Source organism: Equus przewalskii, chromosome 6, assembly GCF_037783145.1.
Source record: "Equus przewalskii isolate Varuska chromosome 6, EquPr2, whole genome shotgun sequence".
NCBI classification, from domain to species: Eukaryota; Metazoa; Chordata; class Mammalia; order Perissodactyla; family Equidae; genus Equus; species Equus przewalskii.
This window is the reverse complement of record NC_091836.1, coordinates 20,348,266-20,419,424: the sequence shown is the minus strand read 5'-3', so window position 1 is coordinate 20,419,424 and position 71,159 is coordinate 20,348,266. Positions and strand designations below refer to the sequence as shown.

At 43.4% G+C, this 71,159-nt stretch overlaps 2 protein-coding genes and 1 long non-coding RNA gene across 5 annotated transcripts; 1 reads left to right on the top strand and 2 right to left on the bottom strand.

The window, feature by feature from the left end:
- Positions 1-32,985: 32,985 nt before the first annotated feature.
- POU2AF3 (POU class 2 homeobox associating factor 3) lies at positions 32,986-41,404 on the bottom strand. The gene is made up of 5 exons (XM_008536633.2): positions 41,266-41,404; positions 40,719-40,813; positions 36,678-36,732; positions 35,043-35,272; positions 32,986-33,656 (listed from the first exon to the last, which is right to left on the bottom strand). Exons 1-5 carry the CDS (start codon positions 41,291-41,293, stop codon positions 33,285-33,287), a joined length of 780 nt encoding a protein of 259 aa, XP_008534855.1. The 5' UTR covers positions 41,294-41,404; the 3' UTR covers positions 32,986-33,284.
- LOC103561824 (uncharacterized) lies at positions 36,171-45,691 on the top strand. 3 transcript variants are annotated; one of them, XR_547546.2, is made up of 4 exons: positions 36,171-36,834; positions 37,533-37,905; positions 38,861-41,906; positions 42,676-45,691. It is a non-coding gene; the product is annotated as an uncharacterized lncRNA (long non-coding RNA). The 3 variants fall into 3 exon arrangements; XR_011540843.1 differs by lacking the exon at positions 38,861-41,906 and having other exon boundaries at positions 36,176-36,834; XR_011540842.1 differs by lacking the exons at positions 38,861-41,906; positions 42,676-45,691 and having other exon boundaries at positions 37,533-38,093.
- A 6,273-nt stretch (positions 45,692-51,964) lies between these two features.
- POU2AF2 (POU class 2 homeobox associating factor 2) lies at positions 51,965-54,765 on the bottom strand. Its single transcript, XM_008536635.2, has 2 exons — positions 54,351-54,765; positions 51,965-53,116 (listed from the first exon to the last, which is right to left on the bottom strand). The coding sequence occupies exons 1-2, from the start codon at positions 54,636-54,638 to the stop codon at positions 52,715-52,717; spliced, it is 690 nt and encodes a 229-aa protein (XP_008534857.2). The 5' UTR covers positions 54,639-54,765; the 3' UTR covers positions 51,965-52,714.
- Between the last annotated feature and the right edge of the window lie 16,394 nt (positions 54,766-71,159).

The following is a 71,159-nucleotide window of genomic DNA, read 5'->3' as shown; positions in this document are numbered from 1 at the left end:
GGTCTTAGCTTTAGGAGGACTATAGGAGGACTCTATAGGAGGACTCTAGAGTGGATAGACTCAGTTGAGAAACAGCAGCTAAAGTCATTTTAAATGTCTATTATCTGACACCCGAGAATTTTCTTTTAATGTGTGTAGACCCACAAGCAAATGCAGGAACAAAACATAAAGGGAATAGCAGGGCATTTGGAGTCTTCTCCTCCTTGTCTCACCTGTGTACTTTAAACTTCAGTAATGGATTGACATATTCAAATATTGCATGGGTTGGGCCAGTGGAAAAGATAATGGAGCCAGCAGCTATGGTAGAATCCCACGTTTAAGCCTTTGCTTCTGATCAGCTCGGGGACCTCCCTGAGCAGAGGGCTTCATGACATTCAAGCCACACCAAACTGTAAAGAATGAACCATGTAGGACTAAAAAATCTGCTTATCCCAATGATAAGGTATAACTAAGCTTTGACTAATGTCCCTTTTTGATGTCTTAGAATTCTACCTATTTCAGTGGAGACAGATTTTGGCATCTGCAGTGATTCAGGAGGACCTGAGAAAGCAGAGGACTCAGAGCCCGGGAGCCTAAGGAAGGTTGTCACTAACTTCTGGTAAACGAGAATGGAGACTTTGCTTCATTTACCACAGGCAATAAATAGCATTTATGTGCTGGGTACTGTGCTACCCGTATTCAAAGAAAAGTCAGGCATAGCCCTTATCACAAGAAACTCAGAGTTAGTGGAGCAAATGAAGGTTATAATATGGTTAAATAAGAAGAGTGGTAAATACAGACACAGGTGCTTTATGTATCTCACGTTGACTAATGAAGATGTTACCAGTATCTCATTTAATCCTCACAAAAAGCAGACAAGGAATGTGCCATTTTAATTCCCATTTATAGAGAGGTGAAACAGACTTAAAGAGGTTAAGTAACCTGTCCAAATTCACATAGTCAGTAAATGTCCATGCGGGGTTCAAACCCAGCATGTTCAATGTCCTCTCTTTTAATCATTTTGTCGTACAGCCAACGTTATCGGTGACATCTGGATGGCTTCTACTTTTATTTTAAAAGGCTTAACCCCAGTTCACATCAATTCATCACGCAAGTATTTATTGTCTACCCTGTGCCAGACACTATGGCTGAAGATAACTGGATGGCTGGAACGTCCCCACCTGGAGTACCCTAGATTGCAGTAACTCAAGGGTGTACATATTGGGAGAATCCATTCCAAAGGGAGCAGAGAGGGAGAGGTGGATGTGAAGGTTTCATGGCTGTGCCCGAGGATACCCAGTCAGCCCTGGATCCAGAACGAATGTTCAGAGAGAAGGGTGACATTTTAGACCAGCCTGCTGGTTGCTCTGTGACCCTGAGATCTAGAATCTAGATGGTTAGGGTATTTCCCTTCAAAGTCATGTATGCTCTCTGGAAGCCCCATGGTATCCTAAACTTTCATCTCACAGTGCTGATTATCTATATGCTAATTTCAAACACTGTGGTTTTTGCTACTAAATGAGGTAATGTCATTTTGGACCTGCAGTATACACACAGTATAGATAGATAAATGAGTGGACATCCATATACATAACTAGATATATTTAACGGATTACACAGATTGTAGCTGGGATCTTGCCTTGTTGTAGTTTTGTGTTCTCCATGAAACTTAGTCCTTCAATTGATCTATATCCAGTGGGTGGCTCCACAGAGGCAGCAACATGGCTGTGTGCAGAGGCTGTTTTTCAGGTGTCTGGATCTTGAAAGTTGCCCTTAAGATTTTGAGCCTGCCATGCCACCTGTGGGCCAGAATTTTTTTTTCTTTATCAGTCAAAGGGAGTATCATTTGCCTATTTCTTAAGGGTGAGAAATTTTGAAGATTGGTAGATTGTGGTTGCAAAGTACTCCATGCAAGCTGAAGCCTGGGTGCTTTCAGAAATCAAGGGACACGATGGTGGTATCTTTATGTCCGTGGTGCTCCTTTTTGCATTTCTTTTAATATATTGTTCACCCATTCAACAAATGCTTCAGTGAGGCCAGCTCTACAATGCAATTCGGACACCATCTACCCCGATAACATCAGATTCCACAGAATAAGAGCTTAATCCCACGAGACTGCTCCACCTACTTCAGATGCCAATCACAAAGCCAGGTTGTCATCTGTGCTTCTGACCAGCTGGCTATAGATTGGAGGTTTCAAGGATGTCGTCCTTGGGTTCAATTAATTTGCTAGAGCAGCTCTCAGAACTCAGAGAAATATTTTACTTAGCCAGGTGGAAGAGACTCAGGACAAAGTACGGGGAAAGGGTGCAGAGCTTCCGTGCTCTCTCCCAGTGAACCAGTCTCCCCAAATCTCCACATGTACACCAATCAGAAAGCTCTCTGAAGCCCATTCTTTCGGGGTTTTATGGAGGCTTTAGTACACAGGCATGGTTGGTTAAACCATTGGCCATTGGCAGTGGAATCAACCTCTAGCCCCTCCCCACCCCCAGAAAGTTTCAGGGTACTTGGGTGAGGGGGGCTGAAAGCTCCAACCCTCCAATCAAATGGTTGGTTCCCCTGGCAACCAGCCCCCATCCTTTGGTTACCTAGGGGCTTTCCTAAATCACCTCATTAACATAACAAAAGACATCTTTACCATTCTCAACACTTAGGAAATTCCAAAGGTTTTAGGAGTTCTTTGCCAGGAACTGGATGAAGACCAAACATATATTTCTTATAAATCACAGTAGCACATTGAGCAGCTACTATGTCCCGCCATGGTGCTGGGACATTTTACAAATAAAAAATTGTTGTCTTACTTCTTTGTTTCCTGACATATTTAACGTAAATCAGAATATTTAAGGGGCTGAAATTAAATGTATTACATATTTTTGTCAATTTCAACACAAAATTCTGTTCTGCTAAATTATTCATTAGAGCCTCCTAATTTGTAGATTTGGTTAAAAATGTCTGTCAGAGGGAAAGGAAGATGTGATCAATATGAAGTTTTTGCAGAGAGAATTCAAAATAGGTATTTCTCTTTATTCTGAAAGGGATTCTCTTTTGTCTTTCCAAATGACTTAGACTTTCATATCCATGTTCCCTGCCCCCTCTCTTTTTTTTTTGGTGGGGAAGATTCCCCTTGAGCTAACATCTGTGGCCAATGTTCCTCTTTCTTTTTTTTGTGCTTGAGGAAGACTAGCCCTGAGCTAATATCCATGCCAGTCTTCCTGTATTTTGTATGTGGGACACTTCCACAGCATGGCTGATGAGTGGAGTAAGTCCATGCTGGGATTGGAACTCACGAACCCCGAGACTTGGGGTGCACCGAACTTGAACCATTTGGCCACTGGGTCAGCCCCCTCTATGTTTCCCCTTTTACACAGAAGTCTGAAAGCCATTTTACTAAACAGAAATAGCATAATCCTTTCTGCAGAAGCTGATAAAGGGTCCAAGGGCTTTGAGGGGTAAAGATGCACTAAAAATGCCTAAGTGCCGTGGCAGACTTGGATTTCTAGAGGTGCGCTTTCTTTCCTCCTAGGGAAGTAAGTCAGGATGAAGATTTCTCAGGGTTGCAGAATTTGGCCCCGTTCACCTCTGGGAACAGTGACTCTGCTCTATGTACTTGCGGACAAAGAGGCAGACAGGAGATCCTCGTGATATTAAAGGGGCTTTTCAGCTGACCTGCCAGCTCACCGCAGTGACTCAGTATCAACTCACAGGGACGAGTTCAGACCGCTATGCCTTCACTGCTGTGTTCTATGTCCAAGTCTTGATTAGACGCACTTTTGAAATGGAATAACAAGCTCGTCCACGTATCAAAACGATTGCTACCTCATCTGAGGCAGTGGAGCGTAGTGGAAAGAATGGTTTGGAGCAGGCAAAACCAGGCTTGAATGGGGATAAATATAAGATAAAATAATTAAAGTGCCCACTGTAATGTCTGGTATATCACGAGCCTTCTATAAATGTTAGCTCCTCTTAAGTAGACGGTTAGAAGGTCTTCTTGCATCTTAAACTTTTAAAATTTAAAAACAGATCACAAGCGTGCTAGAAACACTTTATAAACAAAATTTAAAGGCATGTGAGCTTTTTATAGTTGATATTAAAATAAAATCTCCTGGCTGCAAAATAATTTACCTTCCTATTTACAGTAGTCATTTTTTTCTAATCAGTTTTAGGTCTAAAATAAGAGTGTCTTTTATATACTTAAATAATGTAGTTGTCATAAACGTTATCATACTAGTAACCACAATTATTAAAATTAGCATGTACACAAAGACTTACTGAAAGCCCTGCGTGTCGTTCTTCTGGGAAACTTCAGTGCAATGACGTGGGTTTATGAGAAGCCCGCGTGGTGGATAACCCACCCGTGGCGCAGGTGGGCTGGTGGGCTGGAAGAAAGAGGCACATCGACCAAGGGCTGAATTCCTCGGGGTTATGCCCTGAGCTTACCAGGGAGAGGTTTGATATTTCATATCAGTGTGACTTTTGTTTTTCTCTTCATCATTTTATTATTAAAATTTTAAAACGCACAAATTTAAATTTTTAAAAATTTAAAAAATTTAAAAATTTAAAATTCCACAAAAATTTAAAGAATTAGACAGCAAATTGTAGCATAGACTCGCCACCTAGGTACTACAATTAACATTTATCTCTAGTTTATCATAAACTTATCTAATCTGTCTATTTCTCCCTCAATCTGTCTTATATTTAGATACATTTCAAAGTGAGCTGCAGACAATAGTACATTCAACTCTAGATACTTCAGGATGCGTATATTAAATTGCTATTAGATTAGGTTTCTTGTTTTTTATTGCCAAGTCAAATTTACATACAGTGAAACAGAAATTCAATGAGTACACCTATGTAACTCAAATCTACATCAAGATACAAAATGTTGCTATCGACCCCCAGATTTCACCATGCCCTTTCTCAGTCAACCTCCACCTTCACCTCCTTAGAGGTAACCACCAATTTTTTTTTCACCATAGATGAGGGTTGCCTGTTGTAGAGTTAGCATGAATGGAATCACACAGTGTACACCTTCTTGTGTAACTCTTCTTTCACTCAGCATAATTTTTTTAAATATTCATCCATATTGTTGCATACGTAGGTAGTTTGTTCCTTTTGATTGCTGAGTAGTATGTCATTGCATGAATATACCACAGTTTGTGTATCCATTTTCTTTCTTTCTTTCTTTTTTTGAGGAAGACTAGCCCTGAGCTAACATCTACCACCAATCCTCCTGTTTTTGCTTTATATGTGGAGTGCCTACCACAGCCATGTCCGAATCAGCGAACCCCGGGCCACCGAAGCGGAACATGTGAACTTAACCACTGTGCCACCAGGGCCGCCCCTCCATTTTCTTGTTGATTGACACCTGGGCTATTTCCAGTTTGGGGCTGTTATGAATACAGTTGCTAAGAACATTCTTGTACTGGTTGGTTTACTTTGTGAGTGCGTACCTATGTTTTTATTTATCTTGAGTAAATACTTAAGAATGAAACTACTGGATCATACAGTAGGTATATATTTAGTTTTATAAGAAAACTGCTGGATCTTTTTCCAAAGTGGTTGTGTCATTTTACACTCCCATCAAAAAACATTGAGAGTTCCTGTTACTCCACATCCTTGCCAACATTTGGTGTATCTCACTTTGATGTTAATTTGCATTTCTTTGATGACTAATGATGTTGGGCACTTTGACCTACACTTATTTATTGTTCATTTATCTTCCTTTGTGAAATATCTGTTCAAATCTCTTGCCCATTTTTCATAGAGTAATTTGTCTCTTTTTTATTGAATTATAGGAGTTCTTTATATATTCTGAATACAATTTTTTTGGTCAGATATATGTTTTGTGATTGTTTTTCTCCAGGTTGCAGCTTGTCTGTTCACTTTTATAATAGTGTCTTATGATGAAGATTAGCTTTTAAATTTGATGCAGAACAATTCATCATTTTTTTTCTTTTATAGGTGTTTATATCTGTGTCCTAGCTAAGAAATCTTTGCCTACCACCCAAGTTGTGAAGACATTATCCTATTTTCTTCGAGAAGCTTGGTAGTTTTATGTTTTCCATTGAAATCAAAGATTATTTTTTGGTGTGGTATGAGATAGGAGTCAAGGTTCTTTGTTCTTTTTTCCTACATGGACATTCAGTTTTTCTAATACATTTGTTGAAAAACCTTTCCTTTTGCCATTAGATTGGATTTCTCCCAATTAAATGATTATATAAGTATAGTTCTATTTCTGGACTTTCTTTTCGGATCTGTTGATACGTTTATCTATTCGTATGCCAGTACCATACTGCTTTAATTAATGTAGTTTTATAGTAAACCTTGAAATCAAATATCTAAGTCCTCCAAGTTTGTTCTCCTTTTTTCAAGAGTGTTTGTAAATTTAGGTCCTTATCATTTCCAGGTAAATTTTAGAATCAGCTTGTCAATTCCTATAAAAAAGACCTGGTGAAATTATGATTGGGATTGCACTAAATTTGTGGATCAATTTGTAGATAATTGGCATCTTAAAACATTGCATTTCAAATCCATGAGCATGATATATTTCTTCATATATTTAGATCTTTTAAAATTTTTCTTGGTAATGCTTTGTAGTTTTCAGTGTACAAGTCCTACATGTTTTAAAAGTTTATTCAGAAGTATTTTATGTTTTTGATGTTATTATGAAAGAAATATTTTAAAATTTCACTTTTTCTTTTCTTTTTTTTGCTGAAGAAGATTTGCCCTGAGCTAATATTTGTTGCCAATCTTCCTCTATTTTGTATGTGAGCCACTGTCACAGCATGGCCACTGATAGATGAGTGGTGTTAAGTCTGCTCCTGGGAACTGAACCTGGGCCGCTGAAGCAGAGCACGCCAAACTTAACCACTAGGCCACCAGGGCTGGCCCTAAATTTCGTTTTATAATTGCTGCTAGTATATACAAATACAACTAATATTTGTGGATTGACCTTGTATCCTGCAATCTTGCTAAACTCATTTATTTGTCCAAGTAGTTATTTTTTTGTAGATTCCTTAGGATTTCCTATGTAAGCATTCATGTCTACACAGAAGTTTTACTCCTTCCCTTTCAATCTGTTTGGATTATTTCTATTTCTTGTTTTTTCTTGCATTGGTTAGGACCCAGTAAAATGTTGAATAAAATTGGTGAGAGGCGGCAGCTTCCTTGCCTCATACCCCATCTTTAGGCAGAAACCATTCAATATTTCACCATTATGTGTGGTATTAGTCTAGGTTTTTTTTCTATGGATGCCCTTTATCAGGTTGAGGAAATACACTTTTATTTCTAATTTTCTGAGTTAAAAAAAATCACAGTCATGCTTAGTTTGTCATTTCATTTTTTTTTTTTTTGATCCTTGGAGATAATCTTGCAGTTTTTCTCCTTCATTCTGTCAATATGGTCAACTACACTCATAGGCATTTTTTTGAAAGTTAGATTAACCTTGAATTTCTGGGATAAATCTCACTTGGATATGATGTAATTTTTTTGATAAAAACTGTTCCTCTATATTCATGAGGGCTATTTGTAAATTTCTTTTCATGTAGTGTCTTCATTAGGTTTTGGTATCAGGTTATGTTAGCCTCACAAAGTGAATTGGAAAGGGTTTTCTTTCCATTTTCTATAATAGTTTGTGTAGGATTGGTATTAATTTTTCCCTGAAATGTTTGATATAATTTACCAGTGACGTTATCTGCACCTATAGCTTTCTTTGTGGAAATGTTTTTGATGACATATTTAATTAGGGTTCCTCAACTGTGGCACTATTGACGTTTTAACCGGACAGTTCTTTGCTGTGGGAGGCTGTCCCACGCATCGCAGGATGTTTAGCATCAGCCCTGGCCTCCAGCCCCTAGACGCTAGTCATTCTCCCTCATGTTGCTGTGACATCCAAAATTGCCAAACGTCCCCTGGGGAACAAAGTCACTCCTGGCTGAGAATTATATTTGATATATACTTAATATATGTCCTAAGGTCATGATTTTTCTTTTAATACCTTTTCTAATATACATATTTAAATCTATAAATTTCCTTTTGACACTATCTTAGCTGCATTCCACAAATTTTGATATATTGTATTTTCATTATCATTTGCCTAGGAATATTTTCTAATTTCCCATGTGACTTCTTCTTTGGCCCATGGGTTATTTAAATGTGTTTTTAAAAACTTTCCAAATATTTTGGCATTTTCTAGATATCATAGTATTACTGGTTTGCAATTTAATTCCATTGTGACAGAATATACTCTGTAAGATTACAATCTTTTGATGCATATTGAGTCTCATTTTATGGACCAACATTTGGTTTTTCTTGGTGGGCATACCATGTTCTCTTGGGGAAAAAAAAGCAAATTTGATAACTGTTGGATGTAGTGTTCCATAAACATTAATTTGGTTAAGGTGGTTGATAGTGTTGTTAAGGTCTTCTATGTATTTACTTATTATTTTTCTCTAGTTATTCTATTAATTTCTGAAAGAGGGGTAATAAAATCTAACAAAGATTGTGAGTTTATTTCTCCATTTAATCCTCTTGACTTTTGATTCATGTGTTTTGAATCTCTGTTATTAGGTACATATACATTTACAATTGTTACGCCTTCCTTACAAATAGATCCTTTTATCACTGTGAAATGTCCCTCTTTATCTCTGACCATACTGTTTGTTTTGAAGTCTACTTTATTTGTTAACGTAGCCGTTATATATAGCTTATGCTTACTGTTTGCTCGGCGGTATTGGTGTTCCTTTGTAAGTAGAAAAAATACTATAATATTTTATATTTATAGTGCATTATTTATGAAGAGATTTAGCTTCTGTGCTCTCCTCTGATCTCCACAACGATCTTAAAGGAAAATGATGCTATTATCTCCATTTTATAGAGATGAAACTGAGCCGCAGGACTTAAGTGACATTTCCAAGAGCACAGTGGTTAGTGAGGACCAGAGCCCGGTTTCTGTCTTACCTCAATGCTTGGCTCTTGGCCATTAGGATATACTGTTCTTCATAGATTAGGTGGAAGAAGAATTGGAGGGATCCAGCATGGTCTGTCAAGGGAAAAGTGAGGACAAATGTAGGAAGTGTATGTGGAGAAGGTGGTTCATTTTCTATCATCTAAAGACATGGATGCTCACAGTTCCTCTCCAGGGCTCAAGACTGACTCTAGAGAAAAATCTTTTGCTTATAAAGATGGTGAGACATTGTCACCATAGGGCGAATGGAATCATCAAGATCTCTGAGTATCAGAGGAGAGGCTGGGCTGTGAACATCACTATCACAACACACACCTGATGAACAGCAGTTATTTGTCTTCATTATGTTATATGTAGTACAATTTAGCCTGGAGGCAGAGGGATGGATAAGATGATCACTGTTTGGCTGCCAGCCCTAAGATTCCATGAGTCCTTCTCATGGAAGCCACAAAGAAGCTGATGTCTCAAGATGCCACTCACCTGGGGAAACTGATCTTGCCTGAAGGAGCCCTACTTTGCTTCTCATCGGGCAGTCTAAGCCCCAGGTGGCTAAGCTGTTGGTCCTCCTGGGGCTTGGCCACTCCAGCTGGATCCGGGAGCTCCACTATGCAAATACCAATTACGAGTTTGTATTTGTGCTGACCTCATCTTTTGCTTTTAAACCTCCAATGCCCCCCAGAAGGGAATCTGTCTAGGGAATTTGGATAATAGTTTTTGGTTGGTTGGTTGTTTTTTATTTGTTTTTTGTTCAAGTGGTGAATTTTATAACTCATAGACATGAACTTGTGATTGTATTAAATGTTCCCAGCTTTGTTACAGTGATTTTTCTAACAAAAAATACTCTTTCGGGGCTGGCCCAGTGGTGCAGTGGTTAAGTGTGCATGTTCCGCTTCAGCAGCCCGGGGATTGCTGATTCGGATCCTGGGTGCGGACATGGCACCGCTTGGTAAGTCATGCTGTGGCAGGCATCCCACATATAAAGTAGAGGAAGATGGGCACGATGTTAGCTCAGGGCCAGTCTTCCTCAGCAAAAAGGAAGATTGGCAGCAGTTAGCTCAGGGCTAATCTTCCTCAAACAAAACCCCAAAAACAACTCTTTGCCTTTGTTTGCCACCTAGTCCATGTTGCTTCAATCGCTTGCTGTTTCTGAAAGAAGCTGTGAACCATCCTGCTTCTGTGTCCTTGACATTCCCTTCCTCTCCTGTGGACTCACCTCCAATGCTCAGTTCCAATACCACCTTCTCTGAGAGACCCTCACCATCTGGTCAGAGGTAGTCAATGACTCTGAGCTCCCAAGGCCCACTGAAGGAATTCTCCTACCTCTAGTGAGCCCCAAGGATCCCCTGGAGGAAATGCATTCCCCTTCAGGAGGTATGAGGACACTGGGATTGGACTTCAAACTCACTGTAAAGACAAACCCGCTGGATGAGTTTTGTGCCTGTCACACCAGCCCTGAGCTGTCACCCTCTGCTCATCAAGTGGTCATGTCCTGAGAAACGTCTTTGAACTGATCAGCGGTGTCTATTTTCACTCTATAGCTGGATGGAAAGGGTTAAGCAGTTAGGCAATCCCCCTGTGGCTTGGTAATTTCTGGAGAATCCTGGCACAAGTAATTTGCATAATGCAGACTTATCTCTTGGATAATACAGTGCCCTGCAATCCCAATGCAAATGAACTCCAGTTGTATTAACCTCTCAGGCTTGGGGGCTGTTTTTGACCATTCCTGGGAGCCCTTGCAGGAGATCACCCTTGCCCTCTCTAGCCACAAGGACAGCAACAGTGCAGACAGCACTTCCTATGTCTGGGGTGAGAATTCTCCTGGAGGTGACTCTCACCAACGTCTCACAGTAACTTCAGCAGTCTGGCTCTATGACTCACTGACAGCATGACCTAAGAGGTCAGACAGATCTACTTTCAAATTCTGGTTCTATCACTTAGTGGCCATGTGACTAAGGACAACTTGCTTGGTAGACCTCTACCCTAACTTCTCCACCTGTAAAATGGGTCCTCAAAGGGTTGCCATGGAGATTAGATAAGATAATATAGTATATGCCAAGCACTTAGCCTAGAGCCTGGCGTCTTGAGTGATTGGTGGCTGGGGTGACAATGAAGAAGACAACGTGATCTCTCAGAGATTCCTCTCTGAAGCCTATGGGATCTGATGCCAAAACATTCTCCTTTGAACAGAAGACCATCTGCAGTGTTCTAGAGACATGTGGTCCCCTCTCAGTGAACTCTGGAACTCCATCAGGGGGTGACCAGTGGCCCCTCCCTTATGGGAATCCCCATCCCCTTAGGTAGTCTGCCACTTGTCGAGAGATGGAAGGGAGTAAGCGATGACACTGAATCAGAGATCCTATCAGAAAAGTCTAAGGACACTGTGCACGCAGGAAACTGAGTCCTGTGCATTTGTGTTCTGATCAGATTCACATCTCTGCTAGGGGGAGCAGAAACCTCTGGCTCATATCTGCAGAGCAGGGCCCCCACCTGAGGCAGTTACAAGAGCCAACCTTCTGAGTATCTGCCCCTCCATATCTGTCGTGATCCTGCCATCATAAGCCCTCCTTGCGAGGAAGACCCTGACTGCCTCTGTCAACAAGGAGACTTAGAGTGTGGGGTCACCCTCTCTTCATCTCCAGGGAGATAGTCATATTCTAATCCTGTCCCTTTAGCTGGGGGAGTGGAGAGGACAGGGGTCTTGAGCAGGGACCCAGGATGTTCCCAGAGAAGACACACTGAAGAGGCCAGGGTCCTGGATAGCACAGAACAGTCTGAAGGACCCATGTGATGAGGAGAACTGGGCAAGCTGGGCTGGAGGATAACATCTGCCCCTTCACAACTTCGCTTTGGCTGGTCTTTCCTCTAGGTCACGGACTCTTAGATCCCCCCAGACCAGCAGACCCCACTGAGCCCTGGGTTTGAAGGGCCTGGATTTGGTCAGCAGCCTCAGGCACAGGGATCAGCTCCCAGCCTCCTATCCCTCCCAATCCCCATTCCCCCCACCCCTGCAAGGTAACCTGCTGGTGGAAAGTTAATGAGTGATCTATTGAATCCCACAGGTGAGATGCCTGCTCTTTACTCCCAAAACGCAGATGGCTGAAGGAGACTTTATTTTAGGGTTTAACTATTTGAAAAACTTATTTTGCTGAGGAGTATGGGTCTGGATTTTATGTATCTTAGAGCAGTTTCTTTGCAGAGATGACTCATGAGGGACTCTCGGGCATATGGTGTGGGAGATCGATTCGGCCTTGCGCAGCTTCTCAGGGACCAGGCTTCCCAGGAGTCAAGATAAGGCAGGTAGAGCTCTTGTCAATATTTAATCAGGATACACAGGAGTCGGCTCTGTAAAGGCAACACTCAGGGCTGTGTTTGTAAACTCTGACTAGTTGCCAAGGGAAGTATTAGTTCCTGCCACGTTTGAAGGGCAAGATTACAGAGTTCTTTTTTTCCAAAGTCAGTCGCAGGAATTCAGATGAATACACTGTGCTGTGTGACACCCCCCAGACCCTTACATCTTTAATAGCCCTGCTGGGGTTCTGTGTCTGTGCTGGTAGGGCGAGAGCCTGCAGCTCTAGCCCCCACTTTTTGAGAAAAGGCCCCCTGTCCTCCTGACTGGACCTTCCCAGGCCCCCTCCTCATTGCCCTGACCTACTCTGTCCACCTTCTCTGCTCAGCCAGTGCTGAGCAGGTCAACTGAGCAATGGCCTTACAGGAAGGAAGAAATTCTATCTTTAAGTCTTTGTATTTGCCCCTTATTATTTCCAGATGACTCATCCTAGGGATTTGGTCTCCCTGGGGTGAATTCCTGCCCTCAGAGCTAAGGGGCTCCTCCACGTTGGGGGTGTTAGTTGCTTTGGGGCTGAACCGTGTGTCCTGGCCTGGCTTCCATAACATTCTCTGATCTCAACAGACAAGTCCTACCCACCTTGTCCTCTACCCAGCTCTCCTTTGGATATCACTTGCCCTTTCATTTCTTCTCCCATGGTGTGTGTGTGTGCATATGTGTAGGGTTTGGGGCAGTGCATGAGCTCTTGATATTTCCCTGATGGAAATCCTGGAGTTGCGACGGGATATTTAGTACTCCCCAACAGATCTCTTCCAGCTCCATGGCATAAATCACAGTTTCTCACAGCTCTTTAGGAGCAATAAAAGTTGCCAACAGTTATTGATTGCTATTCACGCTCTAGATAGAGGGTTAAGCACTTTATCCATTAGCTCATTTAATTCCTCGCTGCATCCTCTGAGCTAAGTGTTATTATCAACTTCATTTTATAGATGAGGCGAAAGAGACACAGAGAGGTTAAATAACTTATTTAAAGCCACACAGATATTAAGTGATCAAGCCAAGATGGAAGCCAAGATCTGCCTGAGTCTACACTGCATTCTTTGCCATCATATGCTAGCATTTCTCTAATGTAAAGAAATAAAACAACCTTATTTTAAATTTATTATAATTGCACAAGTAACACATGAATACACTATTCTTGTGAAAAAATTAAAACTGCTCAGACAAAGTTGGAATGCCCTTTGATCAACATCCTCTTTTTTTGCCCCTTTTCCTCATTCAATGGGTAATTATTCTCAGTTTGGTTAATATACTTTCAGACCTTTTCCTACATATTTACATATCTGTAAATATATGCGTAGAAAATGTGAGAATCATTTGCTGTTCAGCAATACATGGAATCATGCTGATAAGCATCATTCTGTAGCTGCTTCTTTCACTTCACAATATATCTTGACTCTCTTTCCATGTACGTGTAAACAGATTCATTCATTCCTGTCTACCACTGCCTAGAATTTCATATTATGGGTATATACTATAGTTTTCTAGATTTTATTTTTCATTCTCCAATTGGTGAACATTTGAGTTGTTATCAAATTTCCATTATCGCAATGTTTCCACCAAGACCCTTGAACATAGCTCCCTGTGCACTTTTGTGAGTGTTTTTCTAGAGCAGAGGAAGTAGAATTGCTGTGTGATAGAGTATGCAAATTTTAATAGATATGGACAAATGATCCTTCAAAGTGGCCATGCCAATAAAAAACTTTTTAACAATTGTTACACACATGTTGGGGAAAGATACCATCTCTCTAGGAAGGATGGCACAAGAGAAAATGGGCTTAATCAGCAGTAGGACACACACACAGGCAGCAGGCAGCGAGTAATGGGAGTTGTGGCTTCACAGCCTTCTGGCTGGGCAGGTGCCAATCTCTCTGAGCCTCAGTGTTCACATCAGCAAAGTGGAGACAACAATCTCACTAACTCAGAGGGCTATCGTGAGGATTAACTGAGATGATACAGGAAAGGCTCACAGCATGTGACCATGTGCATACAAAGCACTTGATGACAGTTATCATTAGCTACACGGGAAGGAAGTCAAGACAGGGAATGTTCAGGGCTGCCTTTCCTGGAAAATCTTTAGGGACAGTAAGTCCACATCTGGGTTGGACCCGGATGCTGTCCTCTAGAAGCAGAAGACTGGATGACAGGGCACTGATGTCCAGCCAAGATAAAAGCAGAGCTAGAAGTCAAAAGCCAGGACCTGGATTTTGACAGGCCAGCCTAGGAGAGGTAGAAGGCTATACAGCATGCACGTTCATTACCTTTTAATGAAAATTGCAAATTCACAAGAAATGCTTTTGATATTTTTGCTTTTGAAATAGCCTAACTTTTTAGCTCTAACGTCTTTAACATTCTGTGTGGCAATTTCGCAGGATTTTAGGCCATCAAGGCAATGCCAGTACAGTAGCAGTGCTTTCATTTGGTTTTATTTTCCTATCAGCATAGCATAGCCATCTTGGCTTTGATCTTCACTTGATGTGAGGAACCTTGAAAAAATTGTGGAACTGGTTTAAGTCCCAAACCTTGTAAAAACTGGATGATATAATATCAATAAGAAGGCTAATGCTGAGGCTGGCCCTGTGGCCAGGTGGTTAGGTTCGCCTGCTCTGCTTTGGTGCTCCGGGGCTCACCGCCTCGGATCCTGGGCGCAGACCTACACACAGCTCATCAAGCCACGCCGTGGCAGTGTCCCACATGGCAGAACTAGAATGGCTTACAACGAGGATATGCAACTGTGTACTGGGGCTTTAGGGAAAAAAAAAAATAAAAAGAGGAAGATTAGCAACAGACGTTAGCTCAGGGCTCATCTTCCTCACCAAAAAGTATACCTTAAAGGGGCTGGCCCCGTGGCCGAGTGGTTAAGTTCGCGCGCTCCGCTGCAGGCGGCCCAGTGTTTCGTTAGTTCGAATCCTGGGCGCGGACATGGCACTGCTCATCAAACCACGCTGAGGCAGCGTCCCACATGCCACAACTAGAAGGACACACAACGAAGAATACACAACTATGTACCGGAGGGCTTTGGGGAGAAAAAGGAAAAAATAAAATCTTTAAAAAAAAAAAAAAAAAAAGTATACCTTAAAAAAAAAAGAAGAAAAGAAAAGCTAACACTTATGGAACATTTAAAATGTACCAGATATTGTGCTAATTAATCACTTTAGGTGTGCTACTAGGTTAGTATCTAATTTAATGTGCACAATAAGTAGAAGTAGGTGGTAGTCCTGGGAGGCAAATCTGGGTTCAGATCCGCTAGCAGTGTGGTCTTGGGCAAGAGACCTAGTGTCTCTATGGCTCAGAAAGTTTTGTTGAGAAGGGTAGTGGACTGATATACAAGACTCTAGAAACAGCCCATGGGCTCTCCGCATGAGAGGGCCCCTCCCTGACCATGATGGGAGGAAGGAGGGGAACAAGTACCAGACTCAGGGTAGAATGCCCCCCATTGGGTACCACTCTAGTTGTAGGACTGAGGTGGGCCTGGAAGCTGGGGAGGCAAAGCCCTCGTGTCAACCTAGGCAAATATAACCGCGAAAGCGGCAACTGACGCCAAGTGCCAGGCTGGGCCCAGCTCTCCTGAGGAGTGGCCTTCTTTTGGGCCTGGTGGATGAGACCAGTGTTGGCAATCCTTGGCTTGAGAGGAAGCAAAGGGGGTCATACATTCCTGACCTGCTTCTTGGAAGTCTTCATGGTGATCTGATACTGGCATGGCAGATTGGGTCTGGAATCAGAGCTCTTGAATCCTTACGAACTTCTTAAAACCACCATCTCCCCATCTCCATCCTTCCCCACGCCCAACTCCATTGTGCCAAAAGATTGCCCAAGGCCTAGTCCATCTTTTTCTAGCTTCTAAACCCTGCTGAAACCCAAGATGGGAATTCCACAGGAGGGACAGTACATTAACATCTTGGCATCTTGGAGCTCATCAGAGCTGGTTTTCTGTCACATGGGAATGCTGAGAACAGGGCAGTGAGAGAGTGGGACACCAGAGAGGTAAGTTTTGATGGTAGAGAGGTTTGGAGACTTGCCCTGGGAGGGCAGGCCTAAGCATGGTGCAAAAGAGAGAGGGAGACAGAGACAGAGAGAGGAGAAGTAAAGAGGTTCTGAAGAAAATCTTCGCACTTGTGACCATCTCTGTCTTGGTGACCTGGTTGTCTCCCCCTTCACCTTGGGACTATGAAGTTTGTTCTCCCTTCTTGGGACGTGACAACTGTCATTCTGTGCTCACCAGGCAGCCTGGAAGGTGGGATGGGAGCACTGTCCTCTCAAGTACCTCTTGGAAACTCTTGTTTCCTGAGAGGGCAGGGTATGGGGAGAGTTGGTCACAGGAAGACAGGTCTCTCTGGGCATCAGATACTCTTTACCTGCAGGAACCTGCTGTCCCCAGTGCCCTTCGACTAGCAGTTGGCACATCACCATCTTTAAAGGGAAACCATTTCTTGTGGGATTTGCTTGGGCCTCAGCTTCCCTCTCCAAAATCAACACAGACAGTTTTCTAGCCAGGGTGTGGGTGATGGAGTGCAGGACGGGGAGCCCTGAGTCTGGAGTGAAGTAGTTGGGTGACCTTGGGCAAGTCTCTTTGCCTGTGGAGTGACAGGCTTGCCAGCTGTAAGGGTGGGAAGTGTCAGCTCGCAGTGCAGGAGGTCGAAGAGCACGGAGCAGTTTTGGCAGAGAAGGTTCGCCTCTTCCTTGGTGAAATTAACAAACATCCTCTTTACACGAAATTGCATCCCTAACAGGTCCTAAAGCAAAGCTAGTGAGTTGGAGGGTCCCATGCAGTGTGAAGAGCTTCTGAGTTTCCAGGTCTCCGTTTTTCCAGGAGTACTCTTCCTAGGGGGACCAACTGTCCCAGTTTGCCCAGGGAGAAGGGAGGGCAAACCAGGACAAGTGGGTTATCTTAACTATTCCCCAAACTCTTTTTCCTGAGGCCTAGGGCAAGACCCTTCTGCCACTTGGTCTCAGGCTGAGTCCAAACCCTGATGTCCTTGGCTCTGACCTACTGGAGTCCAGCAATGGACCCGAGCAACTTGCTTTTCTTTCCCATGATGTCTTACCCTTGGTGTCATTCTCTCCTCTGTGTTTCAGCAATCCCATCCCCCTTACCCACTCTGAGAGTCAGGCAGTCTTGGATTTCAACACTTGGGTGGGTTATTCGACCAATTATTGACATCTGATCAGCACAAAATGACACATATTGCATTCTTATCAGGCGCCAGGCAATATGCTAAGAACTTTACATGTCATAACTCATTATTCCTCACAGCAACTCCATGAGATATCCTTGTTAACTGTATTATCAGGCATTATTATTATCTGTATTAGAGTTCTCCAGAGAAACAGAATCAATAGGATTTGCTATATATATATATATATATATATATATATATATATATATAAAGAGAGAAATATTTTAAGAAATTGGCTCATATGATAAAGCAGGCTGGGAAACCCAAAATCTGCAAAGTGGGCCTGCAGACTGGAGACCAGGAAAGAACTGATGAGTATGGATACTGAGGCACAGAGGGGTGAAGTAACTTGCCCAAGGGCACATAGCAGGAAGAAGAGGAGACAAAATTTGAACCCGGGCAATCTTTTCTTCAGAACCCGTGTCCCAAACTACGATAGTAAATGGTCTTTATAACATAGGGATATTACTGCACTTATTACCTTGCTGAGTTCTTGGAGGATAAAAAGAGATGTGTTCTATTCACAGTGACTGGCAAAGAGGAGACACTCAGTATTTGCTGATTCCCTTCTCCCTTTTCCCTTGTTATTAAAAATGAGGCACGTGGCCACAGACAGGCTGGTGACTGTTACTATTAGACTCAGATCCTTCAGCACTCCTGAGGAAAGGATTTTTAGCCAGGGGAGCAAGTGTCATAGGTGTGTATGCAATGTTGAATGGCTCGCGGAGGTGGAGATGCTGGCCAGGCCGCCTGCATTCCTCTGTGTGTGTTCAAGCCAGACTGGGGCCAAGCCCTCAACAGGCCAGGAGCCTGGAGAGAGATAACAGGGCCTGGAGATGACCTGTAAAGTCCAGAGCCCTGCAGCCAGTAGGGAGATAGGGGTTGGCTGGCTTCAGGGCCCTTTATGAGCCTGCCCTTTGTCCTGGACTGAGGTCTTGGCATGCACCCTGCCCCTGTCTCTGCTGCTAGGCGCCAAGTGTTGTTGCGAGGACATGGAACCCGTCTGATGGTGATCCCTGAGGCCACCTCACCTGGTCCTCCACCCAGTTATCGTTCCATCTGACCTGAGACCCAGCGATTGAGCTGCCCGGCTGTGGTATGTGCAGGAGATGCTTTTGCTGCAGGTCGCTCGTGCTGGCCCCTGTTGGCTTTCGAGGGGAAGCCACCAAGGGCAATGAGGTGAGCTCTGGGCTCAGCAGGCCTAGGCTTAAATCCTGACTCCATTCACTAACTGTGGCATTGGTCAAATCCCATTACCTCTCTACACCTCAGTTTCTTCATCTATAGATTGGGGATAATATGTCTGATCTCTGAGCTGGTGGTTCAGTTCAAGGTGCTCACACATTTCAAAGGGCTTGACATAAAACAAGAGCTCCTTTCTTCTTGTTTCTCCCTGGAATCACTCTTTGTCTGATTAAGACGTTGGTCCTGAGGCCACCTGACAATCTGCTCTGTCTTCCTTGAGTCTACAAGTGTCAAGGAGAGTTCAAAGCACCTTGGGTTGGCCCCATGCTTGGAGCCTGGGCTTAGAGTGACTGACAAAGCCAGGCCAGGCTCCCCGTCCAGCAGTCTTGGGTGGGGAGGCCAGACTTGGCTGAGACCCAGATGGTGGCGACAGTCTCCCTGCAGGAAAAGCACCCCAAACGACTGGGGTGGATTTCTTCTACGGTTATATCTCCTGGGAACGAGTCCTGGCTGGCTTCGATTGATTTTTTTTGGCTTTTAAGTTATAGCACATGGATTTCTGGATTTCACAGCCCTCTAGCCAATATGCAAATGGTTTTAATTTGAGGTGTAACAGACAGGTGGAATTAACACTCAAAAGCCGGCAGTTTCTTGGTAGTTTCTGCCATAAAGCTGATCACTAAAAGCAAAATTATTCTTTCCTGTAGAAATAGTCTGGGTGTCTTTCATCTTGTGGTCCTTTTAGGCTGTGGTATTGAAGAGGAAAACATTTAAGCAGGAAACTCTAAGAAGAAGGAATTTTTTTCACTCCTTTTGGATATGACACATTGTTTTCTTCGTGTGGGTTTAGCAGGAGTAGGTTGGGGGCTGTTGTCTGAGTGACAGTTGGGTCAATCTTGGATCAGAGAGGCAGAGGCCAGGTAACTCTGGGCAGCCCCCCAGAACTTTTTTCCATCCTTCCTTGTCTATTAGTTCTCTTTTCTTTAACTCCTTGTGGGTTTTTTTTCCTAATGGGACACTCTGGTCCAGTAGAAGAGACATTGACTAAATAACTGGGATGAAGATAATGGTTAAAAGCATGAGCTTTAGAGTGGGACTGATGTGGACTCAAATCCTGATTTTTTTCCACTTCCTGTCCTGTGACTATGGGTTCTTCATTTTACCACACTAAGACTTGGTTACCTGTAAAATGGAAATGAAAATAGCACCTGCTTCATTTTGCCAGGATGAAATACATAATTATGTAAATCATACAGTACAGCCAGCATAAGGTTTAAGTCTTTGTTTAATGTATTATCAGCAAACTTAGGAGCTCTAACCCACCAGCAACTGATGAGTCACATTGTGGTTCCAAGCCGTGTGAAGTGCTCCGTGGGGAGGCGAGAGAAAGATGGGTCTTATTTCTTGGCTCTGAGGAACTCTGGGAGGAACAAGACTTACACATGATGAGTTAAACAGATCTAAGCCAGAGTTTCATAAAATGCTCAGTTGAATGAGGCAAATGATAAGAGGAACTGAAATACAGGGAAGAGAGGCCATCATGAGAAGTGAGAAGTTGCCTAGCCTTTACTGAGCACTTACCGTGTACTGGCTTCCGAGGAGTGGACCCTCAATCCTTGCCATGGGAGGTGGACATATTTACCCCTGTTTTATTCACAAAAGGACACAGATGCTCAGAGACATGTAATAACCAGTCCAAGGTCATATAGCTAGAATTGGCTAGAGCTGGCACTGGAATCTGTAGGATGGAGAGCAGGCTCAAGCTGCCCTTGAAAGGGTACAGAGAGGCAGAAGTCAAAGGGGAGCACTGTTCCTAGGTTTGCTGCCTTATGGAGCTATGGAACTGAACCATGCTAGGACAACACTAGGAGTACTGTCTGGGGCAAGAGGAGGCCCCCTTGGGCACCCCACTGGGCTTGTCATGCTTGGCAGGCTGTGGGCATCAGCGTCAGCCAGTCCTGGCAGGTAGAGACCACATACGGCTTCTGCCTTGCCACAGCCCAGCAATGAAACCCGACACGTGTCTTGGCCACACAAGGTGCCAGGTATTTGACTTCTTATCGGGCTGGGCACATTCCATGGCCAAGTGGTCACCTGGGTTGCCTCTGTCAGGGTAGATCCACTTGGGGCTGTGTGTGCATTTGCATTGCTGCCTGCCTTGAGAGTTTTGCATTTTTGAGAGTCCGGCCTGGCTATTGGGGGGCGGGCGTGCTGGGTGTGCTGCCCTGGCTGCTGTCCTTAGCAGCAGGGAGACGGATGGCATCCTGGGACAAGCATGGTTCTGGTGTAAGAGGACCTGGATTTGAATCCCACCCACCTTTCTTCGTTGTATGACCTTGGGCAGGTCACCTCACCTCTCTAGGCCTCAGTTCCTTTTCCATAAATAGGAATGGTAAAAAACGCTTACCTTCAGTTTCATTTTGAATATCAAATATGATAAAGAGCCTGAATCACCTTGCTAGGTGCTCCATAAAATTAATAATCATTATTTTTAACGACCTTAGCTGCTTCTGAAACATAGAGTTCTGAGCTCTAGACTAGTACTCAGAGGAGAGTGGGCAGCGATGAGTACGAGAATGGATCTGAGGCTGCCATGGTATCTTGCTTGTTCAGACTTGGAGGAGCCCTATCTTCAAATCCTAAGCTGTGCGAAGGAATTAGAGCTGAGTTTGAGCTTGTGGAAATGCTGCACTTCACCAGATGCTCAGAAAGGGCTGTGTGGTTGTGATAAAACTTTGCCCCTAAAATGTCTCTCCTGGGCTGAAACTGGGCTTGAGGAGAGTTTCGCTCAAATCTGTTGTCCAGTTAGGAACAATAGCAATCGCGATGTGCAAATGCATGTGTGCGTTTCTCGTCCACGGTAGCCAGGGCTTAGTGGAAAGAGAACACTATGTGTCAGATGCATGCTGCGTTTAAACTGCAGCTTGCTACCGTGTGATGTGGGGCAAGTTCCTTTACTTCGCTCTGCCCCTTTTTCATGTCAGGAGGGCTGTGTTCTTTTACTCCTTTCTTTCCCTTGGCATCTACAAGAGCCCTGTGAAGTTGACGTTATTATGATTATTATTATGGTGAGCAAACAACCCCAGATCACTGAGTGATTTTCCCAAGATCACTTGTCTAAGAAACCTAGAGTGAGAATGAGGTATTACACCAGGATCGAGCCTCATGTGTTGAAAATCTCATCCAGACCCACCCTGGGACCCTCTCGAAGAAGTTCTGGGCCAGGGGTCCAGTTTGAGACCTTGAACTCTTCTTCTGGCTTCCTAACCACTGTGCTTTTCCAGACTAAATTTCTGTTCTCTGGTGATACCAACTGGATATTTGCATAGTGTATCTCTGAGAACAATCTCAGGCCAGAACTCTGACGTTTTATGAGAAGTTGGCTGATTATATGAGGCACCATTAGTCTGCAGCCATGGAGCAGATAGGGTAGACTGACTCTTTCAGGGGGTTGTAAAAATTCTTTGGATGGTTATTGCCAAAAAAGGTCTAAAATGGACTGCAAGGTGTTTCTCCAGAGACATTTTTTGGGAGGGTAGGTCCGGCTTTATGGAGAGTCACTAAAGAATAGTCTAGATGGTCCTGGGGTTTTGATTTTGATCAATTCAGTCTGAAGTCAACTTTAGTCTCGAAAATCAGGTCAACCAGCCTACAGCTCCAACGCCCCAGTCAGGTGAACACAATGAGGGGTCAGGTGAGAGCGTGGAGGGTAGCTCTGGTTAATTCAGGGTTCCCTTCTGAGTTTCAAGAAGTGGAATGACCCCTTAGGGGTGGAAGACCTGTGGATCAAACAAGAATTTTATTTTCCTCCAGCAAATGAAGGAAAATTCACAGTGGTTGGGAAAAAAAGCCACAGAAGCTGTGGCTTTTGTGGATGCAACCTTAGCACTGTTTTCTCCACGTGGCCTTGTCCTTGTTAGCAGGAGCTCGTGGAAGCTGATTGCCGCAAGGCGCCAGGGAGGAAGAGGGGCTGCACAAGGAACTGCACTAGGCCAGGAGGCACAGATTTCTGCAAATCAGGTTGCGGGTGAGTCAGAGACTTCCACTTAATCTTAGCCCGCCCAGCTCCCAGCTTGGAGAGTCAGGTACAATCGCTGATCCACTTGGGACACGAGGTTGGAGAAAGAGAAGCAGGTAATCGCTGCATGAGTCAGGCCCAGAACTGGGGATACAGTGGTGCCATTGGCAGTTCTGGAGACCTCTGACTGGGGCTCCGGAGCTGACTGACCCCTTAGTGTCAACCCTCTACCTCCTGCTGGATACCATTCCCCCAGCATTACAGCTATAAGTGAAAGGACTAGAGGACAAAGAGAACTTATCAAAGTCTTCCTGGCAGAGAAGTTAACCCAATTCTGCCCTTCCCAGTATGACAAGCTGCTAAAATCCATCAGATTTCTCTTTGGGTGTTTCTCTCTTCTTCCTGGCTTATGTGGTAAGATGCTTCCTTTTCCTGGAGGAGTCAGGAAGCATCCCACTGTGGATGTTCTAGCATCCTCATGCTTGTTCTCTTTCTTCTGGATCAGCATTTGTGACATATTCCAGGAATAGAATCCTTACTTTGTTCCTTCTTTTCCTTTCCTCCCCTCATTTTCCTCTTGCTCTCTCTCTTCTTTCCTATAACTTCCTCAGCTCCTTCACTTTCCTCTTCTTCTTCCATCTCTTTCTCCTTCCTTTGTTTATATACATTAATTTTGCTCCCTACCTCTGACAACCTTGCTCCCTTAACAGAACTGTGGGCTCCCTGAGGCCAGGGACCGTGTCCTAAACTTGCATCCCACCTGTCATATGCAGGGATTTTCTTGAAACATTTGTCAGTGTGGTTCTCAGTGAGGCTGTGTGCCCCCTGGCCTGTTACAATGCTGCAGAGACCACGGCTGGAGCACTGCCCTTCCTTCCCAAGCCCTCCTTGGCCACTTTCTTTGGCTGTGGCTCTAGCTACTGCTCGGGCAGCTTTGGTAGCTGATGGTTGCCTGTCTCTGCCCTGGATGGCTCATCCTATCCTCAGTGTCATATCCTCAGCTCCTTGTTTCTGCCACACAGACTCTTTTTCAGCAGAAGATGAGGTCTTGGACATCAACTAGGCAAGTCTGGAGTTCCCCCTTCTCTGCATTTCTTTATGCCTCTGCTGGCAACAAGAATTCTTAGTGGCTGGAAAAGCTAAAAAATATCTGAGCCTTAAGTTTCTGACTCAGCCTGTCTGAAAAAATAATGCAAACAAAATCAAAAACAAATTTGCTGAACTCTATTCGTAGGATTTTATTGCAGACAAGTGTATATCATTATCCAGATGAGAAGGGTGAAATTTTGGCTTTTCGTTACTAGGGACTGCGAACACAAGCAGAGATGCTTGAGAGTGTGGGGTCAAGACGTCTCTACGGAAGGGTTAATTGAAACCTTAAGGTTAAACAATTAATGCCGATGGTGCCCTTGCTACTGGTCAGGCCCCAGGTTAACTGCTGCGTAGACATTCTCATTGAGTCGTCAACCAACCATAGGAGGCCTGCAAGTGTTATTTTTATGCCCATTTTACTCATAAGAAAACTGAGGCTTAGGAAAGGTTAAGTAGTTCAGCCAAGCTAGTGAGCCTCGGGATTCAAACCTGGGATGACTCTGGGGCTCTTAGCCCCTGTGTTACACTACCTCCCAAAAGAAAAATATAGTGGCAAAGATTGGAAAGCTCTCAGGAATCAGGTCCTGGAATGAGGCAATCCAATTTAGAACGAACTCTCAGATTAACAAATCATCACAAGAGGATTATGATGTTTGTTTTGTACGTTTGAGTCCATTAGACTAGCCCTATAAAATTATACTGTTTACTTCTGGACACCATTGTTACAATTTGCGCAACTGCCACCCGGTGAACAAGCATCTTAGTCTCGTGCTACTCAGAGTGTGGTCCAGAGACGGGGCAGTGTCAGCATCAGCTGGCAGCCTGTTAGAAATGCAGGCTCTCAGGCCACACCCCTGACCTGCCCTATCAGAATCTCCACTCTAATGAGAGCCCCCAGTGACTCCAGCGCACATGAGAGTGAGCCGTGCTCACCGTCTTGGCCTGTGGCTGTGTGGCCTAAGCAGCTGGATTTTTCTCAAGAGTAGAAAGCAGAGATAACTGATTCCCATTTCAGCCCGTCCTTTTTTCTATAGGAACAAAACTTTTTATTACTTAAAAAATATTTAACCACTCATGACATAACTGATAACAACGACCAGCTCATAAGAACTTTAATCATTTAAAAACACTTCTGTTTAACAGTGAAGTCTACCTGAAACCAAATACCTGGGCGAGCTACAAGTATCCTGTCCGCTGAACATCACCTGTTTCCATTCTCACACTTCAAGATTTTCCTAGTCACTCTACAGGATGAGGTCCTTGAAATAGCTCAACAGAAGCATTTAGTCACCTGTGTGCACTATTTAGAGGAACAAAGATAGCAACCACTTTTTAAGTACTTAGAGTCAATAGCACTTTACTTGTATTTCTATTATTTTTTTGTTTGGTAGTTTAATTTTTGCATCTCTTTTGATTTATTTTATAGAAGAGAATTCTACATTGGATTACGAGATTTTGTCAACAGAGACCTTTCCACTTTCAGAATGCCTGGTGCAGTGTTTCATATATAAGAGCTGCGTGATAAGCGTTTTTTGAATGTGGGACAGCCTAGCAACTCCAAGCTCTTCCCAAGAATGCTTCTTAAAGGGGTCTTGCTGTATTTCTTTAGGACGTTTAAAATAGTAGTTCCATGGCATCATTGGCAGCAGAGCTGTACTGGAGCAGTTTCCTCGGAGAGGCCGTGGTGATCTCGGATCAAAGTCTCTCAGTTCCTTTTCTGTTCTGCACAGTGTTTTACTGCATAGCTTTTCAATTCAGCATTTTATTGTCAGTCAAAGATGCCCTTGTTCTGCTGATGGACAATGCTGAGAATGGATGAAGAGTGGGTCAGTAGGGTGAAATACCCACTTCAGGACAATTCTGTTCTAGAAGCCTCTAGGACCTTTCCTAGGAGAAGAAGTTCATATGCTTTGAGATTAGACAGATTTAGGTTTGAATTGTGGTCCTTTAAACTGTTGCCTTGGGCATTTGACTCAATTTCTCTAAATTTCAGTTTTCTCATCTATAAAATGGGATAATAATACTCACCCCATTGGTTGGGGACCAATGACATAGGTAGGTGGTCTAGCAGACACAAAATAACTGGGGAACTCCATCTGCAGAAGTGACCAGCTGAAGTGGGCAAAGCCCTTATTTTCTCCTAAAGTGAAGAGAGAGCATAAAAACCAGAGAGGAAGGGAAGTTTTTCCGACGGGAATGAATTGACTCTTCTCAGACATCTGTGCCATTGATAATGCTCTCACAATCCCCAATCACTCCAAGACAGGATGGCCTCTTGTCTCAATGTCTTAAAGAATTTGGAAACGTCTTGGATGATCTGGCCATGGGATGTGACCTGGCTTCCTGGGATGACACCTGATATGAACTCCTTTTGATCAATAAAGAAAAAAAATAGCATCCCACAACTTGCTCCCAGGACAAAACCAATTTCGAAGACTTTTTCTGAATGAGTAGTTTTTCTCCTATTGATTTGAATGCTTTGGTCACTCAACTGTAGGCCAGAGAGGTGAAGGTGCTGGTTCAACATTCCAGAGCAAATAAGTGGAAGAACCACGAACCAAACCCAGGTTGGTCTGGTTCCAGAGCTCTTAAGTCTGGGCTGTAGCACTTTGTGTGGAAATGATGGACTCAGTGTCTGGGCAGCTGGGTCCCACTCCCCTCTTGTGCTGCAGGAAGGAGAAGTACATAAGTGAGTGAACCTTTCTCCGGTAGTGAGAGGAGGAGGGAACACCGAGGCCCAGGCTCCGCATGGCTAACCAGATCAGAAGGCTCAGTTATGTCCTCCACAGACAGCCTCCTCCAGTTTGTCGTCAAGTTCTTGCTCCCCAGCCAAGGGGAGGCAACATGCCAGCATGGCCACAAATGGTTTCTCACCAAGCAGGGTGTCCTCCTGCAGACTTTCCCGCAGGAGGGGGCATGAAGCTTTTGGAGAGGGCAGCCAAGCCCACTGTCACTTTGATCCTTCCTTTACCCCCTGTGAAATGTTGGAGACAAGAGAAAATTTCAGCCTTTGTATTTTCTTATTCACAAAGCTTGGCTGTGAATGAGTGCTTAAAATTCTTGAAAGAGAAATTTAAAGAAGGTACAGGGAGATCCTCCAGCAGTCTGTGTCTCGTTCTGCTCACTAAGCCCATGGCAGAGAGACAAGCAGCTCAGGAATAGTTTGGCTCCTCAAACCCAACTCAAACTGGCTGCAGCTGGTGGAGTGATGTGGCAGGAGCACAGTCAGAGGAGAAGAGCCAGAGTCAGGACCTCCGGAGCTCTGGTCTACCGCATCCATCTCTGGAGACCCTCCATCTACTGCAGTTGCCCTGAGCCCAGACTCTAGTTCAAGTTTAGATGGATGTCCTTGCTGTGTTTTTCTGTTTCACATGAAGAGTGGTATGCAAAAAGATTTACTGAGACAGGTGAGGTGCTCAGGCTGAGAAGGGCTTGGGCAGGAGCCAGCTTGTCCTCAGAGCGCCATCTTCCATGCACTCCCCTGGGTGTGCCGTGTTCCCCAGAGAGAGCAGATTCAGGCTTGCTGTGTAGGAGCAGGCGGCCGTAGAAGGAGGAAACATTTCTGTGGCTTACTCAGGCCAAAAAGCACATAAAATGAAGACACTGAGCCCCACAGAAAGCATGTGAGCTCTCCTACCTGCCTGCTTCAGTGTCTGAAGTGGTGATGGGAAGAACATTCTCCAGATAGAGCATGGCAGGAGGTCATATGAACAAGTCTGACTATGGGTTTCCAGTCACTGAAAGTCACTTTGCAACATGAAGCAAGCAAAAGGAGCCACACAGAGAGGAAGTCAAAGAATAAGAGAATTTCCACAAGATGCCATGATCCCTCAAGGCCAGTATTCTCTCATAGTAATAATGAGCACGGGGGGATATTTGCTATTGGCCAGGGCCCACACTTTTTATGAATCTTTAAAAAATATCTTTCAATAACCCTATGGGCTTGGAAAGGCTACCAAAAGTTGTGTTTTGTGTTTGTCCCCTAAGATGACCTCAAAAATTAGGCACATGCCCCTTCTACCTCTTGTTCCAACCCTCAGATAATCAGTTCTTTTTCAGTAGCGCATTGTTGACCTGTCACAATTTTATGCACAGGAAAGAACACTGAACTAAGAGAGTCCACTGCTTCCCTACTGAAACATGGTGGTGTCCTTAGACAAGTCACTTTGCCACTCTGGACTTAATTTCCTCGCCTGTGGAATGTGGGGTCGTGGACAAAACCGCTAGTTTTCATCTCTGAGATGAGAACATTAGGCTCTTCAGGGGGCTTTTAAGAAATGCTAATACTGGTTTCATTAAAAACCCCCACACACCTACAACACATAAATGCATGCATGTAAAAAATGCTGAAAACGGAATAAGATCTATAGTCTAGTTAATAGCATTGTACCAATGTCCACTTCCTGATTTTGATATTGTACTATAGTTGATTAAGATGTCAGTCACCATCAAGGAAAGCTTGGGTGAAGGGTCCATAGGGCTCTCTGTTTTATTTTTGCAACTCCCTGTGATTTCAAAATAAAGAGTTAAAAAAAATCCTAATGCCAAAATCCCACCCTAGAGATTGTGACTCATTGGTCTGGGGCTTGGATGGCACTATTTTTTAAAACCTCCTCAGGTGATTGTAATGTGCAGCCGGGGTTGAGAACTACTAAACTAAAAGACGTCTGGGTCCCTTTCCAGCACTCAAATGTTATCAGTCAAATTAATCTCAACCCTTCTTGAAACTATTTAAATGTTCCAGTTGTACAGTTTTTTAAGTTTATTGCCCACTGTGTAGAAACTTTCTTTTATTTGTCCTGAAGTTCCCCCTTGTTTGAGTAACCCAAGCTCCAGCCTCTTTCATTTTCAAGCGTTATGATCTTGGAGTTGCTGCTTCTCAATTGATGCCCTTTCCCATGATCTTGCCTCCACCACGGCCACCGCTCACTGGCTGCAGATCACTTCCTGATCACCCTGGACCATAAGCCCCTACAATAGCAGCTACCAGCTCTGCGTAGGTCTCAGCAGAGAGGGGTGAATCGGGCAGGCTTCCCTTTAAAGTCTCTTTACTTGATTCTCTGTACTTGTGCCCAAAGCTCTCTGGGGAACCAGATTTTCCTGAACAGCTTGGGTTAACCAATAGGAATGACAATGTGAGAGGAGAAAAATTCAAACATAGTGCTGAATGGGACTGTGCTCACAGTCTGAAAGAAAAGCACCCCAAAATCAAGCCTCTCATACAGAGCCCACTTAAGGATGCACCCCAGTTCTTATTCTAAATCCTCTGTCCTCTGATAAGCCCTCCTTTTGGAGAACTCCTCCTTCTTTGCACAATCACAGTGAAATTCTTACCCTAGCCCCCTTTAGTTTGAGTGTCACGCCTGCCTGCGCACAAAGTGACCTCTACCCGGGATTTACCCCTTCCCTTCATCAGGGCAATCCTAGGACTTGAGTGACCTGCAGCAGAGCTATTCTGGAAATCTGGCTTATTCGACCAAGAATTATACAACGAGGGAGGGAGGTGGTGGCTTCAGTAGGACAGTCTCAGGTGAGCTTTGGCATTCCAGGGCCAATCCTGACAGGTTCAAAGGCAGATGTCTCTTCTTCCCTCTGGATTATCCAGGTGGCAACAAATGGATCACACGCAGACACACAGACACATATACACACATAAACACACTCTTCCACATTTCCCAAGAACCAACAGCATGTTCTCTAACCACGTTAAGCAAGAGAAACTGTTTTCTAAGCAGATGCATTTTCCTGCCTTCAATGATTTTGATGCTTTGTTATTATGCCGGGCTGTGTCCTTTCAGATTTGTTCATCTTCCAGCCCCTACATCTTGCCCAGAGGCCTATTGGAGCATAAGAATTGGGGCCACTCACTCTGCCTTTTAAAGCACAGAGCCACGGAGCACTGAATGGCCCCCTCTGGCCATACTAAAATCTAGCCCCTAGGGCTTTGAGATACTGGGCGCTCCCCCACCCCCTCAACCACTGCAGACCAAATCTCAATTTCTTTAGGCCAGGCATCTCCATTCCTTTCTCTGTGAGATGAAGGGAGGTAGTACGAGGACTAATGACTCTCCTGAGCAGCTCTGCCAGGGATTGGGCTGGGGGTTGCATAGAGTTTGAGGATTTAGAAATGATGGCAAATCCATGTCAATTTTAATCTATATTATTCACAATTTTCATTGGTTTTGATTCTAATTCTTTTTAGCCTTCGTCTTTCTCAACTGCATAATGATTTGAAAAAACAATTTCTATCAAAAGGTAGTACCCCACCTCCACCTCCTCTTCATCCCCCGCCCCTGGCTCCATCATTCCAGTTACCCTTATCTCTTCCTTGCTGTCTGATGTCCACCTGCAGGCCTAGGCCCACTGCCCAGATGCCACTGCTCTGGGCCATTGCTTGAAGTCATAGTTTCCAAATGTTTACTACTAAGATTGTCTCATCTTATCTCTCTCAGCCTTCAAGGGTTGACTCCTAACTTAAATTTCCCAAGAATTTGAAAATCAGTCCATGCCCATCCTAACTGAAATTCTCCAGTTTTAAATTTTTAAAATCATATCCTCTTTTAACCTTTGACTGCATTTTGAAAGCACGTAATGAGTCTTGCACACAGTAAGCACTTAATTAATATTTTGTTGTATTAATCTCTCTACTGGTTCTGAATAACAAAATTATTTATTCATCTGAACTTCCATTTATAACCTTATTAAATGCCTCGGTGGTATGAGGAACTGGCTACAGACATACATGTGACTTTTAAGACAAGAGATCAAATACCAAAGAGATTTTTCCTCCAGGTATGATGCATGGAAAGTATACTGAGGGTACTGGAAGTTTAGACCGTGACCTCAGACAACTTCAATTGGAGAATTCCTACTCTGATTTTTAGGTTGTGTGACCTTTGGCAAGTTACTTCATTTTTCCAAGCTGCAGTTTCATCATTGATAAAAATGAGGAAAATAATAGTATCTATCTTGTGTGGTTATTTGAGGATTAAATGAGATAATGCCCACTGCACTGGCCTGTAGAAATGGCTTAGTCTCTGTAAGCTATTAGTATTGTGCTTGTAGGTCCTACAAGTGAACAATTCAGACAACTGAATATGTCAGTGTTTTTCAATTGTAGACAGAGGACCATCTATATCAGAATCAACTTACGTATGTCTAGAAAATGCAGATGCCTGGACCCACCACAGGCTTACTGCTCATGCTTTCTCACTGAGGTGTAGGCGTCTGTATTTTATCCAGCTTCCCAAGTATATGCTGGTGAGAGGCATTCTAAGTTGTCCCAGTGCTGCTGTAGGGGTCCTGAGCTGTTCGGTGTGAGCTGTAGTGGTTAAGAGACTGGTGGGCAGCATTCATCCACTTCATAGTGTGCCAGGTGACCTGTTGGCCCAAATTTCTGGAAAGGTCTTAAAGGCCATTTTAAGGTGGAGTTATTCATTATGATGCACAATAGCTATATAAGCCCTTGTCTCACCTTCCTTTATGAATCTTTTTCCATACTAGATTTAGGCAAAAACTAAGGCGATGTGAAGAAAGAACAAGAAACAAACAAGGAGATGGGAAAATGTTCTCTCTTAGAGCTGCAAGAGATCTGATTCAGAAAGCGGAGGATGGAAGTAGGGGATAAAAAAAGAAAGAAAGAAAGAACGGCATCCAGGCCAGGAAAGGGATATTTTGGTGCCAAACACTGGACATCTTTGTGTTCTTTGCTCTTTGTCCTTTTGAGACAGCTGCTGAGGGTGGGGTGGAGGGTAAGCAGAAGCTTTGGTTTGTGTGAACAGATATTTGTTGACACCAGGCCAGTTTCAATTTAGTTAGAAACTATTAAAAACGTAGTTTTATTGGCATCTCAGAAAGGTAGTAATTGTTCTGTGTCCCTGGCACATCTATTCTATGAGGCAGGTTGCAACTCGTCCTGTTTGCCCAAGCTTTAGTGGAGTCCCCAGGGAGGGGACAATCAGATGGTGTCTTTTTGAAAGCATATCTGTCTCCTGATAGAAGGGGGCCTGTTGAAGTGGCAGATAGTCAATTTCTTCCCCTCGGCCCCCAAATGGGGGGCTACGGCAGCTCTTGTGCTTGGCATCTTTATGTCATGTGGACAGTTCAGCCCTTCTGGCGAGTTCTGACTAGTTGAGTTGAGGACACAGCTTTGTGTGTATGAGGAAGTTGGCATTTAATGGGAGATGATTCCTCAGGTTCCTGAGCAATCTTTCACAAGTGGTGGCTCAGACTTTTCACCCCCAGAGAGTGAGGAAAAAGCATAGCTTTGGTGTCCTTCAGACCCAAGCTCTGGGGCTTATTGGCTGAGTGACATTGGGCAGGTGACTTAACTTCTCTGAGCCTCAGACTCCTCATTTTGTTGGCAATGTTGTTGTGAAGATTAGATGAGATGTGTGAGAAGCCCTGAGACAATTCTGGCACACAGGAAGGGCTCAGAAAATGGTAGCAGTGTCCAGTGCCAAAGGTACCGGTATTGCTGCCATTGTGTTGAATCTTGGGACATGGGAAATGCCCCCTAGACTTTACTGCAGGCACTAAGTCCTGTGCCTTGATGCCCTCCGCAAATAGGGTTTGACAGTATAGTCTAGCATAGGTAGCTTAAGTAACTCCTTTTTCATCTTGAAAGACGGTTGGGCTCGTTTAAATAGATTAATCAGAGGAAGTAAACGCTGAAATTCAGTTGTAAACAACATGGTCGATTCTATAAATCAATCTGTAAGTACGAGGGATGCATATTTAAGGACCTAATGCAGAAATTCACATACAAGGTAACAACGAATTCCAAACATCGCCTGCATGGCAGCTCTCAAGAGAAGGAAGATCAAGTATTTGCCCAGAAAGTTTACAAAACAATACTTTGGAAATGAAAAAGAGTTATCTACAAGTTAACATTGCTGTAGGTAAGATGTGCTTTTTGGTCATATTAACATTTCATTGACTAATGCTAGGTATGAGAGACTGATGGTTCATAAATATCATTCTGTGATGTTGCTCCAAGATGTACGCCCTTCTTTAGAGGTGAGGCTGACTTTCATTTTTCAGCCATCACAGCTATGTCTACTCCGTCGCCATGGGACCTAAGGCATCCCATCACATTAAAATAATTTTAAATTCATGAATAAGTGAGATCAAACTACCACAGAGTAATTAGTGATTTCTAGAATTAACGGATATTAAAACCAATTGGAAACTACCACTAGAAAATTTAAAAAATAAATCAACATTTAATAATACAAAATTATTTATTAGTAAAAAAATTAGAATTTGTTCGTTACACAGAAAAGTAAAACAATTGAGTATTCCCTACAAAAATTTTAACTATCAGCATACAAAGTAGGAGTGGAATCATGACCAGGTCTGAGGACTTCATGTTAATGCCTAAGTTAGCATCAGAAAATTGAAAATGGTGGCACGTAAGCTGTGCTTGGATATTTTGTTAACAGGTCGCACATCTCGGTTGTCATTTGGTGTGGTAGAAAAATAGATATACACATGCCATGTTCCAAATGAATGTAATCTCTATTAACTATAGCAAATGTCACAGTTTGTTTCCCTCTTATAGAAATCACTGGTTCCTGCTGCTGAGGGAGCAAAGTTCACACAGTCTGTGCTGGGATAGGAAAAATACTCTGACGCTCTGATGGTGTCCAAGTGTTCTGCCTCACAGGACGCACAGTAGCAGACCGAAGTGGCGGCCGAGGAAAAGCAGTCGTACTGGGCATGTGAGGGCAAGAGAGGGTAGGAATAGTCTTCTGAAGGATAGCCGCAGTTTCTGGTGTCCAGAGAAGGGGGGCAATTGTAATTCTCTGGAGCATATGAAGGTAGCTGAGCCGGCGAGTAACTGCAGTCTAAGGAACCAGAGAGAGTGGAGGAATCCGAAGGCGATTCTGGGGTCTAGAGAAACAAAAACCAAGGAACAAAGAGCTTGATAACTTAGACAGGATTAAAAGAACTGAATAGAGTGGATTTATTAACTCAGGGTAAGAATACTAGGGATAGGAAAAAAACACAACAAAACCCAAGCCAACCCAAGTCTGCAGAAGTAATTTTCTTTGCTTACTACGTGATTTCATGACACCACATTCTCTATTTACCTATTTCTTTCCCAACAATAAATTGCCTTGCTCTGCTGGCTTCCTTTGTTATAACCATACTTAATAGGATGCTTTGTCCTTAAACCACAAAATCCCATTGTGCTGCAAGTCACCTGCACATCAGATCCTGCTGTGTGCCACAATATAAGCTGCAGGTGGCACCGTGGATGTTTCTCCACACCCTTGACTGTGGAGGACGAAGGGAACACACTCAGGTAGAACTGGGATCCTCAGTGATCCAGTGTCTAGGAGACTCCAGGATGCGAAACTACTCTTATTGTCACTAAAGTCTTGTCCCCTGAAGAGAAAGGTGCCTTCTGCTTTCTTTTAAGTTGGTGGGTCTACAATTATTCCTGAGAGAGCCTAACTTGGAAGCTGGAAGAGAACTGGATGATTGGGGCCCTGTATGCATACTCTTGTGCAGTTAATTTCTTATCCCCTTAAAATTTAGTCTGGTACCTACACAGACTTTTGACAAACAAAGAGAAAAAAGAATTTACATTTTTTTTAAATTTACTTTTTAAGGTTAAAATAAATTATGTGACTACCTAAAACAACTGACTTCTGCTACTGGAACCCTTACTCCATTTTAAAGGATAACACACTTTCAAACATTTGAGGTCCATCAGGAACAGACAAGCCAAATTCTTTCAAGTACTTGGGCTTCATTTTTTACCAACCATCTCAGACCCAAATGAGTTCTTGTGCCTGTTGCAGATAAAACAACCGGTTAGTCGAACCAGTTCAGTGTCAGAATAAAACAAAAACCCCTTATCAGAATGACAGCTTGGTACTGTGTAGAAACAGCCTTAATTCCATTTTCAAGAACTCAAAAATGCAAGGGCCATTGTTTAAATTAGTGATTTCCAAATAAGTAGATGTCTTAACTTTACAACTTTATACACATTAAATGACTATTGCCAGGAAGCCTTTTTATTGCCACACACCAACTTACTTGGGCGTAGCTGACTTGGGAAATCATAATTACTGCACGTGTGTATCCAAAGGTTTGTGCCCTGCAATGTGTGGCTATTTCTACCTCCACTGAGTTCTAAATAGCTGTCTGCTTGTGTCCTAGATAATTTCCTTGTTGATAGTATTTCTGTGATTTCTCATGAGATGATGCAAACTCTCTTACAAAGCATTAAGCAATAATCAGGTTTTGTAAAGAACTGAGATACATTACCAGGCTCTGGTTGAAGCAGAAAGGGGCAGCTTGGAAGCTGTCTGGGAAATAGTGTGGAGTACTTTGCATGGAATTGAGCGAAGGGTCCGAGTGTGTCTCCGTCTGAAGGTAGGAATCAAAGATCTGGTCGAGGCAGCTCGGGTTTTCTTCACAAGAAACACAACTGGAAAATTCTCGGGGTTGAAAATAATTAGGCGTGGAAGAAATCGGCTCAGGCTCAAAACACTGTCCTAGCAGAGAAAGGAAACAACAGATTTTTTGTTTATAAATGGCACTTATGGATTTGAATGGAGTTCTAGCCTACACTCTGAATATTTACTACATCTAGGGGAAAGGGGGGCTTAAGAAGTTCTCAAAAAGTAAACAGGCAAACAATTCCGAGTTTTTAGTTGCCTCAGCTAATTCAAGTCTCAAGGAAATGAATCTGGTTAATAATGTGGAAACTGGCTGTAAATTTGGCCCAGGGCAAAAACAAAAGAACAGCGATCCAACCTGTGTCCAACTGTCACAGTCAAATAAAGGCTCAAGTCTCCACTTTCTTGGACTATAAAGCATCTACATCTAATGCTTATCTTGGAGTTCAAGTGAATCTCTCAGAAACAGCTGATAGAGTTTGAAGCTTTAGGAAAAGTTCTGCTGCCAAGGGAAAGAATTCTCTTGATTAAGGGTTATTGCTTACCTAAACTTTTCACGTTTAGTTACTTAAAATTTGAGGATTGATACAAATGGCAACACAAATTATAAAAATGGAAACCAGGAATGTAGACTATATATAAGTATTACTTGTTTTAAATTTCAAAAAGCAAAAATATTTTCTTAGCAAACATGTTAACATGATAATAAAATTAATATGAGTTAAATACCAAACAAGAATAATTCTGAAAACATGATTCCTTTTCCATTTTGGTATTAATAGGCCTGATTTGTGATTATTATCCGTAAGTGCTCAAAGAAGATAGGTTTAGAGTGTGTCCATCAGAGGGACGGCAGAACGCTAGATTATTTGAAGTCTCAGGTTTCCGTTAAGGCTAAGTTAAAGTGGCACATTCAGTGGGGAGCTCCCACAAGCACAGGTTTCCTTACATATGACCTCCTTAAACTCTTAGCTGCTGAGTGGCATAGGTAGGAGTGTTTATGTCATAGAGTTATTCGTATTGGGCTGAGAAAATTTACACTTGTTTGAACTGCTTTCAGGGAAGAGAGAAAAGAAGGAGAAGGAAGCCTCTGTCGGTTAGAAACTAAATGAACAAGAGGAAAGGCATTATTCTAGGATCTCAGAATGTTCTGTATTCCATCTCATAATACACTAAAAAAGATAACAAGTTTCTGAAAACAATTCTGATCTTTTAATCAAGCTTAGGTACTTGGAGATGAGGACCTGGAATAAACGTGAAGAACGGACTCTTGGGGTAGAGTAGAGAGCAGAGAATAGACAGTTCAGAAAGGAGGACAAAATTTTGCATTTGTTTCCTTGCTGGGTTTGCATCTGGAGTGACTATGCCTTTTTCACCTTCTGATTGGTTGGATTCCAATTAAATGGTGGTGCCTCTCTTAAGCCCTAAATCAAGCACTGAGAGACTGTCGAGATGGACCTTTGAGAGTTTTTGAGGGAATTGTAACACTGGCTGTACTGACCTGCAGGAGATGGTGCAACTGGGTCTGAAAGCTGGACACTGTTGCCTCCAGACAGCTGCCAAAGCAAGAATAGGACCATAAAGCAAAGTGAATTAAAAGTTCCATAAAGGGAAACTTAAGACATCTTGACGTGAACTATGTCGCCTTCTACTCTAAGGTAAGCCAGGTTCTTTCTTCTGAAAAGACTTACTGTTGTTAAATACAACCAATGTTATATTTTATTTAGATGCAATTTTTATGTTTGCTTGGGGGTTTTTTCCTAATGTCAGATTCTCCCATTTAAATTTTAAAGGTTATTAATTTTGATAAAAAATTAACTTAAATGATTTTTATATTACATAGAAATGTGACAGTTTGAGAAAACTCAGTAAAGAGCCTTTCTAGTAAGCAATTTAATTTAAAATTAATAAGAACTAACACTTTAATCCCGACTATCTATAACTTAGTCAATTATTTTCCTCAAAATTTTCACATAAAGTCTGGCTGCTTAGCTCCAGGAGTTTGTTTTCCTAAAAGGACACAATTCCTAACATTATGAATCCTGGAGAGCTCAAAATATTCACATGTTCTTACTAGCCATGAAATACTAAAGTGAAAAATATTTTCTTAAAGCTGTGACCAGTAAGCTGGAGCCTATCTACATTCTAGTTAAAGGTCAGGAAATATTTCAACTCTTTGTATTTTTTCTTTTTTTTACTATTTTCTATAAAAGTTGCTTTTTTTCACTACTATATTTAAATACTTGAAGTTTATGAGACCGTTCCTTATAACTATTTAAAGTCAGGCAGCCTTTATCTTCCAGTTGAATTGATAATTGTACTAACGGAGTAATTGAGGAATTTTTTTCCCCCTTAGGTTGGAGGTGGTGGCTTTAAAGTTTAAAGGACCAGCAGGGCTCTGTGATTCTGTGCTGGGAAGCCCAGCTCCCCGCACCTCTCCTGGGTTACAGGGTCTACTTACTCCTGTACACCTAGCCACTGGGAGACCGCACAGTCAGCCACTGCTGAAACAGGAGGTGGTAATTTTGAAAATGATCCATGCAGTAATGTCATGAACCAGGAAGCTGGAATCCTTCACCAGCTCTTTATGCAAATATCTGGCTGCAGCTTGAGCTAAAGTACTTGGACGGAGTGGGTTTTAAAAAATCTGCTTCATTGTAGAGCGCTCATTAACCCCATTCCTCCCCCGAATGGACTGTTTGTCTGCCTCCCCACGTTATCTCCCTCAGGTATGTTTACGATATTCTACTAGATATGATCTTTCTAGTCATGGGTTCACTTTCTGCTTTGCTCCAAGAATACAAAGAAATGCACCTCTTTCCTAGATTTCAAACAGCACAGAAATCCACAATCTATAATTTATAAAAACACATCAAGACTGTTGAAAAAAATTAATAATAAAAAAGGGTAAATTATATCTTTTGATAAGTACTAACTCAAGTTTCCTTTCATCCTAAAGGTAAAAGAATTGTGTGTATGTGTGTATACGTGTGTGTGTGTGTAGCACTGTTTGCAAGGTGATCTGGCCGAAATAAGTTTTTCAATCAAATTTACAAATCTGGCACGCATGTGTTTCTCCTGGCACTGTTTAAGACCCTGATATTTGTCTCAATCTATAACTTCCATTCACGATTGCCTTCTTAAAATTTCAGATTGTGGATACTTACTCTGACTTTATAACAGGCTAAGATAAATTTCTTCTCACTTTGTATATTTGATAAAATTAACTCTCTCCTTGGCTTAAAGCTTCCCAGAGGGGTCCTTCAACCATCGAACAAATTGGAGATCCTCTCTGTTAAACCAGAAAGGTCTACACCAAGAAGCAGGCAGACATCATACCCTGGGATCTGCCATCCTTGCCTATGACTGTACCCTCACAGCTTTCCTAGAATCCAGATCCTTCTGATCGTTCCCAGTGAGGGATTGTACATCTGGCTCTTGTAATTAAATCATCTGTGTTACTCCTACATGCCTGTGAGGGCATGGGCAGACAGAATCTTCCAGGAAGCCAAGCAGAGCAGGCTTTGCTCTGCATGTTCCTGCAAGGCACTGGTTCATAAGCGCTGCTTTATTATTTCTCAGGGGGAAATTTGGAAAAACTTAGATAAGTCAAACTGCTCTAGGGAACAGATACTGGTCAGATCCACGAGTGAAATGTTTGACCCTTGCTCTTCATTCCTGCAGCTAGCTAGCAAGGGAACAGTAGCCAAACCACCCTGGAAGAGGCCAACAGCAATAAAATCGCCATGCCCAAATGAGACTTCTCCAGGTGCAGCTGAAGCAGAATTCTACCATGTACCAAAGCTCCTTAACGAAAGATTACATTCTGTTATGAACATCTTGATGTTTTGCTTTTGCTCCAGAAGCATTCCCCAGTTCCCTTGTTCCTGGTTTTATTACTTTTATAACCATCTCTGAATTGAAGAGGTCGATGGTTGAGGCTACCAGACTCCTGCTCAGCACAGCTGGATCTGCAGAAAGATAAATTTAGGGGACCAATAGGTGGGAAGTTTTTTTCTATTAAGAATGAAAAGACCTTGGTCCTACTTTTAGCTCTACCACGAGTAACTGCAAGACTTTGAACTTTACCTGTAATAGATCTCTGATCTGCTTACCACCCCTGGTTGTTGTAAGACCTAAATGAAATAGAGTGTGTGCAAGCACTTTAAAAGGACCACTGTAAAACCCTCTACAAAAGGAAGGAAGTTTATTGTGTTAACTGAAATTCTGCATACAGAAGTAATCACTTCTCCAGCAAATGTACAATTTGTGCGGGTACATGCCCTATCATGGCAAACTCACACCTGATCTCAACTCTACACTCTGTGCAAAGGCTGTGAATGAACATTACTGAAGAGCTGGCTTTCAATCCTTGGCTGTAATTTTATTTTAGTTGCTTTTCAGAAATAATAATAATGATAGCTTACATTTTTGGGGCACTTACTAAGTGGAAATCTTCTGAGCGCTTTCTATGCAATAACTCATTTAACCCTCACAGAATCCTATTATCTCCAGTTTAAAGATGAAGAAACCGTGGCAAGTGAGACTGAGTAATTTGAGGATATACACCACAGAGGAGCCGAGAACTGGCCCACTGGTTCTAGAACTTGTGCTCACTGCCCCTACATCAGTAGCCTCTTCCCACAAAGGCCCATTTCATGAAGTCATGCATTGCACATAAACAGCATCAGGTACAAAAACCGTTGTGGGGCAGATGCCAATAAGCTGGAGACAAAACCAATCCTAACACTGGCAATATGGGCCCCATGTGTCATATCCTACATCCACACCCAAACCAAGCCACAAGTAATTGTATGATGAATTGCCCTCTATCAGAGGATAACCTTACCTAGTTTGTTTGGTTCTGCTGCTGCCCTGAGCGATCTTGGCAGTACTATCTGCTTTAGCACATATATAAAGTGACAGGTACCCTTGTGACTGCCCAGATCCATCTCGTCATAACTGAAACTGCTTAAGGCTTCATTACATCATAAGGAGGTGGTTCTATATCCTGAGCTGTCTCCTCTGCAGATACATGGCTCTTTCTGCTGGGAATTTCAATGCCTGGTGATTTACAGATAAATGACCTCAGAGGCTGGGTTCCTGAAGAATGAGGAGGGAAGGGGGAGGGTGTTCCACAGAGATTCCTTCCTTGAAGGGCTCCCTAAAATGAAATGGGTTTCTGGGAGGATTTTCTTTGGCTATATGAGGGCACACACACTGTCTTCCTAACAAAAGAACAACCTCCTTACCTGCTGGCTGCTCCTCACCCTGCACAGGACCAACAAACTCTTGATACTCAACTATGATCATATGAGGACTGGGCTCTCCCAAATTCTGAGCCCCACAACATGCCCCAGTTGTTCTTTGAGGCTTCCTATGACGAAGTGGGATGAAGCTGGGCACAGAAGTCATAAGAACAGTGAGGAAGGCCAGGTCTGGAGATGGTGACTGGGTTCTCAGGTGGGCTCCTGTACCTTCCCAGACCCAGGGCTAAATGAGGCTGAAGGAGTTGAGTAGTAAGAGAAGGGTTTATGCTTACGGTTCCCCCTGAGGCTGCCTGGTGCGCCCTTCTCTGCTGCAGCAGCTCCTTCACCGTGATCTTCACCCGGACACCTTGGTACACTTTTGGTTTTTCTGGGGAAAAGCAACTGAGTCAGTGGTCAAGTGCAAGTTTTGGGAGTTGGAGGTCCTCTTTATAGACTATAGCACCTGAGGCCAGGTTCCTAGGTTTGGCGAATGCAAAGAGAACGCTAAAAGACAAGTGGGAAAGAAACTCAAATTTCTCAAACTTGAAACGATGAAGCTCCAGAGGCAGGGCAGGTTTCAGGGCCCCAGTGGGAACAGAACCTCTGGAAATCTGTGGGGCCACACTCCCCAGGCTGAGCCCTATCCTTAGACCAATAGCACACAGGTTTTTCTGCTCAGGAATGTGGACACCAGTCTAGGAGATTTCCCCATCTTGGCTAACTAAGATAGGGGAACCCGGTGTTCTGGGCCCAGCCGCTGGCCTGGGAGAGGGTATTATGGACCTGGGGAGGGGCTGGGCGGTGGAGCAGGGACCCCCTCTCTGATCTGAAGCAGCTGACCTGGCCCACCCCACCGTGGTGCTCTCATTCATGTGCAAGCTTGGAGCCTCTTCTTTATCCACCAGATCAGGTGTGGCTTCTGGGGAGGCTCCGACCTCTACTTGCCCTTGGTCTGAAAGCCAGCCCTGGGGCTGGCAGCAGACAGGTGCAGTTTGGCGAGCCTTGTCCTTGGGCCGGTGAGGGACCTGCTAGACGAAACCCAGTAAAGGGACCAGGCCCGAGGACATCCCTCCCTCCATCCCGTCTATCTTTGCCTTCTGCCTTCTCTCCCTCGCCTCTTTTCTCCGCCTTTCTCGCTCTCCATCTTTTCCTCCTCCCGCCTTCGGCCCGGCTCCTGCTCTCCCTGCTTCTCTTCCCTTCCCACCCCCTCCTTTCTGGGGCAGGCATCTCTCCGCCGCGCAGGGAGCCTCCGAGGCGAGTCCGCACAGCGCGAGCTCCGGGGAGGCCGGGCCGGGCTCCCGAGGATCGCGCCTCCGTCTGGGGGCCGCCCTCCGAAAGGGGCCGCCCCCGGGGCTGGCGGGCCGGGTGGAACCGGCCTGGCTCGCGAGAGAGTCCAGGCGCGGGCCGGAGGGGTCGGCGGGGAGGGACGCCCCGCGCCGGCAGCGGGGCAGCGCAGCCTCGGGCGGGCCCGCGGAGCCACAGTGAGTAGGTTGGGCCGGGCCGCCAGGCCACGCCGGGCCGGGCGGGCGAGCTTCCCAGGTGGGGGGTGGCCGGAGGAGTCCAGTGCGACTCCGGCCCTGACCTCGACCCTGGAGTGAGCGCTGGGGGTATGGCGCGGGGAGGGGCCGGGCCCCGCGCCTTGGGGCGGCCGCGCGATCAGCCTGGTGGCTTGGGGACAGTGCCAGGCCGCCAGCGCCTCGCCTGGTCACTGCGGAGACCGCAGCTGGACAGGAGGGAGCCCCCCTGGCCAGGTTCCGGGAGCTAGGGGTCTCCCCAGGAATGGAGGTTGCTCTAGGCGTCGCCCAGACACAGGGAATCCCGTGCCGGCCCTCAGGGCCAGGGCGCCGCGCCCTCTCCGCGGTCCAGTCCCCCGACTTGCCGCCTCGTTAGCGGCTCTGCAGACAGCGGGCGCGGCTCGGGGTCCCACAGGGACCGCCAGCGCTCAGCCGTGTGCTGCCGGCCCGCCCTGCTCGCGTCCGGGGCTCACCGTGAGCCTCTAGCTCCCCCCGCCGCCGCCTCTGGGCGCGCAGAGTCCGCGCCTCAAAGCCCCAGGGTCACCCCTCTGGCAAAGGGGGAGGGCGGGTGGGGGGACCGAGGTACAAGGACGTTTGCAGTGGCCAACTGGGCCTCTGGACCTCTGCCCTTGGGAGCAGGTGCCGAATGGGAGCGGCCACAGAGTGGCCCGGGCCTTCTCAGGATCCCCGGCTCATCCTTGCATGCCCTGACTTTGTGCCTCTCTGTTCTGTGCAGGAGAAGCTGTGGAAATACGCCGGGATCGAAACGCCCCTGGCCCACATGACCCCACCCAGGGAGAAGCAGCCGAGAGTTACCGGACATCGTGGTCAGCAGAAGCTGGGCCGGTGGCTGGGTGCTGCAGCTGCAGGGACTCAGTGCCTAGGAGGGCTCCTGTGCAAGGAGAGAAGCAGAGATGCAACATTTTTAAAGTTTCACAAAGCATCCAGCTGCACTCAGGTTCCTGGAGCAGGAGACAAACAGAATTAATGTTTTATACCTTCGGGTATAGGTTTGAGTTTTTTCCCCCTCATGCCAAGTATTTAAAACCTCTAGAAACCCATGATTTGACAATCAATGATTGCGCGATACTTTCAATTTGAATATTCAAAGGCTTAACAAAATGGACTATCTTCTGCAGAAATCCTGCACACAGGCACCCCACAGAGAGTCCAGAGAAACAGGGAGTGAGACCCCTTTGAGTCCTGGCCCTTGCTTTTACTGTATTTTCAGCATTTTTCCCACCTTCCCACAGGCAGAGCAGGAGTCCTCAAAGATGCTCTGTATTTCTGCCTCAAAGGCAACTCCGGGGGCCCTGAGGGACTTCGGCTGCCCTTCATGACCACTTGAGCCAGGCTGGCCAGTCACACTGATTCCCACATCCCCAATCTCCATTTTAAGGGCAAATCTCAGGTTTTGGGGTGTGAACATGGCAGCCAGTAGGTATGGCATGTCAGAAAGTTATGTGGGCCCAGGTTGCAGGCCGGAGGCCCGGCAGGGGCCTTAGCTCTGGACCTCGTCTCCTTCTGGCCCCGCCTGGCCACGTGCCAGCTTCCCTGCCCTTTGTGCCACTTTCTGTCTGGACCCCAGACGCTGGGGTTTCTACAGAGAATACCTGCCCATTAAGACCCTTTGCTCCTCCCCAAGGAGCTGGGGATGCACGTGGGGCCTAGCCTTTCGCAGATTTTCTAAGGCTGGTGTTTCTTCGCTGGGAAGTTCCCTCTTCTTTCCTCCTCCTCTCTCTAGAGCCATCCCTGCCTTTTTGTTGCAGGAGCGTGTGTCTAGAAACAGTGGTAAGCTTGCCTCCTACTCATTTTAGCTGAAAGGACATGGATTTGTGTTCCAGCCTTCATACTTGGAGGTGAGGTCAGGCTGCCCCCTTGGTCCAGGCCCGAGCCTGTCACAAGTGACCGGGACTGTACTGGGTTATGTTCTCTAAGCACTTGCTCTGCCTCTCTCGTGCTTGAGAAGACAGGAGTGGTCTAGAGAGGGAGCAAGTACCAGGCCAAATCCTCTCCTAGCCCCCAAGGGGCTGGGGCAGCCCTGGAAGGCAGAGAGATAGGGTGGGGTTCCCTTTGCAAGTAAGCCAAGACATTCCCATGATGCCAGGCCAGGTGATGGTTAGAGGCCTCTGCTCTATGTTCCCTAAGTTCTCTGAAATGCAGAAAGTGGAGTTGAGCCCCATGGGCCACCAGAAAAATACCTGAATGCTCTCCAATGTGTCCCATGCAGGGTGGAGCATTCAGAGATGGGAGAACAGGGGTCTCTGAGAGTGACAAGACACCAGAGTCTGTTGCAAATAAGCCAAGACATTTCCCTGATGCCAGGCCAGGTGATGGTTAGAGGCCTCTGCTCTATGTTCCCTAAGTTCTCTGAAATGCAGAAAGTGGAGTTGAGCCCCATGGGCCACCAGAAAAATACCTGAATGCCCTCCAATGTGTCCAATGAAGGGTGGAGCATTTGGAGATGGGAGAACAGGGGTCTCTGAGAGTGACAAGACACCAGAGTCTGTGATGGATAAGGCTTGCTTGGCCCCTGAAGCCATGTCTCTGAGGGAGGGGATGAGAGCTGGTAACACCTGAGTGGTACCTGCCATTGGAGGGCAGGATGGGGTGTGTTTGTCTCCAGCCCAGCTGGAATCTGTCAGCTTCTGGAGCCTTTTCCCCCAAAGGTCCCTGAGCCTGTGTCCTGAGTTTTCTTGGTGGACGTCAGGCCTGAGGCAGAGTTGGGAGGAGGGGAAGGACATTGGGAGTTGTCCTTCCTCCCTGCCCTCCCCTGCCTGGGCACTGCTCCTCCTGAAGGGACAGTGAGCAAAGCAACGTGGAACTGGGGACATCTCTTGTCCTCCTAGCTTCTTCCATTACTTCTTTTCTCTTTTGTCCTCCTAGCTTCTTCCATTACTTCTTTTCTCTTTTGTCCTCCTAGCTTCTTCCATTACTCCTTTTCTCTTTTGTCCTCCTTTTTGTTTTACGCTTACTTTGGGGTTTGCTTTTTAAAATCTCCCTCTTTGTCCTTTCTGTTTATTTTTTTCCGAGATTCTTTTTCTTTGTTTCTCTTCCTGTCACTGCTTTCCTCCATCTCTTGTCTGCATTGTTTTTTTTCTCTCTGGCCCCTTCTGCGTCTCTTTCCCCCTGTTCTGGGGTGCCATCTCATTTTTTCAGGCTTAATCTCCTTCCAAGCCTCTCCTTTTGCGTGGAGATGGGCAGGGACAGAGGGAGGCCACTGAGGTCCCTTGGCAACATCGTTGAGGTTGATGCTGATGACTGGCTGCCCTGTAGGAAGGGCAGGCAGGGGTTGGGTCAGCTCCCTAGAAGTCTTTAGGGACAGCGAAGAATTCTTTGTCCCTTCCTCCAGGAGCCTCTGCCTGAACCTTGCAGCAGTTCTGGGGGCTTCTATGTTGGTCCCTGCTGCTGGGATGGATGTTCTAGAGTGGTTGCTGGCCAGCAACTATAGAAAACTGGGTTTCCCATGGCCTGAGCCCTATTTTGAGAAAGAACTTCCTATTTTTTAGCCCAACATTAAGGAGTTTGGGTTCCTGCTGTTCCTGTAATTGCAAAACCCCAGCAGAGTCATAAGAGCCAAATGCCATGCTGGTGGGGGTAAGGGAGAATCCTTTCTGAATGCGGCCTGTGAATCCTCCTTACAGGTCTGCGTGTGTCAGGAGGCCTGGAGCAACCAGGGCTACACTGAGACCCCACAGAGTTGGATGTTCCTCTTAGGAGACTGGTAAAAGTTGTCATTTATTGAGAGGTTATTGGATGTCAGGCACTGTATTGTATTGTATAGCTTCCCCATTTTGCAGATGAGGAAACAAGCCTGGAGGGGTCAGCAGGATGCCCAAGATTATCGAACACAGAAATGGCAGGAGTGGGAATCAAACTTTGATAACTCTGACGCTAAAACCCTTGTTCTTAAGTAGTGTTGTCTTCCTGATGTCTTAGAGCAGAGGCTTTCAAACTCACTGGGCTTCAACCCACAGTAGGAAATTCATTGTATATGTTCACATACTGTCTCTATAACTATATTTTATATTTATAAAACAAACTTTTCATGAATAATCCACACCTATGTATATGAGGCACTCTGATATATTCTGTTCTATTCCATCTTTTCCGTTTCATTGTATTTATGAAAAGTATATGTTGCTTGGGAGTCACTAAGATAATTTGATGACTCACTGGTGAGTTGTGACTACCATTAGAAAACTACTGCCTGGAAGCTATGCAGACAGACTTGTCGATGTTGTGCCTGTGAAAACATTGTGGTGAGCTGTTAGTCTGGCTCTCAGGGTATGTGAGGATGTGAAGGCAGTGCAGCCCATTGACTTGAGAGTGTTCTGGAGACACCAGAACCCTGAGGAAGAGGCTGGCTAGAGGTGAGGGTGACCTGTGAATTTATGATGCTAATTCCAGTTTGTGCTTCACAGCCTGGGAATTCTTTCCTCTTGCTGGGGACATTGTCATCTCCAAGGTGTCTGCCCTGAAGTCCTGATAATCATTTTGGGGATTTAATAAAAGTGAAAAAAATGTTGTGGGCTTTCCAACAGGCTTTAACAGGCCCACTTGCTTAAAAACATGACCTATGGTCCTGGTGTGTGGATACTGGAAGGGATCTTTGAGGTGCTGAGAGAGACTTGGGGTCTTTTTACAACATCCCTGCTGGTGGTCGTTCAGCCTCTGGCTTCCTCCACTGCTTAGCTGAGCTCCTGGCCCGTAGTACATTTGTGTTGAGGAAATGGGAGCTCTCTATTTGTAAGGCAGCCTGTTCTCCTGTTGGACTGCTTTAAATATAATGATCACTGATTGCGCCCAAATACAATTGTGTATTAATTGAGCACCAACTATGTACCAGTTATGGTATGGAGCACTAAGAATACTAAGATAAGTCTTGGTTTGTGCCATCAACTGCTCTGTGATGAACACAGAATAGCTGTTTTCCCACTTCCACACTACTGTTTCTCCATTATCTGTTTGTTTGGTTCATTCATTGGTTCATTCATTCATTTATTCATTCAAGCATATACTGATTATCTCCTCTGAGCGGGCCCAGCGCTGAGCCTGAAGAGGTCATGCCCATCCCTGTCCTCCACCTCAAGCCTTCTCCTTTTGAGGCTCACCGTCTGTAATTTCTCTAGTTCCTCATAGGTTATAGTTTTTCAGATCTCTGAGCCACTGAGCTCAGAAACCCTTTAGTTTGTCATTGACCTTCTTAAAGTCACTGAGCACCCAGAATAAAGGGAATAGAATAGGTTTCTTTTTAAAGTTTTAAACTGAATATTTAACTGAAGATTTTTGGCAGGCTTTTGTATGCAAATGACACTGCAGAACACTATATTTTTCTCCCAAAGTAGGAGATTTTGTTAAACTTAGACACATGAATATGAAAAGACTTTCAGTAGAAAGAAAAGGGAGTTTATTCCCTCCAGATTTGACTACTGCTCTAAATTCTCTTTATTAATGCAAAGTTCTTTTGTCACTCTGGCTTTGGGACACTGTTACCAAGCCTTGTGGGAAATATCAAGTTCCAAAAACACGGAGGAAACAAGTAGTTACTGGGTCCTAGAGTGAATGTTTGGTCCGTATGAAAATGACCAGGACGACTGTTAGATGGAGATTATTTAATGAGTTGTGCTAAGTAAGTCTCTTCCCATAAAACATATTCAAAGTTTTAAATTTTCCTTAAGAGGCTTCTATGGGGGAACAGGCATTTGATAATTTCTCATCTAAATAAAGAAAATACCATCAGACGCTGCTTGAAAAGTTCATCCTTTACTGAAAACATTTTTATTATGCAATATTAAGGCATACAAAAACATATAAAGAATACCATGATAAAAATCTATGAATATATTATCACGGTTGGAAATAAAACAGTCGAGTGATCTTTAATTTATGACTAAATTGATTTATTACACATTGAACTTTTGGATTATTCTACTCAAGAGGTTTGGTTAGGGAGAAGGTTAGCAGGGACATCTATCAATTTTCGTAATGCAAAAGACCTAATTCTTAGACATTATTTGTTTTGTCCACATTTTTTCCCTTTTGGAACTTATAAAATTTTTTTACTCTTCTTTCCTTTTAGCTTATAATGTACTGATAATGACAGTGCATATTGCAAACCCATAATTTGTCAGAGGTTATGATTATAGGACACTTTTATATCAAAGATCAGAGGTAACTTAGTGTCATCACTTACAAATAATTATAGAAGATTTTAATTATGATTTACTTAGGCTGATTTTTTGGGATTCTAGTTCCTGATCTACTCATCATCTTTGTTTTAATCACACCAGGGATACCACCACACATTGAATAACTTTTATTTATAAGACTTAGCAATATATTATAGTACATGTAGATACTAAATGAAACATTTTTCGGTGCTACTTCAAAGGTTCAGTAATTTTCCTTCTTAAAGAAATTTAAAGACACTAAATCAATCATTTTAAATATATTATCACTAAAGCTCAATATCTACTACTGTCAGAATTTGCAGAGTGTGGTTACTGTTAAATACTAAACATGGTGAGGATTTTCTCATTCATTAGTTTCCAAGAGTGGTCACACACAGTGTCAGGGTCTAAACAGTTATTCGTCTTTGTGGTATAATTTTAGTTTGATTTCACAAAGGTTTTACTGAGTACCTACAGCATCCTGGGCACGAAGCCAGGTGCTGGGGATGTGTTGCTGAGCCATTCATGAGTCCTGCCCTTGATCAGTCTAGTTAGAGCCTCACTCGTTAGCTAGAGTGTATGATTTTTTTTTTTTTTAAAGATTGGCACCTGAGCTAACATCTGTTGCCAATCTTCCTTTTTTTCTTCTTCTCCCCAAAGCCCCCCAGTACATAGCCGTATATTCTAGTTGTAGGTCCTTCTGGTTGTGCTATGTGGGATGCCGCCTCAGCATGGCTTGATGAGTGGTGCCATGTCCATGCCCAGGATCCGAACTAGGGAAACCCTGGGCCACCGAAGCAGAATGCATGATCTTTTTTTTGAGGAAGATTAGCCCTGAGCTAACTACTGCCAATCCTCCTCTTTTTGCTGAGGAAGACTGGGCCTGAGCTAACATCCATGCCCATCTCCCTCTACTTTATACGTGGGACGCCTACCACAGCATGGCTTTTTGCCAAGCGGTGCCATATCCGCAGCCGGAATCCAAATCAGCGAACCCCGGGCCACCGAGAAGTGGAACGTGTGAACTTAACTGCTGCGCCACCAGGCCGGCCCTGAAAGCATGATCTTAACCACTTGGCCATGGGGCTGGCCCCATAGAGTGTATGATTTTGTATGTAACCTCTCTAGAGTCAATAGTTATTGAACGTGGTGTGTAAGAGGAACAGTGTAATATTATTTTGAACAGAGAGGATGCTGTGGACAGAACCTAATGAAAGAGTATAATTTTGGTGTGAAGTTGGTAGAATCACTATAATGTAATGTGACTTAAATCTTGGTCATCATTTGTTATTTTGGTTCTTTTAAATATAACTGATATTTTATTATGAATGTATTATTTAGATTTACATATTGACAAATGGATCACAAAAATTCTAGCAATACTTTTCTATGTATGTAAATATATGTTTTACTTTTGGGATTAGTAGTTCTTTTCCCCTCGTAGAATTTCTTTTAGAGTACTCCAGCACGTCAGCACTAAAGTGCTTCTTCCCTTACCACCATAGTGCCATCATACTGTATTATTAACTGAGTTGTAGCAGGCCATAATGTTCATTTAAAAGCATTTATTAAGTGAACGAGGTAAAAATGTGGTTTTCTTCTCTTACTTGGAGTTTGTGTAACAGCGTAAGAGAAACACAAACACTTTCAACTACATACTGCAATATCCATTTCAAGTGATTTATGAGAGAATTGCCCATATTCAGCTTTTGCATGGGCAAATTTTGCTTTCCACTTCTTTTTGACGTTACCCTCTGGTCAGCTTTCTTAGTAGCTTGAACTCGACATCACCATCTCTGCTTATATTGAATCTTAAGGGACCTTAAAGAGATGGCATTTTGACCCTGAGCTCTTTAATTTTCTCTAGTATTCCCAGGAAAGCTGTGAGTCCTCGAACAGTAGGTTTAAGGAAGGAGAGGGAGAGAAGAATGTGCATTTGTTTCTTATGCTGGCCTTGTGCATTATTATGAAAAGTTGCAGTTAGTTCCCGGCATGCAGTAGGAAATAGAGAGTGCTTAGAGGGGAAATGGGATAGGGAAATATAATTAATTTCCCTGTCGTGATTTTGTGGCTTGGTTTCACTTTTTAACAAAGTATTGTAAATTCCAAAAACGCTAAAACCGAACTAAATCAAAATATATGTAATATAGCAACACATTGTCAAGCTAAATAGAATTCTGAAAAATCATGTACTATTTGGAATCATTAGCACCACTCCCCACCCCCCAGCTGCTGTAGACGAGGTAACTGAAATGGATAGTAGATGTAGTATGGGCCTGTGTAGGTCTCCTTTTTATAAATTAATTTTCCAAACAGTATGAAAGGGCTTGGCTGCTTTAAGAAGGATGTGGACACCCCTGCACTCACTGCATTTACTGCCATTTCCAAGTCTGGTTGCTGAGCTCTGCTTATCTGAGAGTCGAAGTATCCTCAGATCGTGAGGAGATGAACATTATACGTGAGTAGATAACAGCGAACTAAGAAAAATGAGCATGGCTAACATTAGTGTTAAAATCAAACAAAAGTCAAGGTGATGTGGACCCATATTTATCACTTACACAACCGTTATTGTGTTGTGTGCTATTTAGTAAGAGGGAGTAAGCAGTAGATAACTGTGATTATTATAAATTTTATACAACCAATCTTGAAAAATGACTTTGAGACCCTTGTGAAGACCCCTAAATCTATAGAGATGGCCAGATCTCTTTGTTCTGATGCATAGGCCTGCTGTCCAGGTATGAGTGACACTGGATGACAGGTGCCTCTGCCAAGGATATTGGGAACCAGGACTGAGGTCCCAACTTTCATCAGACTTAAGAAAGAGCAGCTCTCTCTCCCACAGTGAAGTTGCCTCCTTCCATTGAAGAGCGAATAGTGCGCAAAGTAAAGATCAGGCTGTGAAACGAAGTGGTAGGAGGGAAGGAGTGAGGCAGGGGGCCCAGCAGGGTGCAGCCCGGAGCTGAGGACCACTAGTGCTCCTCCTTATCTGCTCCTGTGGGGATGCTCTCCCAGGAGGGAGCTGAGGGGTGTGAGGTAAAGGAAGGCTCCCTATGCAGGCATTTCTGCAGGCACTCCATAAATTAGGAATGTGCTTGCTTAACCAGAAAATACCCTTAAAGGTCTGTAGAAGGAAGAATATCAATTATTCACTTCTAAGTGAGAATGTCCTTATTAGATTTTTTTGGACTCCTATCTAGCTGAGGGAGAGCATGGGACACTGGCACAGAGGATGTGATGGAGACTGTATTGAGGGGCTTTGGGCAACAAGGTAGAAAATGAGACCATTGGGACCCCAGGAGATGGACGGAAAAGGCACTGGGTCAGGAGGCACCAGGGGCATCAGAAAAATGGGATAAAAAAAGGAAGGTGGTAGGGAGTTGGGAGGAAGAGTATGGATGCAACCTGCGGGCCTCAACTCATGCAGTGCAAAGTCAAAGTGTGTGCAGGGCATTTCTGATGGGCTTTGTCTGCATATGGGCACACTGCTTGGTGGGAATTACTCTGGGAACTTAATTGCAAAGGAATCCACACCAGTCGAACTTTCGCGAGACAGATGAATGCTTCAGATGTCAGTTTCGTCATTTATACATAGTAAGAGCTGCACGTTCTGATGGATGAGCCTGCAACAAGGTCTTCCTTTAAATGGGAGACGATGTGTGTAAAGCTACTGGTGCACACCTGACAGTACATCCCTCTCCAAAGACCTTTTGCTTCTTGGTGTTCTGTGGTCTGTTGTTTCTTGCTGGCAACCCAGTCCTGCTCTCTGTATTTTCTTTACAATGCGTGCATTCTTATTTGATCCCACAATGCCCATGTTACTGATCCACTCTGAACTGTAGGTTTATTCCATCCAAGACACAAGGTCTAGCTTATTTAAGGCTACTATTGATCAAAGAATGTTTTTGGCCTTTATTATTTTTTGGATTAGCCTAATTTTTGGACATCCTGGGCTTTAGGGCAGAGTCAAAACTATGTGGTTATGAAGCCATAGCCTCCTGACCTCATCCTATTTTAATGACAAGAAAGCATCCATATGTGGTGCCATAATTTATTACTGGGGCTTTACAAGTCACTGTAAGGAGAGAAATCTATATAATGCTTCGCACTTTAAAGCCACATGGTATAAAATGAGTGTTGTTTCATATGCCCCAATCTATATTATATTCTATGCATTCTCGCTTACTAAAGAACACTCATGGTTCACAACTAAGAAAAATTGGATAGGAAAATCAGTATGTTTTATGATTAGCATAAACTTTTTAATGTAATTTAAGAAAAAATTATCAGTGCCAAAAATGATACTTCCAAGCTAACAGAAGATTCAGAATATAATGGATTACTAAAGTTCCCAAAAGACCTCACTGTCAGGTTGTCTCACTAGAATATGGTCCCTGATATCCTGAATTAACATTGTGTTCTATTTCAGTGGGATTGTGGTAGGGAGGATTACAAATAAAATAGATGTCACCGTCCATTAACAAAGGGTGGCATGATGGTTTATCCCGAAAATCCAGTTCTGAATGAGCTGCCACACTGAAAACAATCTGTGGAATACAGACCCAAGTTAAAGAAAGGCATAGCAGAAGTCCTCTGGTGCGTCCCTCAGTAAGCTCTGCGGCATTCGTACGACCCCCACGCTGTGCTCCCGTCTTCTTTTGCCCATGCAGAAGGGTCCTGAAGGGCAGAGGTGTCTGCCTCCTCGTCGGGGGAGAGGGACACCACCTTGGGCGGCAGGTCATTCGACATCGTCATGAAAGGAGTGAAGGGGTAGGGGGGCGGGGTGGGGTACCCTGGCGTGTGGTACAGATCCTCCAGCGCATGCAGCGAGTAGGACTGAGCCCCAGCTAGGGGGGCCCCCCAGCTAGAGCTCCTGTGCTGGGCGGAGCTCCCCAACTCCAGCTGGGAGAGGCAACTTGTGCTGGGCGGCAAGATCTGCAGGGCCTCGGCGGGGACGGGGTCTGGCTGGCTGAGACCATCGGGCACCGTCTGCTCCCACGAGTCCCTCTGACGAGAACGGAAAGGGCACTGGGGTTAGTCATTAGGTGATACTCTGATGGGGAGAGATTTCCTCCCCGACAGGGGGCGCTGCTGGACCAAGGCTTCCAGAGCCGACCTGGCGTCCTCGCTCTGCTCTCCGAAACCTCCTTCCCACGCAGCGTTCCCTCTGGTGACTGACAGCAGCAGCGGAGATTTGAGTTCCCTTCTTACTCTAGAATTAGATTCCCTATATATACGAAGATTCTTTTCCCCACAAAACAGCGTTAAATGAGTGAAGTGTGAGAATAATCAAATGAACATTTATAGAGCATTTTACCATTTACAACACACTATGTCTTGGGTTCTTTTTGAGCTGCACCATGCCGGGGTCCTAGACAGCCCTTTCCACAGCGCGGTAGTCAGTGCCGGCTGCTCCTGGAAGGCGTAGGTCTCTAAACCACAGAGTGAGTTTCTGGGTGGGCTAAGAAGACCACCCTGCCCTCCGGGAGCAAAGAGCTAGGAACCTCATAGGCTTGTAGCTGGAAAGATTGGGATTCCACTCATAGCTGTGCCACTTACTGCCTTCCTGACTCTGAGCACCTCACTTTGTTCATTTGTAAAATGGGACTTTAATAACTATATCTCAAGTCGTTGCAAGTATTAAATAAACAAAGACACATAAAAGTTCCTGGCATAGAGCAGGTACTCAATAATGCTAATCCCCACCCTCTTTCGTCTAAAATCCCATCTTGAGAGATTCATTCCTTTGTGGTTGAAGGCTTTACAGTTTTCTATAAGAAGGGTGTTAGTATTCTTCAGATCATTATGAACTCCTCTTTTTGAAGGATTGCGTGAGAACAAGGTTCTATAGGGTAGAAATATTGTGGCGGAGGGGAGGCACCGGACTGGGAGGGAAGGGAAGCCCCGGCCGGGCTTGCCCTGGGAGATTACAGCCTAGCTGTGCCTGAGATGTAACTCCAGGGCTCCTTTCCTTACGTGCTAGAGGAATGATGGGGGGACATTTGGCAAAATCAGTAAAGCATTAACAAAAAGGATAAAAATCCTGCCATATTAATCGTCTCGGCCTAAACCCTGGAATACATCCTTTTTGCTGTCGTAGTTGGCATGGATCTTCGAGGAAGGCTCCTGGAGCGTATCCTGGCAGAGCGGCCTGGTTTCATCCTGGTTGCCAAGTGCACGCACTGGCCAGACGCGCGTGACCTTACCTTACACGCGAAACGTGAAATATCTGTATACTCACCAGCACGAAGTGTGTGGGGTCGCTGGGGAACGGCGGCGGCAGGAGCGGCGGCAGGGGCGAGGGGCTGAACAGAGAGCCGGTGTTGGGGGTCAGGGCCGGGGGGCGGTGGTCTCCGTAGGGCTCCGTGAAGTAGGGATCCAGGAGGGCTGGGTGGCCCTGCCCTGCGGAGGCCTCGCAGGGAAAGGGCTTCGCCGCGCCCGAGGTGCAGACGTCATTTGCAAACTGCTTAGCGTTGTGGAAGTCTGAGTCAGATAGGAAAGATCTTCTGACCCCGTAGTAACCTGACATCACTGGTGAACCTGTTGCCAAATGAAAAACAAATGGGCAAAAATTTCCTCATGGGAAAGTCAAGGCGTCTCTTGTTGCAGCTGAGTTTCTCCACGTGTGAAATGGTGTTTCTAATGTATGCCCGACACCAAGGCTAATATTTCAATAGATAAATGTCTTGAAAAGCGTTAAATATTGTTGTATTATCTCTTTTAACTGGTCCAGCCCAAATAACTATTATGTTTCAAGTTCACTCTGCCTTTGGGGATGAGTTCGCTTTAGATGGTGCACTAACTGGTTGATCATTCACTCACTCAACATACATTTATTCTGTATCTTCTATGTGCCAGGCACTGCTAGGAAGGGGTTGGGCTTAAAGAGATAAGAATAAGAATCCCTTAGCATTTACATTTTATCGAATGAAGCATCTTTGTCACGGCTTCTGAGCTCTATCCCCATATACACAGGACCGTCAACAAGGGGCTGCTTCTGGGTGTGTTGTCTGAGATGCAACATTTCTAGGTAAGGTGATGCTGTAACCCCATGCTAAATCAGAGGCAGGTTGTACTTGTCTTCTAATTCTTTGTATACTGACCTTTAACCTGGTGTCTTGCACCCAGCAGGCATGGAGAAATGGCTTGCTTGCTTTGGGATGATATGGCTTTTGTGCAGTCAAATTAGAGGACCATACACAAAAAAAGTTTTCTGGCTTTGATGAGTCTCATGTTATTTGCTGCCCTCTTGTGGCCATACTGAGTCCCTCCCTCAGCTGCCCCGGGCACTGCAAGTTTGGGAAGAGAATGTCTGGCACAGAAAGTTTCCCTTGGTGAAAACAGGGGGGAAGAAGCTGAAACTGAGGAGTCTCATTTAAGGGAAGGCCAGCAAAATGATCCCAGAAGTGAAGGGATGTGTTTGCTAAAGACGGTCTGACGCCAGAGCTCAGGTGTAGCAGGAAACATGCTATCATTTAGTACATGTTCAGGGGCATAGACTCAAGGGCTGTAAAACTGATTGTTTCCAGCTGTCGTGGGTGTGGTCTAATTAGCTAAGACCTTCACCTTGAGGTCACAGGAGGCCTGAGCTGGGAGGGAGATGCAGGTGCCTGTCTTTCTTACCTTCCCCCAACCACAGTGGACTGCTTCTGAGCTTTGTCCCTGTCCACCTTGCCCACTCTTCCTCAGGGAGAGGAGACAGACTCATCAAGACCCTCCTCCTTTGGTATCATGGCTCAGTCATACATTTCTCTGCATACACAGCACCCTGGTGTTCGCCATGTGAAGTGGCACTTCAGATTATGCTCATATTCTCTCACCTGAGTTACAACCCTCTTTCCAATTGACCTGCAAGCTCCATGGGGGCAGAACTTATGTCTCACACATTTTCTGTAAACCCAGGAGTATAACACTGTGTTCAACAATTATACGTAAATTTATTCATTCATTCAGAGGAAATCAAAATTCCTTGTAGAAACTTACAGCACCATTCTGCTCACTCCACTTTCGTCCTAAATTCTATGGCCCCACATTTCTAATCTGTTCATGAATTTGAAAGCAGCATTGGGGGTTTCATCATAAGCATACTTCCTTGGAAAGAAATTTGTGCAAGTGAAAATTAATATCAATAAATAAAGTTCTGTTTCACACTATGAATTTATCTCCACTGGAGTGGTTAAGGCTGAGAACAGAATGAAGAATCTGGAAACTAGCTGTCTAGGGTCTCATGTCTATATTTCCAATTTCCAAATAAAAACAATCACAAAGAAAAACCTCTTTGCTCTCTTAAGCATATATCTTTCTCCGTGAAAAGGAAGAATAATTCTAGAAGGTCAGAGAAGCTGCAGAAATTTTCTTCTATAGAAGGGAGCAGACACAACCGGATTCCAGTGACTGTAAATGTGATTGGGAAACACAACTCGGAGACATTCAGATATGTGAGATCTTCTACTGCTTTTATTCCTTTCCCTTATCCAGCTCTGAAGGCGACTAAAACTACTGAGAAAGCCTATGCCACTTCTGAGTTTGAGATCTGGAAGGAGTGTGTGTGTGTGTGCATGCGAGTGTGTGCACAGATCTGGGTGTGCGTAACCCTATTATTAAGAACTCCCTTTTCCATCCTCACAGGAGTCTTTTACGAGACGTAGGTACTGAAATGAATATAAAATGCTGAACTAAGTGCCTGACCTATAGAGAGCACCCAATAAATGGCTGTTCCTCCATCTGTCTGCAGGCCTCTCTCTTTCTGTCCTAAAGCAGATGCATAATCTGTTGGATCATGGTGCCAGAAAATTTCAGACATTTTTAGATTGTATCAAGGGCCTATTGCTGTTTGCTATTGCTTTTGCCCAATAAACTTCCGCTAGGCAAGGGATTAAAAGGCTGCCTTCAAGACAGAATGAATTTTAAATTCAGGGATGACTGAATGAGGTCTGTCTTCACTGATTTTGTATTTAAAAAATAACTATTTTAAAGCAGCAAAATTTTGAAAGTGTTGTAAAGTGGTTGTAAAAGAGTGGAAGCCCAAATGCCCGATTTAAACTCACAAAGGAATGAATGACTTGCTCTTTGAACTGAAGAACTCACCTGGCATCTGGACGAATGGTGACGGAGAGGAACTGACGCTGCCCTGGAAGGCAAAGAGAGCAAGTGTTTTCTTCTTTAGTTGCAAGTTTGAATCTTAGAAAACAGTTTCGGAAGATATCTTACAAGCTTTATTTTCTGATACTAAGAACCACTATTTGAGGGGTTAGTTTGAGGGGGTTCACTGAGAGTAAGAATGAAAGTACAAGAGAGCAAAGTTTCACAAGGGACTGAGAGAAACCAAAGTTTTAGATTCTGGTAAATGTGCCAAAAAGTATGGACTAGATGAAATGGAATAATTTATCCTTTGTTTTTTGCTCTTTGCATTAATATCCTTCATCAAATATATATTAAGTGATTTATATGTATTCATACATGCATACATGTGCTTGGCGTTTGGCTTCAACATTGAATGGGCACTTTTTAACTGTCTATCTTCATGTAGAGGTGACGCTCCACCAAGGGTAGGGACCTTGACTGTGACTTGTCCTCAGTGCCCGGAACAGAGCGTGGTTCATAGTAGACACAATAAAAATATGTGGAATAAAGATACAGTTCTCAAAGAACTGTGGTGTAGTGAGCATGGGAGTTTGGGGAATTTTGTTGGTTGAATTATATCCCCCCAAAAGATATACTGAAGTCCTAACTCCTGGTATCTGTGCGCATGACCTTATTTGGAAATCGGATCTTTAAAGATGTAACTAGTTAAAGTAAGATGTGGTCATACTGGATTAAGGTGGGCCCTAAATCCAATATGACTGGTGTCCTTAGAAGAGGAGAGACACCCAGAGACGCAGTCATGGGGAGAAGGCCATGTGAAGACAGAGGCTGAAATTTGAGTGATACAGCCTCAAGCTAAAGGACACCAAGGATTGCCAGCAGCCACCAGAAGCCAGGAAAAGGCAAAAAAGGATGCTCCCCTGGAGTCTTCAGAGGGAGCCCGGGTCTGTAGACACCTTGATTTTGGTGTTCTAGCCTTCAGATCTCTGAGGCAATAACTTTCTATTGTTTTAAGCTACCCCATTTGTAGTAATTTGTTATACAGCTCTAGGAAATGAATACAGGGAATGATGGACTGAGACAGACAATTCACTATAGTGTAAGAAGTGGCATGGCTGGGGAACAATGGGGTGAGGTGGGCATCTAAGCTGGCATCAGGCATGGGGTGGGGAACACATCCTGGAGGAGGTGATGCCAAAGCTGACCTTTGAAGGAAGGGGATCCAGGTGTGTAGAGTCTTAAAATATACAAATGCAAATTGTGGCTTCAAGACGACCAGGAACAAAGGTAAGTGGAAAATGACACTGTTGTAAAAGTTGAGTCCTCAATATCCAGTTCTTTGGATCTGAGCTCTTAGCTCTGACCCTCAAGGTCCTATAGACTCTTAAGAGTTGGAAGAGATTTTATAGAGAGTCTCATTCAGCTATCTACTCAATGCTGAAATCCTCCCCATATTATTCATACTTGGCGCCTTTAGCCTCCAGTGTTGGAAAAATCAGCGCCATCTGAGAAAACTCATTTCTTCTCTTGGGACCGCTGACTCCTACAAAGTAGGCTGAAAAGAACCACTTTCTTAATTCTAATCTCTTTGGTCCATACAGAATAAGTTTAATCCTTCAAATATTTGAAGACAACCCTCCATTTCCCAAGTGCCTTAATCAGCTCGGGCTGCTATAAGAAATACCATAGACTAGGTGGCTTTAACAACAAACATTTCTTCTATTTCTGGTGGCTGGAAGTTTGAGATCAGGGTGCCAATGTGGTTGGGTTCTTGGTGAGGACCCTCGTCCTGCTTTGCAGATGGCTGACCTCTTACAATGTCTTCACGTGGCAGAAAGAGATCATCTGTTTCACATGTCTCTTCCTATAAGGACAGGAATTCCACTCATGAGGGCTCCACCCTCACGACCTAATCACCTCCCTGAGGCCCAGTCTCCAAATACCATCACATTAGCGATTGGGGCTTCAACATTTGAATTCTGGGAGGATACAAACTTGCAGTCCATAGCACCAAGCTGGAATTCTATCTTCTCCAGGTAAAACATCCTCCAACCACTCAGAAGCAGCATAGTATTTAAAGTGAAGACTCTGGAACCAGAGTGTCTCTGTTTGAATCCCAGCTCTGCCTGTTATTAGCTGTGTGATCTTGGGCACATGAAGATTTAATGGGATCATGTATGTCAAGCACTTAGAATGTTCCTGGGATAATCAGGATATAAATGTTAGCTATTATCACTCAGATGCATTTTTATGCCCTTTATTTTTATGGTATATTCTTCTAAACATGTTCTGATTTGTGTTTTCCAATTTAAGAAGTTAACACTTTTAAGTAGCAGAGGGGAACTCTGGGCATGCATGGTCAGAGGTGGGTGTAGATCGGGGTGCCCTAACATCTTATTTGGGAAGGCAAGGAGGCAGTGATTTAACATAGAAGCACCTGTGTTTGGGCACATTTTCCCATATTGCCAGAGCCGATGTTATCAAGCATCTCCCTCTAGTTTCCAGCTCTGTCTGTCTGTCTAGGTCTTTCCTGGAATGCCTGTGCCAAGGCCTACACCCTCTGGCTTCTGCCTCAGCCTCCCTGTGTGTATAAGTAGGGTGTGGCAGGGTGGTAGCTGTCCTGGGTGCTGCCTGGGGAGATGTCTCCCTGTTCTTCTCCTACCTTCTCTCCCTGCTCACTCCCCTTAAATTGCTCTGGCCAAGGCTCGGATCAGGAGGAAAGCTTCTGTGAGACATGGTACATGTGCCTAACGTGATAGTATTAGCACCCTGTTCTCTCAGTATCTGTCGTCATTCGTTCATTGACTGGCATGGCTCTACCTCTGGCCTCTGCCCAAGGCCTGGATAAAGCTCAGTCTATGTAACACAGCCACTTCAGCTTTTGACATCTCTGCTGTAAATGCTTTCCTATCTTTCTCTTCTACCAGCAACAATCTCTAGAATCTTCTTATACTCCTTCTCTTTCTTCTAGTTAGGTTTAATTATTACCGAGGAATTGCCAGCATTGTCCCTCCCTCAACCCAATTTCAATACTTGAAGACTCTACAAAGGTTTCACAACTACGAGTGTAGTTGATTTTATTTATTATTTGATGAAAAGAACCTTCTTGTGTTCACTTCTTCTACGTAATTTTGCCCTCTACCTGCTGTGGAAATTGAACTCTCTACTGCCATTCTTTCCGGTTACCCATAAAATTTTACCTTGCATTTTTAACAGACTACAAACAATATCCTAAAACTCCCACTGACAGCCAAGATCTTTAGAACGTTAACTCTTTCTACTCCTCTCCTAATTTACATGTGTATATTTGCTTGCATTTTAGCTTGTTTCTTTTTGTTAAACCTCCACAAATTAGACATCATAATTATTAGATTTATTTACATGTTCACAATTGCTTACTCTTCTTTCAGACTTTTTTTTCTAGATTCATTTTCCTTCTTCTAAACTAATCCTTTAGAAAATTCCTTTCGTGGAGGTGGCGTTGGTGGTAAACTGTTCTGGCTTTTATTTATCTGAAAATATCATTTCTCTTGCCCTTGTACTTGAAAGATAATATTGCTGGACTCACAACTGTAACTTTATGGGTATTCTTCTCTCAGCACTTTAAAGATGTCACGCCACAGTCTTTGGCTTCCATGACCGCTATTAAGAAGTTTGCTATGAACCTTATAGTTATTCTTTGTGACATTCTTTCCTTCCTTTCTGACTGCTTTTTTTTTTTTTTTTTTTAAAGATTTTATTTTATCCTTTTTCTCCCCAAAGCTCCCCCGGTACATAGTTGTGTATTCTTCGTTGTGAGTTCTTCTAGTTGTGGCATGTGGGACGCTGCCTCAGCGTGGTCTGATGAGCAGTGCCATGTCCGCACCCAGGATTCGAACTAACGAAACACTGGGCCGCCTGCAGCGGAGTGCACGAACTTAACCACTCGGCCACGGGGCCAGCCCCCTGACTGCTTTTTGATATACTCCCTTTGTCTTTATGGTTCTTAAAGTTCATCTCATTTTGCCTAGAGGTAAATTTTTAAAATTTATCCTGCTTGGTATAAGATATGCTTCATGTGTCTGGGGATTTGTGTCTTTCATAAGTTCTGGAAAAGTTTCAACGATCCTCTCTTTAAAGATTGCTTTGTCTGTATTATCTCTGTTCTCTCCTTCTGGGACTCTGTTCAGATGCATGTTAAACCTTTTACTTTTGTGCTCTATATCCCTTAACTTCATGTTATTTTCTTTATCTCCATGATTTTCTGTTCTATATTTTGGTATAGAATGGTATAGATTTCTTCAGATCTATATCCAGTTCACTAATTCTTTCTTCAACTGTAGTTAATTTGCTGTTTAACTCATACATTGAGTTATTTTATTATCAATAATTACTTATTTTTTCATTTCCATAAATTCCATTTGATTTTTACAAAACCTGCTTGGTAATTTTTGATAGCCTCTTGTTGAGTGTTCTTTATTTATTAAGTTATTGTATATTTGGTATTTGGTAATTTTAATATCTGGAAGTTCTGGAAACTTATTATTGCCTATTGTTTATGCTGACTTTCATTCATAGTGGTTTGCTTTTTTAAGCATTTGGTAATCTTTGATTGAAATTTATATCTGGTTAACCTTAAACTGTGAAAAGCGGGGGTCCTAATTTGAGGTTGCTTTCCTCCAGAAGATTTATGTTTATATTCTTAGGATCCAGCTCTCTTCCAGGTTCCCAGATTAATGGAGTCCCGGGTTCAGCCCCTCAACCTTGACAACATCTCAAGGATCAGTCTTCACACGTAAAGCTAATTTGAAGACCTGTCCTCAGGGGAGCCCACCTTTTTGGTGTGTTCACCTTCTCATCATTCAATGTCTTAATTTCTGCTCAAAAGTTTCCCCAACCTCCCATGTCAACCCTCCCTCCCATCCCAGCTTTGGAGATTTTCCTTACTTCTTGCCAGCTCAACAACTCATTAAAATGTGTTTTATTCAGGCTCTGGTTTTGTTGTGGGTGAGATTTCCCCCCTCTCTGACCATCTAGTCTCCCTGAAACAGAAATGAATCCCTAAATATTGAAACTGGATGTAGATACCTTCCTGTTTCTTACACAGCACAAAATATGTTATTTTACCATCATTTCCAACATTTTCCAGCAGAGATTTAAATTATAATGGAAGTAATTCATAAGCATATACTCATAGTAATTTTATAAGCACACTGTTAGGCAAATGGCCAAATGTCTTAAATGTATTACCTCATTTAGTTCTCACAACCACCCCAGAAGACAAGCAATATTATTCTCATCTTAATAATGAGGAAACCGAAGCACAGAGAGAATAACCTAGGTTCCCCTGCAGGATGAGGTGGTCGTGGTGGTGGATGGGATCGAACAAGGACTTTTCTGATTTCAGAGCCTGTTTCTTAACTACCACACGTGATACTGCCTTCCAAGCATTTTAATAATTCAAAAACAAAAATAGGAAATCTTCATAATTAAAAAAAGAATTTTAGTATAAAAGAAATTTATGGACATCCAGAGAGATGATATAATTATATAAAAGCTCACAAGAGGATCAAGTGGGATTTATACTTCATATATCTCTCTCTATATATATCTGTAGTACTTCAAAATATATTCTATTTTTAGGGGGTCAGCTTTGTCGAGGTATAATTTAAAATTAATAAAATTCACAAATTTTAAGTATGCAATTTGGTGAATTTTGACAAACTCTTGTGACTCACTCACTATCATAGTCATGACATAAAACATTTCCATCAAATTGATTATTTTATAGCTATAATTAGTCCTGCCCCATGGCCTGGGAAATATTTGGATGGATAAATACGGAAAGGAACGATAGTGCACCACTTCAGTTCATCTCACAGCATGTAGAAGAGTTCTAAAGGGCCTGTGTTGGGACTGGGAAGGATTTCACTGGACAGATTTCAGAGCTGGTCCTTACTCCCCCAGCCCATTCCCAGATTTTATAGGTTAACAAAGAACAGCCTAAAAACATGAGCCTTCAGCATGAGTGCTAGTTGTTATTACAAATGTGAAGGGAAAACTCACATTCCTTTCTTCTTTGTTCAAGATATTATATTCACACAGTTGCCTCTCACCATACGAATCTTCCAGAAATAGTATTGAAATTAATATTGAAGCGCCCATAACTTTTGACCAAGCGAGATGGTATATAATTTTTATTTTGCATACTGCAAACAACAGGATCCTGCAATGCCAGGTAGCCAAATTTAGAGGTTTATATTTGAATGAAATTTGCCAGTCTGCAACTTCCTGTAGCTAACACAGCAGCCTCACAGCTGCCCCAAAGCCCCTCCATGAAAATGAGTTAATTTGAACTAATAGGTTACCAAGGTAGTAAAGCGATAAGATTAGAAGTTTCCCTTGGATACGTTTATCGTCATTTTTATGACCCTATAATATTTTTAGGGCCAACCTAGTTGAAGGAATATATTGAAATGTACTAAGGAGGAGATCAACTAGCGTTAAGATTTTTCATACAGCAGTATGAAATATATATATATATTTAATTCTGATGGTATAGTTTAGAAAGTATCTCTTTAAACTTAAAGATGTTGATACTAATGCTTAAATAATAATAATCATAGCCACTTGTGAATAGCTTGGATCCCTTTTCAAGGAATTCACAGTACTTTATATATTTAATTTCTCATTATCATAATATCTGTGTTTGGGAGAGGTGGTGCTGATGCTATTATACTGAACATTCTAAAACCATGTTTTAATATCTAAAATTTAGACCCATCATAGGTCGTATGATTTTCCTCCAACTTTGAGATGAATATTAAGTTAATGCCAGATGTAACCCAGTTAGCCTTTAAATGGGTACCTGTGTTAGGTCTGAATACCTTCTTCCTCCAGAAGGAAATGGGCATAGAGAATTAGATGGCTTAATTAATGTGATAAATATGCAGTAGAACTGGGGGCATTCTGATTGGTGAGAAATCTTATACAGTGCTAAACTATACCAAACCTGTTTTAATAAATCTTATTAGTTTTGCAAAGTTTGAAACGGGTTTTGATTTATGGCCCACTTATCTAAGTTACATAGTAATTTAATTGTAAATGAGAAAAATACTCCATAATAAATAGGAACTACAGCTACAAGCATCTACCACCTGCCAGGTGCTTTATATAATATTATCTTACTATAAAGTAGATATTATCACCTGAGGTTTAGAAAAGAGGAAACTGAACATCAGAGCAATTAAGTAATGTGCCCCAAATCACCCATGTCGTCAATTACAGAGCTAAGGTTTAAACCCAAACTCTGACTCCCAAATTTATGCTCCCTCAACCTCTCAAGGACATAACAAGCAAGTTCTCTGCACTAGCCCTTACACCAACAGCATATATTTACTGAGCTCCTCTGATGGGAAAGGCACAATGCTGAATGTTGCAGGCACTAGAAAGAATGCAATCAAAGGGCTTAGATTTGTATCTACTTAGGAACACAAGCCATTTGTGGTAAATTAAATCTGACCACAATTTCTTTGCAGCTCCTCCCATCAAGAAATGAAGTCTATTCCTCTCCCCCTTGAATTGGGGATGGTTTTGTCACTTGCTTGGACTAACAGAATGAGGCAGAAGTCATTGTGTGACCTTCAGAGTCTAGGCGTCAAGAGGATTTGCAGCTTTCACCTTTGCTTGCTTGAAATGCTGCCTTATGATTTCCTCTTCAGAAAGTCAGTCTAGCCTCCTTGTGGATGAGTGACCACGTGGATGAGAATCCAGGCACTCCTCCTGACAGCCAGCACCAACTGCCAGACATGTGAGGGAGCTATCTTGAACTTTCCAGCATGGCTGAACCTCCAGCTAAATGCAACTGCATAAGTGAGCCCTGGTGAAACTAGCAGAGGAACTTCCAGCCACCCACAGAATCGTGAGACTTAACAAATCATTACTATCAATTTCAAAGGTTCAGGTGGGTTCTTATGCAGCAATAAGTACCCAATACAGATCTACCCAGGAAAAAGTAGCTCATGGTACAGAACAGTATGTATCTGGCTTCCAGGTGCATGGTCCATGCTCTACATGCTCTGGAAGTCAGAAAAGGGGGAAATCAATGTGCTGAGGATTTGAATTGGGCTCTGAAGTATGAGAGGATGGAGAGAGGAGACAGGAAACTTCCAGGTGCAAGGAATTTTGTGAACAAAGCACAGAGGTGGGAAAGCACAGCTCTTCTTCAAGGAATAATAAGCAAGTGGGTTTGTTGAGAGCAGGAATTTCACCTAATTGATTAAATAAAAATGTATTGTGTGCCTACTATGCATCAGAATTGTGATAATTTCCAGAAATACAAAGATGAATAGGCATGGTCTTAGGCAGCGTACTCCCTAAGAAACTTAAGGAGTGTCATAAAGAAGATAGTTGTTTAAATATATATGTAATGGGTGCAATAATAAAAACAAGGATTGAGAAGACGAGCATTTCATGAATACCTACTTCATGCCAAACTCTGTGTCAGGCACTTTACATGTATTAGTATGTGTTTCATTGTTTTTAGTAACAACTAACATTTGTGTGCTTTATGTACTCCGCACTGTGCTACACGATTTACATGCATTATCTCATTAAATCTTCACCATTAACCAATGAAATAGATGCTGTAAGTACTATCTCTAGATTATAGATTGTAAAACTAATAGGCAGTGTGAAGGACTTGTCCAAGGTCACAAAGCTAGTAAGTGACATAGGCTGGATTCTGACATAGATCTAGTCTAACCATGGTTTAGAGCAGGTAGGTGGGAGGTGTGGGTGAGTGGTGGAGGTGAGTTGCTGTCTTAGGGGAAGGTGACTGAACATGTCACACTACAGGTGATATATGGGTCCAGTTTTGAAGGATGAAAGGCAATCAGGGAGCAGATAGGACAAGGGGTGTTGTTGTTGGGGAGCAAATCCAAGGCTTAAATGTGTGGACAGCATGTGAGACATGAAATGTGTGCAGACAGGAAAGCTGAAGAGGAGCTGGAGGAGGGCACAGGAGCCAGGCTATGAAGGATTTTTTTGAGCCATGCTAAGGAGCTTGGACTTTGTCCGCTAGCAGGCAATGGTCCTTTAGAAGTTTCTCAGCAGTGTAGATATGATGATGGTGGCATTTGAGGAAATTTAACCTTGTGCTGAAAATGATGGGTTGGAAATGGTTGAGTGTACGGGCTACAGTATTGAGCTGAGTTCAGTGATGGGGGTCTGATGGGTTCTCAGTAGGGGCGAAGTTTCAGGAGGCCAGCAGGTGACACTTGTATCCACTTCCACTTGGCTCTGTTTTAGAGCCCAGCAAGGGCTGGTACTCGCCCTGCAGGTGCTGAGGGCTGCTGGCCACCTGTGCCAGTTGTACCAATTCTCAGGGCTCTTTCTCTCTTTTCTTCTTTTTCATCAACTTCCCTTCTGATACGTCTTTACAAGTGTATACAAAGAGGGGGCTGGCACATCCCCCTCATACTGCCCTATTTGCAAAGAAAAAATCCCTACATTCTTAAATGATTTATTACTACATTGCATAGGTCCAATCCTAAGGCCAATAAGAATTTCTGAGGAAGGAATATTGTAACATATTTCCTTAAGAACATTTGTCTTGTGTCTACAAAGCCTAGATTATAGAGGATTTATCTCACAAAGAAAGAGCTCATCTGGTTTTGAGCTCCTTGTTTCCATTATTACCAGCCTTGAGTGACAGTAGGTACTAAGTAATTGACATAGAATGGAGACATAAAAGGATTAAGTGATTTGCTTAAGGCCTTCAAATGTATAGAGGTCAAATGAAGACTAAAAGATGTGTTTAAATTCTCTCTTGGGGGAAGGGAATTTACCATGAATATGTTAATTTATAACAGTGCATATAAATATCTAACATAGATTTTTATGTTGAACATAGATTTTTATGTTAAACATAGACATTAAATGCTAAGCATAATGTTTAAAAAGATGTTCCTTAACTTGTTGGTGCAACAACTTAATTTCTTTCTGCTAAAATGTCAGCAAATTTCTGGAAGATTGTATGTGAAACTCAGTGTGGAGACCCCTGAAAATTAGAAGGAGAGGATGAGGGGACAGGGGAGATAAGCAGACTACTTTTTACTTTATACTCTTTTATTCTGTTTGAAATTTTACATGTATTAATTTGTAATTAAAACGGCTAGTTAATAAAAGTTAAAAAATAGAATTTAGGAATTTAAAAAAAAACTATGACTCCATGTGTCTTAAATTTCTGTTATATGAACTATTTTGTGTCCTTTGGAAAGTTTGTACTGTTACAGAATTTCAGTTTTCTAACAGTTTCTTGAAATTTTACTGTAAAAACTCTCTTACTTGGCACAAAATTATGTCCAGGCTGTCTCTGGGAGAAAGTGATTTCTGTTGCCTACATTACAAAGCGAAACCCATTTTTTACCCCTGGGTCTTGGTGTGCTTTTGAAATGCTATTTGTGTTTATGTAGCTAAGTTAGAGCAACAGGAGCCACTGGGACACACGTTGATAAATCGCCCTGCACACTTTGGCCGGAACAGATCTGCAGAACTTCAGCTCTGCCAGATGGGCTTGCGATGGCTGTTTTTGCTGCAAAATCTGATTATTTTTGCAAGCTGTGTGAAAGAATTCACCACCAGGAAATATTTTAAGTTTCATGACATTTGAAAAAAACTACATAACCAACAGAACAGCTGAAAAAATAAGTTGCTTGCAAAAGGTTCACCTTTGTTATTATTATCTTTAAAAATTTCTGCAATTGTGAAGGAGCAGGTGGTTGGGTGGGGAACATGGAAAGCCCTGGAAATGTGGTTTAGTTCTCTAAACAGAGCAGGACAGTGGGCTAATTAAGTCAGACAATGAACCATTTTCAACGCCCTGGATAAAATGAATGCCAAAGATATAATATGTACCTCTGTATTCAAACATCGGCATTTTGAGTGTACAAGGCATTGCCTACTCAGAAAATGTTTTTTTTCTTTTTAAATTCTTTCTGGGCTCATGAAGCGGGTTAGTTGGCAAAGTTAACAAGCAATATGCAAAGCACTGTGCTATGAGAGTGAGCAAAATGTGTAGGGGACGTCACTCCCGGGGTAGACACTGATTTCCTTTATCAATAATCTCTCCAACGTTGCAAATAAACTGATCCTTCTGCTGGCAATTCAGAAAAAAGTAGCAAGGGCAAATGAGATGTACTTATTAAAGAAAACTTACAGTTTTCCTAAGAGATTTAGTAATCAAACACGAAGAAAATAGGTATTTCTAAAAAATAAGAAAGAAAAATAATGTAAGAAAAATAAAACACTAGCAAAGCAGGAAGACACACATTGGGCCATCTGAGGATCATTTTCTGTGCCCAGGCAAGCGTAAAAATCTTACTAAAGCCAGAACACATTGTAGGATGGGTTCAGTTTATGAGAGTTGAAGAGACGAAAAATAAATTTTATGGTAAATTTGAAGAAATCGGAGAAGGGCAGGAGTCTGTCTTGTTATAGCAGTGCTACAGACTTTTTTGCACTCATGTGTCTTCAGAGCTTGGGGTGCCTCTGTCCAAAGCTTGTCTTTCGTCTAACTACAGATTCAATATAACATACATGTGCTTTGCTCTTAGATTTGTTAATACAGTGATAGCTGCAATGGCCATACGTAAATCCAAGAAAGAATTTGTGTATGGCCAGCTCCCTAAATTTAGGGCCCAGGTAATTCGTTTGTAGTCTTATTTCCATTCTACTTCTTTCTTCTTTTGATGTTTTTATTGTTGTTTAGGACTACCGTTAGAATACCCAAGAGAAGTAGCACAATATGTAAATTGTCTAAGTTTTAGCACGTTTTGGAGGTTATACCTTGATTAAAATTAGATTTTGATATCAGTGAAAGCTTCCATCTGCCTTGAGCATGAAAGACTAAAGCTTGGCTTCGACCTCGGAAATGAGTCCGTTGGTTGTCCCTCCTCCCCGTCTTTTCCTACGCTTTCATAAGAAGGTAGGAGGATCAGGAAGTTACCTTCCCCTTTCCTTAGTGGCTGGTATATTTATTAAGAATATGCATTTGATTCTTTATTATGTAAAACTCTGAGAGAACGCTGGGCACCATGGAGGTAGGGAGAGCATCTAAGAGGTAGGTCACCAGAGACAGCAGGTCAACTGAGCTGGTAAGCTCTACATTTCACTGGACTCAGGGATCTCTTCTAGCCTTCAGAAGGGAGCGGATATGGTCTCTGACTTCAGGTGGGAGAAATGGCATTCTACATCCAGTTCCAGGTGCCAGCCATAGGATACCAGCCTCTCAGATCAGCTCAGCAATATTCAGAAAAGAGATCACACTTCACCAAACGGCATAGCAGGAGAGTAAGCTTCATGCAAGAAGGAAAGGTCAGAGCGAAATGGATTGGGTGAGGTAGGTCCTAGAGATCTCTAGGAGAGCGGTAGAGAGGCTTCTATGAAGTCACGGTGGTATGTTTTGACTCTGGTGCAGGAAACGTTTCCTTGTTTACAGAGAGAGCCAGGTGCCATGCGGGGCCCAAATGGGGAATGACAGAGAGGAACTATATTCTGGAACCAGGTTTTGGGACAGAACTAGAGTTAGGTTCTAGAAAGAAATTAAGAACTTCTTCTGTCTAGTTTCTTCTAAGATGTCTGGGTATCACAGGAAAGGCAGGTCCTGGCTCTGGACGTGGCATCGTCTGAGCAGTCTAGAGAATCTTTGCAGGGACAGGAAGGGAGACAAACTGTGATTTAAAGGAAGCAAAAGTCATGATGGTGATCCAACATCAGGTATGGAATGTGAAGGGTGAGAGGAACTCTGAGCAGAGGACCTGAAGCAGAGTGGTTATTCCAAAGCTAGTCCTTCCTTGGACCAGAAATGTAAATTTAAGAAGGCAATACGTTAGGTAAAATAAAGACCATGCAGTCCAACAAACCTGGGTCCAAATCTGAGCTCCACTGCTTTCCACCTGATTCTTAATTTCCTCATCTGAAAAATAGACATGAGTGGCACCCTCTTAAGGCTACTGTGCTTTTCAATAAATGAAACATATTTTGGAGTGGATAAATGAAAATAATTGTAAAGTCCCTATATCAGAGCCTAGTAGTAAATGATAGTTATCATTATTAACAATTTTTATTTGTCCCACAGAGAATTGAGGTGATAGAAGGGGACCCAGGCCTGGAAGTCACCTCTACTGTCCCACCCATGCCCATCTTTGACCAGATATTAAAGTCAGAATGTTTGCACTCCACATAATTGCTCTCGTGCTTTATGTGATTGTTCTGTTCTCTATTTCCCTTGCAAACTCAATTTGCAAAACTCTAGTTGAACTAGAGGAAAGGGGATGTATCTTTCTCAGAATAAAGAGGGAGTTCAACTTGGCCTTGGAGTTTGGGGGTAGGGGTACCTATGGGTGGAACATGTTCTGAGGTTGGGAGAAGCTATCGTCAGTAAGAGAAACAGCTGTACTCAGCGGGGAGGAGAAGACATGTTAAAAACTCTGAGTTCTGGTCCCCTCCCATCTGTACTACTCATAAGCTTATATGATCCTTTGTAATTGAGGAAATGTAGGCCTAAAAAGGTAACATTACTTGGTAGGTCAGTAAATTGGTAACAAATCCAGTCAAAATGTTGACTTATTTCCTTCTTCCTGCCATTTGAAGTTGGAGTTTTCATAAAACAATAGTCCGTGATGGGAAGTATAATATTTGGTTTGTTATCCAAGACAGGTTAAGTCTTTGGATATTTAGGACTGCAGAATGGGAGCAGTTGAATTTATCTTAATGAAATGCACTAAATTGGAGTTTCAACTCTAGCCATCTTGTCCTGTGGAATGGAGGAGGGTGGCATTGCTGAGTCAGAATAAAAATAAGGTTGCTAACTGTTGCTTCTACTACTTTGTTGTTCCATTTGCTCATAGTGAATCAATTTTTCAAACCTACGAAAGTCACCCAGAGGCCTTTCTAATGGGTTGACTTATTTAAACTATCTTAGAAT

What these genes read in the sequence shown, in the direction of transcription:
- POU2AF3 (XM_008536633.2), bottom strand. Translation starts at nt 41,293, where the DNA reads ATGAGAGCACCACGGTGGGGTGGGCCAG. An exon ending in ACCACGGTGGGGTGGGCCAG is followed by an intron (nt 40,814 to 41,265) that starts GTCAGCTGCTTC and finishes GCTTTTCCCCAG; the next exon opens with AAAAACCAAAAGTGTACCAA. An exon ending in AGTTGCACCATCTCCTGCAG is followed by an intron (nt 35,273 to 36,677) that starts GTCAGTACAGCC and finishes TTTCTCTGCTAG; the next exon opens with GACAGTGTTTTGAGCCTGAG.
- POU2AF2 (XM_008536635.2), bottom strand. Translation starts at nt 54,638, where the DNA reads ATGTCAGGTTACTACGGGGTCAGAAGATCTTTCCTATCTGACTCAGAC. An exon ending in ACCCCACACACTTCGTGCTG is followed by an intron (nt 53,117 to 54,350) that starts GTGAGTATACAG and finishes CGTTCTCGTCAG; the next exon opens with AGGGACTCGTGGGAGCAGAC.